Source organism: Dryas octopetala, chromosome 2 (genome assembly GCF_963921425.1).
Source record: "Dryas octopetala chromosome 2, drDryOcto1.1, whole genome shotgun sequence".
NCBI lineage: Eukaryota > Viridiplantae > Streptophyta > Magnoliopsida > Rosales > Rosaceae > Dryas > Dryas octopetala.
The window spans coordinates 23,859,921-23,928,305 of NC_141367.1; the positions used below are offsets into that span (position 1 = coordinate 23,859,921).

At 36.6% G+C, this 68,385-nt stretch overlaps 11 protein-coding genes across 14 annotated transcripts in view; 5 read left to right on the forward strand and 6 right to left on the reverse strand.

Annotated features, from left to right (window-relative positions):
• The window catches only part of LOC147294411 (dihydrolipoyl dehydrogenase 2, chloroplastic-like), a 4,946-nt gene extending 4,359 nt beyond the window's left edge, over positions 1 to 587 (reverse strand). The window contains exon 1 of one of the 2 annotated variants that reach the window (XM_086230852.1): positions 1 to 587. This exon is cut by the window's left edge and continues 5 nt beyond it. In XM_086230852.1, coding sequence (XP_086086978.1) covers positions 1 to 316 — 316 coding nt within the window. In that variant the 5' untranslated portion in view covers positions 317 to 587. The other variant, XM_086230851.1, reaches the window with a different exon arrangement.
• Positions 588 to 3,798: 3,211 nt separating this feature from the next.
• LOC147294412 (uncharacterized) lies at positions 3,799 to 8,632 on the forward strand. The gene is made up of 6 exons (XM_086232755.1): positions 3,799 to 4,110; positions 7,102 to 7,182; positions 7,330 to 7,429; positions 7,543 to 7,627; positions 7,721 to 7,770; positions 8,358 to 8,632. The coding sequence occupies exons 1-6, from the start codon at positions 4,066 to 4,068 to the stop codon at positions 8,420 to 8,422; spliced, it is 426 nt and encodes a 141-aa protein (XP_086088881.1). The 5' UTR covers positions 3,799 to 4,065; the 3' UTR covers positions 8,423 to 8,632.
• Positions 8,633 to 10,300: 1,668 nt separating this feature from the next.
• LOC147294413 (dihydrolipoyl dehydrogenase 2, chloroplastic-like) lies at positions 10,301 to 15,248 on the reverse strand. Of its 2 annotated transcripts, none has more exons than XM_086230863.1 (15): positions 14,657 to 15,248; positions 13,879 to 14,025; positions 13,636 to 13,770; positions 13,323 to 13,431; positions 13,051 to 13,175; positions 12,594 to 12,719; positions 12,426 to 12,506; positions 12,006 to 12,068; positions 11,839 to 11,913; positions 11,680 to 11,758; positions 11,448 to 11,548; positions 11,227 to 11,340; positions 10,972 to 11,085; positions 10,739 to 10,810; positions 10,301 to 10,535 (listed from the first exon to the last, which is right to left on the reverse strand). In XM_086230863.1, exons 1-15 carry the CDS (start codon positions 14,975 to 14,977, stop codon positions 10,374 to 10,376), a joined length of 1,824 nt encoding a protein of 607 aa, XP_086086989.1. In that variant the 5' UTR covers positions 14,978 to 15,248; the 3' UTR covers positions 10,301 to 10,373. The 2 variants fall into 2 exon arrangements, with proteins under 2 accessions (XP_086086989.1, XP_086086988.1); XM_086230862.1 differs by having other exon boundaries at positions 10,301 to 10,638; positions 14,657 to 15,247.
• A 3,211-nt stretch (positions 15,249 to 18,459) lies between these two features.
• On the forward strand, positions 18,460 to 30,812 carry LOC147294414 (binding protein). Its single transcript, XM_086231602.1, has 24 exons — positions 18,460 to 18,771; positions 21,733 to 21,813; positions 21,961 to 22,060; positions 22,174 to 22,258; positions 22,352 to 22,401; positions 22,905 to 22,984; positions 23,189 to 23,248; positions 23,476 to 23,575; positions 23,673 to 23,750; positions 23,896 to 23,963; positions 24,116 to 24,184; positions 24,270 to 24,347; positions 24,425 to 24,520; positions 26,393 to 26,463; positions 26,632 to 26,709; positions 26,819 to 26,912; positions 27,580 to 27,678; positions 28,185 to 28,402; positions 28,494 to 28,608; positions 29,120 to 29,251; positions 29,336 to 29,443; positions 29,515 to 29,624; positions 29,713 to 29,814; positions 29,906 to 30,812. The coding sequence occupies exons 1-24, from the start codon at positions 18,727 to 18,729 to the stop codon at positions 30,435 to 30,437; spliced, it is 2,649 nt and encodes an 882-aa protein (XP_086087728.1). The 5' UTR covers positions 18,460 to 18,726; the 3' UTR covers positions 30,438 to 30,812.
• Positions 30,813 to 31,840: 1,028 nt separating this feature from the next.
• Positions 31,841 to 33,865, forward strand: ATOEP16-2 (Mitochondrial import inner membrane translocase subunit Tim17/Tim22/Tim23 family protein). 2 transcript variants are annotated; one of them, XM_086233155.1, is made up of 7 exons: positions 31,841 to 32,176; positions 32,248 to 32,299; positions 32,566 to 32,649; positions 32,931 to 32,962; positions 33,166 to 33,199; positions 33,391 to 33,458; positions 33,561 to 33,865. In XM_086233155.1, the coding sequence occupies exons 1-7, from the start codon at positions 32,033 to 32,035 to the stop codon at positions 33,702 to 33,704; spliced, it is 558 nt and encodes a 185-aa protein (XP_086089281.1). In that variant the 5' UTR covers positions 31,841 to 32,032; the 3' UTR covers positions 33,705 to 33,865. The 2 variants fall into 2 exon arrangements, with proteins under 2 accessions (XP_086089281.1, XP_086089282.1); XM_086233156.1 differs by having other exon boundaries at positions 32,572 to 32,649.
• Positions 33,866 to 34,007: 142 nt separating this feature from the next.
• Positions 34,008 to 34,667, reverse strand: LOC147294416 (omega-6 fatty acid desaturase, endoplasmic reticulum isozyme 2-like). Its single transcript, XM_086231189.1, has one exon. The coding sequence runs from the start codon at positions 34,665 to 34,667 to the stop codon at positions 34,008 to 34,010; it is 660 nt and encodes a 219-aa protein (XP_086087315.1).
• Positions 34,668 to 37,253: 2,586 nt separating this feature from the next.
• Positions 37,254 to 39,693, forward strand: NRPB9A (RNA polymerases M/15 Kd subunit). The gene is made up of 4 exons (XM_086233519.1): positions 37,254 to 37,404; positions 37,495 to 37,570; positions 38,265 to 38,423; positions 39,379 to 39,693. The coding sequence occupies exons 1-4, from the start codon at positions 37,376 to 37,378 to the stop codon at positions 39,457 to 39,459; spliced, it is 345 nt and encodes a 114-aa protein (XP_086089645.1). The 5' UTR covers positions 37,254 to 37,375; the 3' UTR covers positions 39,460 to 39,693.
• Positions 39,694 to 40,059: 366 nt separating this feature from the next.
• LOC147294418 (WD40/YVTN repeat and Bromo-WDR9-I-like domain-containing protein) lies at positions 40,060 to 55,172 on the reverse strand. The gene is made up of 25 exons (XM_086234235.1): positions 54,867 to 55,172; positions 54,526 to 54,641; positions 53,394 to 53,754; positions 51,720 to 51,874; positions 51,213 to 51,452; positions 50,450 to 50,559; positions 50,302 to 50,379; positions 50,087 to 50,193; positions 49,025 to 49,119; positions 48,529 to 48,644; positions 48,192 to 48,295; positions 48,037 to 48,114; positions 47,796 to 47,874; positions 47,498 to 47,666; positions 47,272 to 47,342; positions 46,422 to 46,502; positions 46,269 to 46,339; positions 45,753 to 45,849; positions 45,561 to 45,620; positions 44,182 to 44,236; positions 43,693 to 44,093; positions 41,700 to 43,604; positions 40,951 to 41,532; positions 40,771 to 40,829; positions 40,060 to 40,591 (listed from the first exon to the last, which is right to left on the reverse strand). The coding sequence occupies exons 2-25, from the start codon at positions 54,539 to 54,541 to the stop codon at positions 40,360 to 40,362; spliced, it is 5,322 nt and encodes a 1,773-aa protein (XP_086090361.1). The 5' UTR covers positions 54,542 to 54,641; positions 54,867 to 55,172; the 3' UTR covers positions 40,060 to 40,359.
• A 3,989-nt stretch (positions 55,173 to 59,161) lies between these two features.
• On the forward strand, positions 59,162 to 60,570 carry LOC147294419 (Glycosyl hydrolase superfamily protein). Its single transcript, XM_086234236.1, has 2 exons — positions 59,162 to 59,336; positions 59,448 to 60,570. Exons 1-2 carry the CDS (start codon positions 59,243 to 59,245, stop codon positions 60,470 to 60,472), a joined length of 1,119 nt encoding a protein of 372 aa, XP_086090362.1. The 5' UTR covers positions 59,162 to 59,242; the 3' UTR covers positions 60,473 to 60,570.
• Positions 60,571 to 65,308: 4,738 nt separating this feature from the next.
• LOC147294420 (heme oxygenase-like, multi-helical) lies at positions 65,309 to 67,523 on the reverse strand. Its single transcript, XM_086233643.1, has 3 exons — positions 67,271 to 67,523; positions 66,961 to 67,181; positions 65,309 to 65,958 (listed from the first exon to the last, which is right to left on the reverse strand). Exons 1-3 carry the CDS (start codon positions 67,424 to 67,426, stop codon positions 65,592 to 65,594), a joined length of 744 nt encoding a protein of 247 aa, XP_086089769.1. The 5' UTR covers positions 67,427 to 67,523; the 3' UTR covers positions 65,309 to 65,591.
• A 743-nt stretch (positions 67,524 to 68,266) lies between these two features.
• LOC147294421 (DELLA protein GAI1-like) overlaps positions 68,267 to 68,385 on the reverse strand; it is a 1,347-nt gene continuing 1,228 nt past the window's right edge. Inside the window, exon 1 of the mRNA XM_086231191.1 lies at positions 68,267 to 68,385. This exon is cut by the window's right edge and continues 1,228 nt beyond it. Within this exon, the coding sequence (XP_086087317.1) occupies positions 68,267 to 68,385 (119 nt within the window).

Sequence of the window (68,385 nt, forward strand, 5' to 3'; positions counted from 1 at the left end):
CGACGGCGTGGAGAGCAGCACCGTGGCCACCGACGCCGGCACCGATGATGAGCAAGTCGTAGTCGAACGACTTGGGAGGACTTCCGTTCTGGGACAAGGAGGCCGAGACGAGCTTGGCGGAGCGCGAGTGAACCGAGAGGCGGACTCGGAGCGAGTCGGACTGGGCGAGCGACGAGAAGCCCAAGGCCTCTCTGCGGAGGCCGCAGAATCGGAGATTGATCGGCTTGGAGGGCGCGAGAGGGAGGGTCGATTGAACGACGTAGTTTGATCTGGGAATGGTGGAAGAGAAGGAAGGGAGAGAGAGCGAAGACTGCATTTTCGATCGATCGATCTGAGGGAAATGAGAGTGGTGAGGTGAGACTTTGGGTGTTGAGTTGTGTTGTTATTATGGGAATGAGAGAGACTTGAAGCGAGGCCTCGAGGAGTCCGTTGAGGACTTAAGAGCAATTTGGAGGGGCGGAGATAACAAAGTGCGGCGGATAAACCACTCCTTTCTTTCTATTACTATTTCTTCCTTTGTTAGTTGTCCAGTTGTCCTCTCTTGCTAAAATGCGCGTGCCGCCCATTGTTTGATTGTTTCGGCTCGGAGGAGTGAGGATCCGAGTGAACGACCAAAAGAGTGGGGTAAACTTTTACAGAATTGAATGTGCCCACGTTATATGGTAAAAAAGTAAGTGCCACACTGCCACGTGATTAATCTAGGTCAAATTTCTAAAATACCCTCGATATCTTTGATATGACACGTGGCATGTTATGATAACCCCTCCGGGTCAACATAGGCCCAAATGCCCAATGGTCAGGAACTTAGGATTAAAGGCACAACTACCCTTTGAACTAACAACCATATAGCGGGCGTCAATCCTTTGGAGCAAGTCGGGTCTCTAAAAACTTTTTAGATAACTCTAGAGGCTGATTCTGCGGATCTTTCATATATTGTTTGTATGAAACTCTATATGACAATTTTATGTGTATTTCTACATAGAAGACTAACAACACGTCATTCTAAATGATTAAGTGAAAACGACACTGATTGTGGACCTTGTTGCCGTGTCGAATGACACATTTATATATAAAAGTGCATAAAACTAGGCCTGAGCATCAACCCGTCCGAACGTGGCCCGCCCGCCTCCACCGACCTGCCAAGCTGCAAGCTGACCCGTCCGATCACTAACGGGCTAGTGTCAGCCCGCCCCTTTCCACCGACCGTCAAAGCCGGCCCGCCTGCCAAGCTTCTAGCCACCATCTTCTCAGGCAAGCCAGTAGTAGCCACCATCTTCTCTGGCACTGCAAGTCTGCAACCACCTCCATTTCTGTCATCGTCCACCTCCATTCCGCCACCAACCTCCTCCTTTTCTGCCACCAACCACCTCCATTTCCGTCACCGTCCACCATCGTCCACCATTGCAGTACAAGAACCACCTCCACCAGCCACCATTTCTCAGGCAAGCCACTTTCTCCTTTTGGGCATCTTCTCTCTTCTGCTTCCCCTTTCCAGCCAACCCATTTTCTGACCATCTCTGACCCGTCCCCGATTGACATCCAAGCCATTTATTCGGAGATGGTTTGGGCTCCCACCCGAACCACCCGCCCGACGCCCACCCTGATAAAACATTATTGTATAAGATTTTATGCTGACCTATATGAATGCGAAAATATGTATATGTATAGAAAGTTGAAGTTAGTGATAAATGAGCAACTTCACCTTTAATCCTTTTTTGTGTGTCATATATGTCCAATGGCTCATCCATATTATTCACGTAGCTACATAGGTACTAACTAGCTATTAATTTAGTAGTCATTGTTTCTCACCATAAAAAAACCCCACTATTGTTTTAGTAGTATTTTTTATTTATTTTATTGAAAGAGGTTTGAGAATCTTCAATATTCATATAGAAAAATGAATTTATAAGCTTTGTCATTTGGCACTAGAATAGATACCAAACTAAAAATTTCGTAGTGTCTACACGATTTGGATTATCGTAAAGGTTTCTAATAATAAAAACAGTAATAACTCTACCTCCCATCTTGATTCAAGCATTAATTACAATTTTAAAATATAATATTTGTTCAATGAATAGTGTTACACTTGCCAAATGTACGTTGATACTGTCTTGTTTATTTAAATATTAGTTTTTAGAGTTCATTTAGTGTGTGCTTGGATCAATTAATTTGAAATACCAAATAATTTTTAAGTAATGAGACAGTACAATTATGAAAATTAAAGTGATGGGATTTCTAACATAATTTGTTTAGTTAATCCGTCCTCAACTCAGATTTTAATGGATTTTTAAATTTATATAATCCATCAAAATTTAAGAGAATTGGTTGAAATTTTTATGAAATTTGTTATGTGTAAAAAATTTATTCAAATCCATTAAAATTCATCATCCAAATCAATTAAAATCCATCACTTAATCAAATCCGTGATTTTTTTAGTACACTTGAATTTTATTGGAATCCATTAAAATATAAGTTGGAGATACCTTAATTTATTTGGAATCCATTAAAATCCTAATTGAGGACACATAAATTTCATTAGACTTGTAAAATCTAAGTTGAGACACCTCCTTAGTTGGTGAGAAATGACTCTGCGAATTCTAATATCTTAAATTTTTTGGATAATTAGGGGGTGTTTTCAACTTAGATTTTAATTAATTTTTAAAAATCATATAATCAATCAAAATCTAAGAGAATTGGCTGGAATTCTCATGAAATTTGTTATGTGTAAAAAATTTATTCAAATCCATTAAAATCATTCACTTAATAGAATTTATAACTTTTTTAAGGCACTTGAATTTTATTGGAATCCATTAAAATATGAGTTGAAGACACTTAAATTTATTAAAATATAAGTTAAGAACACCTAAATTTCATTAGACTTTTAAAACTCAATAAAATCCAAGTTTGAATACCCCCTTAGATTACTTGGGTTTTGAGTTGGGGTATTGGGTCTAGATTTCAAGTCAAGGTCTAGAGTCATATTTCGTAGTCCTGGGTTAAGTGTCTGAGGTCATGACTCATGAGTATAAGGTTTTGAGTCCAGGTTCTTGGTTTGAAGTCACGAGTTTAGGTCGTAATTTATATCTTAAATCCTCTTGTTTGAAATATTGAGTAAAAGAACTTTAGTATGAATTCCACGATTACGGGATTGAGTTTCAGGTCTAAATTAAGTCCCTAGTGCTAGCTTGTTATGAGTATGGGATTCGGGGTATCGGGTTTGATCCCAAGTCCAGGTTTGTTCCCTCCAAACATACTTTTATAAACTACTGCTTACTAGTATAATAATCTTTCTCTTTCATTTACTAATATTCTCATTGCAACAGTCGAATCAATCATCCAATCATGACAAGCCACGTTGCATCTCAACTAGATTTTATTGATCCAAGTCCTCACCGGGGCCGGAGCCGGGCACTAGAGTTTCTCATGTAACATCATCGGTGGCACCCCGTTTGCTACAAACTGACGCCTGTCGCCTGTCCTTTGGCGACTGGATGGCATTACGAGGTCGTGTCATTAGCTAGTTAATAGAAACTACACGTGTTCTATTCTTTGATGAACCAATCAGAAGCAAACGTGTGGGTCTTTCAGCTACAGCCAGGTAAGGGACCCACGGCACGCACACTCACCAAACTCTCTCGCGGTTTCATCGCGAAAAGAAAGCGCGTGGAAATGCGTGGACACTATGGTCAATGGCTTCCCCGTAATTGCACACCAAAACAGGGGTATAACGGGGATACATCAATTTCCAACATGCGTAATAGTTTTCCACTTTTCTTCTCTTATCGAACAAGTCGGGGCTTAGACACTTGCACATAAAAGAATAAAAAGCGGAGAGAGAGTGTGCGAGAGAGAGAAAGTGAGAGAAAATTCGGAGGTTTACACTGCTACGTTAATGGCGGTTAGGGTTTTCTACTGATCCCCGGGAACCCTAATCACCTTCCTTTATCCCCCTCTCCTCTTACCTCCCCTCAAAACCCTAATTTAACGTTTTTCGAATCCTCAGCTTCGATTCAGTCTGATACCCAATTTTGGCTCCGAATTCGAATCGCATACATAGGAGCTACGATGGGCGCTCCGGATAAATCACAGGCCAACTCCAATTCGATGCAGGTGAGTTTGCTTTTTCTGCAAATTAGGAAGCTTAACACTTTGACCTAGAATCGCAGTGAATACAGATTCTTTGTTATAAGCGACTTTTGAAGCTTGAGGTTGGTTTTCTTCACTTTCAATTGTATATCTTGTTTTGCTTTCTGCATAATTATGTGCACTGGTTTATTTCAATTCGGGGCTGAGCTGGTGATATTTATTGGTAGAGGGAGAGTGTTAACATTTCAAATTCGATTGCATTAGGTTTCTGTGTGGAAAGTTGTTTTAATTGTACAGTACCATTCTATCTTGCTTGTGTTCTCCAGGGTGTCTAAATTTTTGAAGTGTTATATGAATCATATTAGTGGATTGGAGCTATAAGAGATGTTGCAGTGAAGTGTATGGCACCTTCTAACTGCAGAGTTAATATCAGTGCTACTTTCTTCACCTTACTTTGATTTTTATTCTATATATAGTAAGGACACTGTTTTTCACTGAGAAGGTACTATGACTACCATTTCGGTGGTGTGGGTAAGGAAGTTCCTAAATAGTTGTTCTTTTGAGTTTTCAAGGGAGGTTGAAGTTTAAGTGTTAATAAAGGTAGGCACTGGTTTGGGTTGAAGGATGTGGTAGAATTTACTTTTGTAATTTAAAATTGTGAAAGTTCCAGGTCTCCATGGATGATATTTCTTTATAAGTTGAAAGAGGATGATTTGGTGGAGTTGTCATGGGAAAGAGTTTAATAGTAGTGTGGAGGCTTGTATCTCTAGTGGTTGAGAGCATTTACACTACACTTGACGTCATGAGTTCAAATCCCCCTCTTCCAATAACGTTTGACAAAAAAAAAAAAAAGACTTTAGTGGTAGTCCTTTGTGGGAATGTCTGAGTTCTATATATGAAACCTTTCGTTATGCACAGCTTATTTGAGTTCCATCCAAATATTTTACTGATCCTTATGCTTAATTTAGTTAGGTTACTGGACCTTGAGAGGTGGGCCCTCGATTTAATTTGTCGTAGCTTTTTTGATATTGGTGTCTGTGTCTTGGAAACCACAAATTTTGTAAGATTGCTGTCGTTGTTGTCGCATTGTTTGTCCTGAGTTATTGGTCTCCTTTAGCAAATCTCCACGTTAGACGACGAATTGCTGACGTTGAGTTATTTTACAAGCTTTCTGTCATCTATTATTTTATTTTTATTTGTGATCTCCTGTACCTATTTCTTTGTGCTAGATTACTGGCTTTTGGGCCGTTATCTTCTCCTGTAATGGCAACTTGGTTTCAAAGTTGAATGATATAAAATGACGTGATTAATGTTCTTACACAACTGCATTGGACAAGTGACTCATTTTGTGACATTACTGAAATCAATGCATTAACCCTATCTATCATGTTAAGAACATCGATAGTAATACGATTAATTAAATGCTGGCTTATGGTAACTTTTCCATAATGTTCTATCCACACTTCTTATATTGTTGCATGGATTTGCAAGTTTTTAGAATTATGCGTATGCATATAGTAATTGTCTTTTTATGGTATTGTAGTGTTTTCTCTGATTATGAAATTAATACATTTGCTTGTTTATGTGCTTAGAGCACTGGCACGATATGGACAAGTCAACATGACATATCGCAAACAACTATTACAGATACGAGGCAAACAACTATAAATAAATATAATTTTATAATCATATATATAGTTCTTTCTATTATGCATGAATAATTAGTTTGCAAATAATTTTTCTAAAATGACGCGGAAAATAATTTCATTAAAACATGCAAAACATAAACTATAACTTCATACAGAACATCACATCTAATTAAATTCAAATGTAATGGTCAAAATACGAAAAGATCCTTCCAAAACAAAAGAAAACTTCACTTGGATAATACTCCTAAAGTCTCATAATACGAAAAGATCATCATCATTATTTTGTTTTATTTTTGGAAAAGATCACAACCTCCATTTCAGACATCATCATCATCATTATTTTGTTTTATTTTTGGAAAAGATCACAACCTCCATTTCAGATTCAGTATTGTCAGTAGTTTCAGGTGGAGAAAAAATGTTGACATGTCACGTGATGTGTCAAGTGCCAGTGTCATGTCGGTGTCCAACTTGTATCTGACAGGCGACATGGACATGACAGTCGGTGCTTCATAGTTCATGTGCATGATTGATGATATTGGCACAGCAGTTTATTCTACGTTTTCTACCCATTATATACCCTCCCACATTGTAGTATATCTGTTAATCCTTATCATAAGGTCTATTGGATAATAGATTGGGTTTCAGGGGAGTTTTATTTTTCCCATTTACTTCATATGTAGAAGTTCATACTGCTTGCACTACATACTACATAAACATGTTAACTCGAAGAGATAACTAGGATGTGCTGGATTTAGTATTGAAATTTGAGTGTTGATGTGGATGGCCTCTTTTTGGACTTGATGGAGGCATATTTAAATAAATTTCTTTTAATGAAGTATGTAAAATGTGAGCAGATAAATCACATTGTGGTCAATTCAGTGTTATTTAAACTTATGGTATTGCTTATGTAGATTATTTGCATGTTTTGCTGGTATAATGCTTTTGTGTGATGTTATTCGTCACATGAGGTGGCTGTTAAAATGCAGTTTACATGTTTAAACTTTCGATAATGACAACAATTTTTATGTGTTAATGAGCATGTTCACTTGTCTTAACTGTAATGCTATTATGAGTACATCTTGTGTTTAACGTGCATTTGCATTGTATAACATGGTACTTAATGCACCTCTTCCTTTGGTATAACAATTCACTACCTCTGTTGTTCCTTTTTTGTCCTCTTCAGTTGTATTTAAGATTATGAAACCATGCTGCTTCCTTTATAAAATTAGTAACAAAGAAAGATAATGTCCATCACTTTTAAAATATGTATTTTCTCTGTGATCATCTTTTAGATTTACAATAGTATATTGGTATATTGCATATGGTCGAAGTTTTTGGTCTAATATTTCTCTTATATAATTCTCAGCGCGTTAAGGTCTACCGTCTGAATGAAGATGGAAAATGGGATGATCAGGGAACTGGTCATGTCACTGTTGACTATTTGGAGGTTTGTTAATCCCATTGATTTGAATCTATGTTAATATGATAGAGACGAGTAAATTTGTGAAAATGAATTGTTTGGTGTCGAATTTTTTAAGAAATGATCGCCTGAAATTGCTTTGCATTTTGATTGAATGAAAATGTTGTAACACAGCGATCAGAAGACCTGGGTTTGTTTGTTATTGACGAAGAAGACAATGAGACATTACTTCTGCATCGGATCAGCTCGGATGATATTTACAGAAAGCAAGAAGGTATTTTATGTTTTAGCTGATAAATTATGTACATATTAGTTTGCTATTATTTGATGTCCTCAAATGGTCAGGATTGATACTGAATTGTTCGGTTTGGATGATTTCTTTTTAAGATACAATTATCTCATGGAGAGATCCCGAATACTCTACCGAATTAGCACTCAGCTTTCAGGAGAGTACAGGCTGCTTTTACATATGGTAACCTCTGAATTTTTATTCCTGGTTCTTCTTTATAACCTAGTTGGTTCGTCATCTTCTGATTCCACTAATTATTTTGCTTGCTTTATTCAGGGACCACATATGCAGTGTGCAGAGAAATCTGCATTTTAATTCTCTTAACAGTAAGTTTTGGCAATATCATCTAAAAAATACATTAATTTCTCTCATTGTTCTTTTCATTTTAATATCTGACCTATGTGGGTGTTGGAGCTGGTTCTTGCCTCAGAATGACATTGGGGGTATCTTGGGCAACATTGGCCATTGGCTATGTCTATTTGATGACTTCTCTATGCAATCAAAATCCTCTTATTCTGCTTCCCAGCTGTCTACCCAGCCCCCTTTCGCATTTGAACCTTGTATTTATAATGATAACTCAGATTTGAAGTATGAGGATGTCTGTTTATACGAGTGTGTGTCACCAGTGGTGTATAGATATAAGCCACTGAACATTTGTGTCTTTTGGAAGTGAACGATGTAAAGCACTGATTTTAAGTTATTTTAAAAAGGCTTTTACTTGAGTTGTACATTGTGAGTGTGTGTATGTGTATGCCTGTGTTATTTTATTTTTTTTTCTCTTTCTAAATAGGAGGCATGAGTTATCTTCATTTTCTCTTTCTCATCAATTTTTTGATTTTATTATGTATTTGTTTGTTGTTTGTTGTTTGTTTGCTTTTTTTTTTTTTTTTTAATTCTTGGATTTTGGGTTTAGATGGATCCCAAGTTCCTGAGGAACCAGAGGTACGCGAGGAAGCACAACAACACCAAGAGCACTGAATCAGCCACCGAGGAAGAGTAGAGTGGCACTATTTGGGGTTTTCCTGATTAGGGTTTACTTTGTTATGATGTCATTTTCAGAAGTTTACTTTGTTCTTAGTAACACAGTGGATTTTATTTCAGTTTCATGTACGATCAGTACTAAAATGCTTATTTTGTTAAAGATATTATAAGTTTTTTGGATCAATTTTATTGCTGTTTATTATCTTTTATACTGCTGCTATGATTGGAGTGGAAGAATTTTCAATCTTATTATCACAAGCTATTTATTTACTAAAATGAGGTAGCAATTCCAGTTTGATTGTGTAAATAGATTAGTCTTTGTTTAGATTGCTTATATAGTCATGTGGTTGATAATGTATGTTTGTGGTAGGTTATTTGATGGTCCATAAACGTCTTAGGTTACTGGACATGTTTGTGAAGGATGTAGCACATCTGGGTTTTTGTGAACATTGTATTTGTTGGTTGATGAATCTGGGTTTTCCTAGCGGTGATGCACCGCAGTGCTGAGACTGCTGCTGATTAAAATCTGGGTTCAGCTCTATTTGAGATGCTCTGGAGATTTAATACCAGAGCAGTGCTGTTGTGAAGTCCAATTTTCTCTAGACTGCTTTAGTCATAGGGATTTAAGGGAGTTGGAATTCAGGAATTGTTTGATAGATGTTAATAGGGCAGTTGATTTGCTAGCTTGAAGCCTTGAATCATTGGGTGGCTTTTCGTGGTAGGGCAGTTGATTTGCTAGCCAGAATCATTGGATAGCTTTAAGTTAGTGTTTGGTGGTTGGAATGCATATCATGTTGGGATGAAATGGGATGCAATGTGAAGAAAGTTGAGGGTTTAGGGTTTAGGTAGTTGTATTTTTATTTTTTCCTAATGCTTTTGGGTTTCTTGATGCCATTCATTAAAAATAATGAATGATACCAAAAAAACTACCTAAACCCTTTTACCAAGAAAAACAAAGAAAGTTGAAAGGACCAAATTCGTAAAGGATATATTGGTATCATTTATTATTTTGTGTAGTTGTATTTTTCCTAATGCTTTGTGTCAATCAAATATTAGCATTTTTTTGGCCATAGCAATGGGATAGACAGTAAATATGTACGCATTTCATTTCAAGGTTTATTGAAGCACTTCTTATGAGATGAATTCTTTTAACAGTCTTTGTTTCTGACACACCTCTTCAGAGATGCAAAGAGGTTTCCTTTCATCATGGTGTTTTAAGAATGTATCATGTGGATGTGAATCATGTGAGAGGATTGATTGAAACAAACAAAAAAGAAAACAATCCACTAAGTTGGTAAGGCTTGTGGATACTCCAATATACCAAGTCAAAAATTCTGAAGTGAAATCTGATTGATAGCCCCCAATTTTATCTGCCATCATATTTGATTCTTTAAAAATAAGTTTCTTACAGCAGGCTAGAGCTTTCTCCTTTTATGCTATTTTTCTTCATTACCTTTTGATTTCCTTACGAAAGGGGGTTCAAAAATACCCAATAAACTCTATTTTCGTTTGGTTTGATAAACTCCCAGAAAAAAGTTGATATGTTGCGACTTTAAAATTTCTTCCAAAATCAACTGCCATGGGACGGGTGTGAGTCGCAGAAGCACTTAAGTAAATTTCTATATTATTAAGTTGTTAACAGCACAGAGCAGTATATATAATTATGATTATGTTTATGGGGCTGGCTTTATGTTCATTTCTGGCTGAAGCTTCACTAAAGAAAACATTGTGGTGAAGTGCATCCTTGAGCATGCAAGTGAGTCATTTTGGTGTGGCATAATTTCATAGCTCCTTTTAGCTAGGTCCAGCTTTCTACAAGTAAACAATAAATTTGAAGTGCCAAAAAAGGTTTCAGAACCAGTCAAAACAGTCAACTATTATAAGGCCTCTTCTCTTATGCATAAATGTTGTCTAAAACTACAGAAAACATGTTTCCATATGAAAACAATTATGAATACAAGTGTTTCTTCAAGGCATTAACATAACTAAGAATCCAAGATACAAAGGTGAGAAATATTTTGGGCCATGTCGTCCTTGATTCCCTGAAGTTCCTTCTTTTCTCAGGGTGTCGATCTCTTGTGTCTTGTGATGCAAAACTTCCTGAAACTCCCTATTACAAGCAAATATCTTCAAAATTTATACTCGAGTATTGTGTATTGAGAAGCTTAGACTGCAACTGGTTGACTTAGTGGGCTAGAAACATGAGCTTTAACCTGCCCCAAGAATTAAAAAGATATGTGGGTAAACACATATCGGGAAAAGAACTAGTGCAGCGATGCAGCATGATGTAAGAACTGAATGTCAGCAGCTCACCTTAGCTGACTTGAAAAGTTCATCTAGCACTTCAGACAAAGTAGGATGTGCGTGGACTGCCAATTTGATATCCTGCAAAATTACAAATGTAAGTAAATTCAACAGACATTATTAGTTGGAGAAACATGTGGCCAAAGAATAATCAACAAAGTTGGGAGTGGTAGATTATAAAGGCCACGTTATAAGTTGCAGTTTACGGGCATTAACACAGTAACTTTAGCACAGTTAATTACTTGAATACGCGTCCCCAATGCTATAGCATTTGATGCCTCATGAATGAGATCGGCAGCATGCAACCCAAAGATATGAACTCCAAGTATCTCTCCGTTATCTGGTCTGTATATCAACTGCATGAAAACAAAGCAGGACCAGGATTGTCAATATCCCCAGTAGATAACAACCAAAAAGGAAAATTATTGACCAACCATAACTCAGTACGTAATTTCTGCATAGCAATAAGATAAAAGAAAAAATGGTGGGAAGAATACCTTAGCAAGTCCCTCTCCTTCATTTTCTGCTAGGGCCTTTGTGTTGGCCTTGAAACTTGTCTTGGCAATACTTACTTCAAATCCCTCCTTTTCAGCTTTCTCCCTTGCTTGAGGCTGCAAATTGAAAATGGTTTAGTTAAAACGTTCAATATTTATAAAGAAAAAGCATAATTTTGTGATAGATGTTGCATATTGCATAATGACAATTAACAAATTATCACCTCTGTCAATCCAACCATACTGATTTCAGGATGAGTGAAACACGCTGCGGGGATGCTCAAATGATTGAGCACATGGTCTCTTCCTGAGACTTGTTCAACCACTAAAGAGAGATGTATGAAGATAATCAATTTTCAGGCACACAGAGAGAGATAGAGATAGAGAGAGAGAGAGAGAGAGAGAGAGAGAGAGAGATTCATATGTGAAGCAAACAAATAAGTTAAATACACTAACCCGAAATTCCTTGTGCACTTGCTGCATGAGCAAGCATCATCTTGCCATTAGCATCACCAATGCAAAACAGGTGAGGAACCTGATTTTCAGAATTCACATCAGAAACAATTGATGATGTTCATGCCAGGATTTTTGCTCGTAAGAAAATTCACAACGTACCAAGTTTCCATTTGCATCTATCACTCTCATGCGCTCATCAACAGGAATAAAACCACGTTGTGTTGCTACATCGACCTGCAGAAAAGCAATGTCAAAAAGTATTGCTGCTTATTTTCTGAATAATTCTATACTCTGAAACCATATAAGTAGTAATCGAGATGCCATACATTCTCCAATCCAAGACCTTTTGTGAACGGGGCCCTTCCGGTTGCAATTAATGCTGCATCTACCTGTGAGAAGAATAAAGTCAAAGGTGCATAACAAATGCCTTGAAAGCCTATTATTCATATGAATTTGAATAGCTACGCAGACAGAAATTAAAAGGCAAGCACTCCAGCTCTTGGGCATAATTTGGAAGTCTTTAAGACTCTAAACATATGTCTGACTTCAAAAATAGATATACAGAAGGTTATCTTAATTAGCCAATTAAGGCTCTAACAGAAGGAGATAAGTCCTTTGACAAGGTATCATTCAACTAGCACAGAATGTAGTTGTGTCTAACAGATTCATACTACCAAATTCATTAATGGCAGCATAATAAGTCCTTTACAAACATTAAATCAATTTAAACATATTCACTTAATTACCTCCAGAGTATCTTTTGGTTCCTTGGTCTTTGCATCAATTAGTTCAATGATGACTGGTTTCCCATCCTTTGCTGGGGTGATCTATAGAAGACCAAACAAGATGAAAAACTGAAGCAGCAAACCCAAAAACACTTAATAGAAACTATTCACAGAATAAACACAGGTTACCTTGGATGCAAATACTCCAGTTTGATAATCAATCTTCCGTGGATTTATTAGAACCCTCTGGGCTAACTTCCCAATCTCAGGATCAAAACCAGGCATAAGCTGATCTAAAGCTTCAATGAAAGTAACCTACAAAATACCTAAATATTAAACTAGACTGCCTTGTGACATAAGAACTCCTAGACACAAAAGCATAACTAAAATAATTAGAATAAATAAAAAGGTAACTTGATCATACAAAAGCATAATTTAGAAAATTAAATATATAAAAAGGTAACTTAATGGGCTGGTAGACACAAAGAGAAGTAACTGATGGGCCAGACAAGGTCTCCATCTTTTAATGCTATAAGACCTTAAGGCACAATTAAAGGTAGCTTATCCGCCTCAAATGGAAGACTTGGCTCATTTTTGAACTGTAAAATTTCATAAGATGAAAAGGAAAGCGAAAGAAAAGAACTACCTCACTTCCTAGTGCAGTATATACATCACTGAACTCAAGACCTATGTAACCACTTCCAACAATAGCAATCCACTCTGGAACATGCTCCAATTTGAGTGCATGGTCACTAGTAATTACAGTCTTCCCTGCAGGTCAATTATATAGTCACTAGGTATTCCTTAATCATAGTAACAGAGGGTCTGAAATCAATCAATTTGCATGCCTTGTAAAAATTAAAAACGCTTTGATCAACCATTAGATAACAGGGAAGAGGAAAAATATATAATTTTTACCATCGACTTCAACACCCTTAGGAACAAAAGGAACGGAACCAGTGGCAATGATTATGTTTTTTGCTGTTACTACTTTGTCAGATGATCCAATTTTCACCTTTTGAGGGCCCTGAATTGTTCCATAAACAAAAGAACAAATGTTAGGATAACTATCAGGATGCCAGCACTTACAATATATCAGATATGTCAAACTTAATCATAACCATGTTCTAACAATATCATCATTGTATCAAAACTAGCTTTATTTTTAACTGAGCATGAGAACTTCTGTTTGTGTCGTCACCAAATCAATTTGAAAGCATGTATGACTTACCAGAATTGTACCAACACCTGTCAATATGTCCACTCCAAGTAACTTCATTGAATTGGTTAAATTATTACGAATTTTCGTTGCAAGGTTATTTGCATGATCAGCTACTCCCTGTCGATCATACGCAGCTGCTGAAACCTATCATAAGTCACAAGAAAGCAGCAGTGTAAGATACATAAGTTTTCACGACTAACCAATAAATTTTTGCATATATACATACAATTGATAGATAACATTATGTTTTACCTGCAAACCCAAAGCCTTAAGGTGATGCTCATTCTGAAGCTCACGCATCCGACCACTCACTGCCAGAAGAGCTTTAGATGGAACACATCCTCTGTTAACACATGTTCCACCCACCACATCTCCCTCTACGATGGCAGTTTTCAGACCCTGCAATTGTTGGGTGTTGAGAATTACTTCACCTCTTGCATAACCCGGTTGGCAAATAAACGACAGTAACATACTAAATGTCACTAACCGACATAAGAGCATGCAGATTCTAGATCAATTATTGCCAGAAAAGAAAAAAATCAACAACTTCCAAATTAGGGGCTATGTGTTGGAAAGTAGTTAATTCGAATATTTTATATTTTATGTTACCACAAATATGATGTCATTTCTTATTGTGTGCAGTCATCCATGATAGTGGTTAAGTCTGATATATACATATACATGCATACATACACACATAAATATGATAGCTGTATATATTATTTTGAAGCATTCAACTAAAATGTGTTTTAGTTCATGCATTTCTTGCAATAATATCGAATTTACGCCAATACACGGCATGTATATTGTCAGTGCCTTTGATTGAATGTAAACAACTTGCCGTAGAAGGAAGAAATCAACCATTTCTAGCTAGTACAGTCGTTTTAAGCAAAAAAGCAAACAGATTCTAAGCTAGTAGAATTGGATTTAAGCTGAAAAGGCAAGCAATGAGTGACAGTTGAGCTAAATCCAAAGCTCAGAGCCACAATTTCTGAGCAAATTATAAAGGAGTGTCCACATAGTCACATACCTTCTCGACGGCGTGGAGAGCAGCACCGTGGCCACCGACGCCGGCACCGATGATGAGCAAGTCGTAGTCGAACGACTTGGGAGGACTTCCGTTCTGGGACAAGGAGGCCGAGACGAGCTTGGCGGAGCGCGAGTGAACCGAGAGGCGGACTCGGAGCGAGTCGGACTGGGCGAGCGACGAGAAGCCCAAGGCCTCTCTGCGGAGGCCGCAGAATCGGAGATTGATCGGCTTGGAGGGCGCGAGAGGGAGGGTCGATTGAACGACGTAGTTTGATCTGGGAATGGTGGAAGAGAAGGAAGGGAGAGAGAGCGAAGACTGCATTTTCGATCGATCGATCTGAGGGAAATGAGAGTGGTGAGGTGAGACTTTGGGTGTTGAGTTGTGTTGTTATTATGGGAATGAGAGAGACTTGAAGCGAGGCCTCGAGGAGTCCGTTGAGGACTTAAGAGCAATTTGGAGGGGCGGAGATAACAAAGTGCGGCGGATAAACCACTCCTTTCTTTCTATTACTATTTCTTCCTTTGTTAGTTGTCCAGTTGTCCTCTCTTGCTAAAATGCGCGTGCCGCCCATTGTTTGATTGTTTCGGCTCGGAGGAGTGAGGATCCGAGTGAACGACCAAAAGAGTGGGGTAAACTTTTACAGAATTGAATGTGCCCACGTTATATGGTAAAAAAGTAAGTGCCACACTGCCACGTGATTAATCTAGGTCAAATTTCTAAAATACCCTCGATATCTTTGATATGACACGTGGCATGTTATGATAACCCCTCCGGGTCAACATAGGCCCAAATGCCCAATGGTCAGGAACTTAGGATTAAAGGCACAACTACCCTTTGAACTAACAACCATATAGCGGGCGTCAATCCTTTGGAGCAAGTCGGGTCTCTAAAAACTTTTTAGATAACTCTAGAGGCTGATTCTGCGGATCTTTCATATATTGTTTGTATGAAACTCTATATGACAATTTTATGTGTATTTCTACATAGAAGACTAACAACACGTCATTCTAAATGATTAAGTGAAAACGACACTGATTGTGGACCTTGTTGCCGTGTCGAATGACACATTTATATATAAAAGTGCATAAAACTAGGCCTGAGCATCAACCCGTCCGAACGTGGCCCGCCCGCCTCCACCGACCTGCCAAGCTGCAAGCTGACTCGTCCGATCACTAACGGGCTAGTGTCAGCCCGCCCCTTTCCACCGACCGTCAAAGCCGGCCCGCCTGCCAAGCTTCTAGCCACCATCTTCTCAGGCAAGCCAGTAGTAGCCACCATCTTCTCTGGCACTGCAAGTCTGCAACCACCTCCATTTCTGTCATCGTCCACCTCCATTCCGCCACCAACCTCCTCCTTTTCTGCCACCAACCACCTCCATTTCCGTCACCGTCCACCATCGTCCACCATTGCAGTACAAGAACCACCTCCACCAGCCACCATTTCTCAGGCAAGCCACTTTCTCCTTTTGGGCATCTTCTCTCTTCTGCTTCCCCTTTCCAGCCAACCCATTTTCTGACCATCTCTGACCCGTCCCCGATTGACATCCGAGCCATTTATTCGGAGATGGTTTGGGCTCCCACCCGAACCACCCGCCCGACGCCCACCCTGATAAAACATTATTGTATAAGATTTTATGCTGACCTATATGAATGCGAAAATATGTATATGTATAGAAAGTTGAAGTTAGTGATAAATGAGCAACTTCACCTTTAATCCTTTTTTGTGTGTCATATATGTCCAATGGCTCATCCATATTATTCACGTAGCTACATAGGTACTAACTAGCTATTAATTTAGTAGTCATTGTTTCTCACCATAAAAAAACCCCACTATTGTTTTAGTAGTATTTTTTATTTATTTTATTGAAAGAGGTTTGAGAATCTTCAATATTCATATAGAAAAATGAATTTATAAGCTTTGTCATTTGGCACTAGAATAGATACCAAACTAAAAATTTCGTAGTGTCTACACGATTTGGATTATCGTAAAGGTTTCTAATAATAAAAACAGTAATAACTCTACCTCCCATCTTGATTCAAGCATTAATTACAATTTTAAAATATAATATTTGTTCAATGAATAGTGTTACACTTGCCAAATGTACGTTGATACTGTCTTGTTTATTTAAATATTAGTTTTTAGAGTTCATTTAGTGTGTGCTTGGATCAATTAATTTGAAATACCAAATAATTTTTAAGTAATGAGACAGTACAATTATGAAAATTAAAGTGATGGGATTTCTAACATAATTTGTTTAGTTAATCCGTCCTCAACTCAGATTTTAATGGATTTTTAAATTTATATAATCCATCAAAATTTAAGAGAATTGGTTGAAATTTTTATGAAATTTGTTATGTGTAAAAAATTTATTCAAATCCATTAAAATTCATCATCCAAATCAATTAAAATCCATCACTTAATCAAATCCGTGATTTTTTTAGTACACTTGAATTTTATTGGAATCCATTAAAATATAAGTTGGAGATACCTTAATTTATTTGGAATCCATTAAAATCCTAATTGAGGACACATAAATTTCATTAGACTTGTAAAATCTAAGTTGAGACACCTCCTTAGTTGGTGAGAAATGACTCTGCGAATTCTAATATCTTAAATTTTTTGGATAATTAGGGGGTGTTTTCAACTTAGATTTTAATTAATTTTTAAAAATCATATAATCAATCAAAATCTAAGAGAATTGGCTGGAATTCTCATGAAATTTGTTATGTGTAAAAAATTTATTCAAATCCATTAAAATCATTCACTTAATAGAATTTATAACTTTTTTAAGGCACTTGAATTTTATTGGAATCCATTAAAATATGAGTTGAAGACACTTAAATTTATTAAAATATAAGTTAAGAACACCTAAATTTCATTAGACTTTTAAAACTCAATAAAATCCAAGTTTGAATACCCCCTTAGATTACTTGGGTTTTGAGTTGGGGTATTGGGTCTAGATTTCAAGTCAAGGTCTAGAGTCATATTTCGTAGTCCTGGGTTAAGTGTCTGAGGTCATGACTCATGAGTATAAGGTTTTGAGTCCAGGTTCTTGGTTTGAAGTCACGAGTTTAGGTCGTAATTTATATCTTAAATCCTCTTGTTTGAAATATTGAGTAAAAGAACTTTAGTATGAATTCCACGATTACGGGATTGAGTTTCAGGTCTAAATTAAGTCCCTAGTGCTAGCTTGTTATGAGTATGGGATTCGGGGTATCGGGTTTGATCCCAAGTCCAGGTTTGTTCCCTCCAAACATACTTTTATAAACTACTGCTTACTAGTATAATAATCTTTCTCTTTCATTTACTAATATTCTCATTGCAACAGTCGAATCAATCATCCAATCATGACAAGCCACGTTGCATCTCAACTAGATTTTATTGATCCAAGTCCTCACCGGGGCCGGAGCCGGGCACTAGAGTTTCTCATGTAACATCATCGGTGGCACCCCGTTTGCTACAAACTGACGCCTGTCGCCTGTCCTTTGGCGACTGGATGGCATTACGAGGTCGTGTCATTAGCTAGTTAATAGAAACTACACGTGTTCTATTCTTTGATGAACCAATCAGAAGCAAACGTGTGGGTCTTTCAGCTACAGCCAGGTAAGGGACCCACGGCACGCACACTCACCAAACTCTCTCGCGGTTTCATCGCGAAAAGAAAGCGCGTGGAAATGCGTGGACACTATGGTCAATGGCTTCCCCGTAATTGCACACCAAAACAGGGGTATAACGGGGATACATCAATTTCCAACATGCGTAATAGTTTTCCACTTTTCTTCTCTTATCGAACAAGTCGGGGCTTAGACACTTGCACATAAAAGAATAAAAAGCGGAGAGAGAGTGTGCGAGAGAGAGAAAGTGAGAGAAAATTCGGAGGTTTACACTGCTACGTTAATGGCGGTTAGGGTTTTCTACTGATCCCCGGGAACCCTAATCACCTTCCTTTATCCCCCTCTCCTCTTACCTCCCCTCAAAACCCTAATTTAACGTTTTTCGAATCCTCAGCTTCGATTCAGTCTGATACCCAATTTTGGCTCCGAATTCGAATCGCATACATAGGAGCTACGATGGGCGCTCCGGATAAATCACAGGCCAACTCCAATTCGATGCAGGTGAGTTTGCTTTTTCTGCAAATTAGGAAGCTTAACACTTTGACCTAGAATCGCAGTGAATACAGATTCTTTGTTATAAGCGACTTTTGAAGATTGAGGTTGGTTTTCTTCACTTTCAATTGTATATCTTGTTTTGCTTTCTGCATAATTATGTGCACTGGTTTATTTCAATTCGGGGCTGAGCTGGTGATATTTATTGGTAGAGGGAGAGTGTTAACATTTCAAATTCGATTGCATTAGGTTTCTGTGTGGAAAGTTGTTTTAATTGTACAGTACCATTCTATCTTGCTTGTGTTCTCCAGGGTGTCTAAATTTTTGAAGTGTTATATGAATCATATTAGTGGATTGGAGCTATAAGAGATGTTGCAGTGAAGTGTATGGCACCTTCTAACTGCAGAGTTAATATCAGTGCTACTTTCTTCACCTTACTTTGATTTTTATTCTATATATAGTAAGGACACTGTTTTTCACTGAGAAGGTACTATGACTACCATTTCGGTGGTGTGGGTAAGGAAGTTCCTAAATAGTTGTTCTTTTGATTTTTCAAGGGAGGTTGAAGTTTAAGTGTTAATAAAGGTAGGTACTGGTTTGGGTTGAAGGATGTGGTAGAATTTACTTTTGTAATTTAAAATTGTGAAAGCTCCAGGTGTCCATGGATGATATTTCTTTATAGGTTGAAAGAGGATGATTTGGTGCAGTTGTCATGGGAAAGAGTTTAATAGTAGTGTGGAGGCTTGTATCTCTAGTGGTTGAGAGCATTTACACTACACTTGACGTCATGAGTTCAAATCCCCCTCTTCCAATAACGTTAGACAAAAAAAAAAAAAGACTTTAGTGGTAGTCCTTTGTGGGATTGTCTGAGTTCTATATATGAAACCTTTCGTTATGCACAGCTTATTTGTGTTCCATCCAAATATTTTACTGATCCTTATGCTTAATTTAGTTAGGTTACTGGACCTTGAGAGGTGGGCCCTCGATTTAATTTGGTCGTATCTTTTTTGATATTGGTGTCTCTGTCTTGGAAACCACAAATTTTGTAAGATTGCTGTCGTTGTTGTCGCATTGTTTGTCCTGAGTTATTGGTCTCCTTTAGCAAATCTCCACACGACGAATTGCTGACGTTGAGTGATTTTACAAGCTTTCTGTCATCTATTATTTTATTTTTATTTGTGATCTCCTGTACCTATTTCTTTGTGCTAGATTACCGGCTTTTGGGCCGTTAGCTTCTCCTGTAATGGCAACTTGGTTTCAAAGTTGAATGATATAAAATGACGTGATTAATGTTCTTACACAACTGCATTGGACAAGTGACTCATTTTGTGACATTACTGAAATCAATGCATTAACCCTATCTATCATGTTAAGAACATGGATAGTAATACGATTAATTAAATGCTGGCTTATGGTAACTTTTCCATAATGTTCTATCCACACTTCTTATATTGTTGCATGGATTTGCAAGTTTTTAGAATTATGCATATGCATATGGTAATTGTCTTTTTATGGTATTGTAGTGTTTTCTCTGATTATGAAATTAATACATTTGCTTGTTTATGTGCTTAGAGCACTGGCACGATATGGACAAGTCAACATGACATATCGCAAACAACTATTACAGATACGAGGCAAACAACTATAAATAAATATAATTTTATAATCATATATATAGTTCTTTCTATTATGCATGAATAATTAGTTTGCAAATAATTTTTCTAAAATGACGCAGAAAATAATTTCATTAAAACATGCAAAACATAAACTATAACTTCATACAGAACATCACATCTAATTAAATTCAAATGTAATGGTCAAAATACGAAAAGATCCTTCCAAAACAAAAGAAAACTTCACTTGGATAATACTCCTAAAGTCTCATCATCATCATCATCATCATCATCATCATCATCATCATCATCATCATCGTCATCATCATTATTTTGTTTTATTTTTGGAAAAGATCACAACCTCCATTTCAGATTCAGTATTGTCAGTAGTTTCAGGTGGAGAAAAAATGTTGACATGTCACGTGATGTGTCAAGTGCCAGTGTCATGTCGGTGTCCAACTTGTATCTGACAGGCGACATGGACATGACAGTCGGTGCTTCATAGTTCATGTGCATGATTGATGATATTGGCACAGCAGTTTATTCTACGTTTTCTACCCATTATATACCCTCCCACATTGTAGTATATCTGTTAATCCTTATCATAAGGTCTATTGGATAATAGATTGGGTTTCAGGGGAGTTTTATTTTTCCCATTTACTTCATATGTAGAAGTTCATACTGCTTGCACTACATACTACATAAACATGTTAACTCGAAGAGATAACTAGGATGTGCTGGATTTAGTATTGAAATTTGAGTGTTGATGTGGATGGCCTCTTTTTGGACTTGATGGAGGCATATTTAAATAAATTTCTTTTAATGAAGTATGTAAAATGTGAGCAGATAAATCACATTGTGGTCAATTCAGTGTTATTTAAACTTATGGTATTGCTTATGTAGATTATTTGCATGTTTTGCTGGTATAATGCTTTTGTGTGATGTTATTCGTCACATGAGGTGGCTGTTAAAATGCAGTTTACATGTTTAAACTTTCGATAATGACAACAATTTTTATGTGTTAATGAGCATGTTCACTTGTCTTAACTGTAATGCTATTATGAGTGCATCTTGTGTTTAACGTGCATTTGCATTGTATAACATGGTACTTAATGCACCTCTTCCTTTGGTATAACAATTCACTACCTCTGTTGTTGCTTTTTGTCCTCTTCAGTTGTATTTAAGATTATGAAACCATGCTGCTTCCTTTATAAAATTAGTAACAAAGAAAGATAATGTCCATCACTTTTAAAATATGTATTTTCTCTGTGATCATCTTTTAGATTTACAATAGTATATTGGTATATTGCATATGGTCAAAGTTTTTGGTCTAATATTTCTCTTATATAATTCTCAGCGCGTTAAGGTCTACCGTCTGAATGAAGATGGAAAATGGGATGATCAGGGAACTGGTCATGTCACTGTTGACTATTTGGAGGTTTGTTAATCCCATCGATTTGAATCTATGTTAATATGATAGAGACGAGTAAATTTGTGAAAATGAATTGTTTGGTGTCGAATTTTTTAAGAAATGATCGCCTGAAATTGCTTTGCATTTTGATTGAATGAAAATGTTGTAACACAGCGATCAGAAGACCTGGGTTTGTTTGTTATTGACGAAGAAGACAATGAGACATTACTTCTGCATCGGATCAGCTCGGATGATATTTACAGAAAGCAAGAAGGTATTTTATGTATTAGCTGATAAATTATGTACATATTAGTTTGCTATTATTTGATGTCCTCAAATGGTCAGGATTGATACTGAATTGTTCGGTTTGGATGATTTCTTTTTAAGATACAATTATCTCATGGAGAGATCCCGAATACTCTACCGAATTAGCACTCAGCTTTCAGGAGAGTACAGGCTGCTCTTACATATGGTAACCTCTGAATTTTTATTCCTGGTTCTTCTTTATAACCTAGTTGGTTCGTCATCTTCTGATTCCACTAATTATTTTGCTTGCTTTATTCAGGGACCACATATGCAGTGTGCAGAGAAATCTGCATTTTAATTCTCTTAACAGTAAGTTTTGGCAATATCATCTAAAAAATACATTAATTTCTCTCATTGTTCTTTTCATTTTAATATCTGACCTATGTGGGTGTTGGAGCTGGTTCTTGCCTCAGAATGACATTGGGGGTATCTTGGGCAACATTGGCCATTGGCTATGTCTATTTGATGACTTCTCTATGCAATCAAAATCCTCTTATTCTGCTTCCCAGCTGTCTACCCAGCCCCCTTTCGCACTTGAACCTTGTATTTATAATGATAACTCAGATTTGAAGTATGAGGATGTCTGTTTATACGACTGTGTGTCACCAGTGGTGTATAGATATAAGCCACTGAACATTTGTGTCTTTTGGAAGTGAACGATGTAAAGCACTGATTTTAAGTTATTTTAAAAAGGCTTTTACTTGAGTTGTACATTGTGAGTGTGTGTATGTGTATGTCTGTGTTATTTTATTTTTTTTTCTCTTTCTAAATAGGAGGCATGAATTGTTCATCCTCGTTTGTGATATCTGTAGATGAGACATTTCACAGTGCAAACAGTGAGTTGAGGGAGCTGCCTGCGGTTGAGCTATCCACACTTACTTTAATTCTCAAGGTTCTATCAGTTGTATCTCATATTTTACTTTTATCTTTCTTTTTTGTCACATTTTTCACTCAATGTTTATGGCCATGAATACGATGTTTTACCCCTGGAGCTTTTCTTATCTTCCATTTTTTCCTTGATGGACTGCTGTCTTGTATTTATGTAAGATACATCATACACGCAAAGTGATGACAAGGCATGTGGATTTTCTTGCAGACTGTGGCTGAGAGTGGCATTGCTGATCAGATGCGACTGACGGAACTGATATTGACTGATGTAAGCTTTGTATATCTTTGTGAGTCTGGAGAAATGGATAATTCTGCCATGTTGATGTAGTTAGTGGGGTTCTGTCATGTCAATAAAAAAGCAATTGTTGAAGTAGGTCTAATTTAGTTATCCTAAATCTGAAAATTTGTCTTAGTGTAACTTCATCTACAGCTTGTCATTTCGTTTATACTTCATGCTGTTGCATTTTTCTAATGAACTTCTTGTTCCCAATGCAGCAAGATTTTTTCCGAAAGCTTATGGGCCTATTTAGAATCTGTGAAGACTTGGAAAATGTTGATGGTCTTCACATGATATACAAAATAGTAAGGGGGATCAGTAAGTATTCCTTTACTATTTCATCCTCAAAATAGATACTACCTAATTGCATGTCTCTCCTTTTATTATTTAGTGATATATGTTTTTCTACCTGCAGTTCTACTGAATAGTCCTCAGATCTTTGAGAAAATTTTTGGTGATGACTTAATCATGGATATCATTGGTTCCCTCGAATGTGAGTTTTGTTGGTTTCTATTTTCATAATAACCTTCCATTATTGAATTTTGTGGCGGCCTGGTTTGTAGTTTGGTTCTTGGATTGTTATGGTTCGCTATTGTTTTGATGATGATGTTGCAATTACTTGAACTTTTGGTTTGCAGATGACCCTGAAGTACCTCATGTCCAACATCATCGTAACTTTCTAAAAGAGCATGTTGTTTTTAAGGAGGTAATCATTTTCTTTACTTTGTGTGGTTGGGATTTGGAGTAAGGACTAAAGGGAGGTTGGAGGGTATCTTAATACACATATATATATATATGTATATGAGAGTTGTTTGTTTCTTGCCTATGTATCTTGATGTATAAATTCACTTTGCGTAGGCCATACCGATTAAAGATGCTATGGTTTTGTCAAAGATACATCAGACGTATAAAGTTGGCTATTTAAAGGTTTGGACCATTTGGTTGGTTTTATATTTTATATTTTTGTTTTTCTCATTTATTTGGTAGTAATTCTCACTCTGTATTATTTCAGGATGTTGTTTTGGCTAGAGTATTGGATGAGGCCACAGTTGCAAATCTCAATTCCATTATTCATGCAAACAATGCTATTGTAAGAATTTACAGCTCAATCTTTAGACATATTGGGCTCTATGTTATGTTATGTCTAATTTTCCTATTCTGTTGTAGGTTGTTTCTTTGCTAAAGGACGACAGTACCTTCATTCAGGAATTGTTTGCTAGGTTAAGGTCACCATCCACCTCTGCAGAATCTAAAAAGAATTTGGTAATTGTTGATTTCCATAATTGCTCTTTATTTTTCTTTCTGAGACATGGTATTGGTGCAATGGAGAGTACATGAATATGTAATTGATCTTTTAGATTGTGTAACCCCTCTTCTGTTTCTCTTGCTTTTTTTTTCCCTCCCACAAATCAATCAGAAATGAAATAAAAGGATTAATATATGTTAATTTTTTTTTAGACGACACGAGAACTTTTATTAAAAATACAAAGTAAAATAAAAAACACAGAGTGGATCAGGAATCCACAAACTTATAAAGAAAAAAATAAAAGTAAAAAACAAAACTGATCTCAGATAAGAAAAAACCCAAGACATCGCCCCAGAACTAGTGTCACTGCACAACAGCTAACACGTTCAGCATAATAGAGGATATAGAGTGTGCCCAAAAATCAGTCGTAATTAATGCCCATAAAGCAGCCCAAAATTTCGCTTGCTCCCAAAGAACTTCCACTTCAATCCCCTTATAATCATCAAAAATTCTTCTATTGCGCTCCATCCATAAAACCCAAAAAACAGCCAGCACCACGCATCTCCATAGGGTTTTTGCTTTTTTCCCCTTCCCTAAGGCCTGAAAGCAGGTAGTCAAAAGCTCAGAACAATTTTGTGGTATTACCCATGAAGCGCCAACCTCCTAAACAACTTCCACCACAATTGTAAAGAGTAAGAGCAATGAAGGAAAACATGGTCCACACTCTCCTCCCCCGCTTTACATAGAATGCACCATTGAGGTGAAAAACAGCTAAAAGGCCTCCTCCTTTGAACAAGATCACAAGTGTTTACCCTCCCAAGAGCCACTGACCAAACAAAAACTCGAACTTTAGGAGGGACTTTTGCTGCCCATATTTGGGGATAAGGAGAAAAATAAGGGTCACTTCTTTTGTTGCATAAAAAAGTACTATAGGATTTGGAAGAAAAACACCCTGACCCTTCTAACTTCCATCTTTTGGAGTCCACCCTTAACGGAAACAGACGAGCTTCTTCTAGCTTCTCTAGCAAAACCACAAGCTCAGCTAACTCCAAATCATTTGGGTTTCTCCTAAATCCAAAATTCCAACTATAAGGATATGCATAAGCGTCCACAAAACTTGAGATAGAATCATGATGCTTTGTGGACAATAAAAAACAACGGGCGCTCCTCCAACCAACAGTCCTCCCAAAACCTGACCCTAACCCCATTTCCCACTACAAATTTGCAGCAATGTAAAAAGGACGGATAGCCAAGAGAAATGTCTCTCCACGGACTACGGCTTGAAACCCTCACCAAAGGCTTTGTGTCCCAACCATTAACAAGCCTCCCCATATTTGCTTCTTATCACATAATGCCACAAGGAGACTGGTTCCTTAGAATACCTCCACAACCATTTACCAAGTAAAGCTTTATTCCTCTCAATCAGATTTCCCACCCCTAAACCTCCTTTTACCTTGCTTTTAGCCACCACCTCCCATCTCACTAAGTGGTCTTTCTTTCCCTCCTCCATGCCTTCCCACAAAAAATTTCTCAATAACCGTTCTAGCTTTAAGGCCACTCCGCAAGGAATTTTGAATAATGACATATAATAAATTGGGATGCTACTCAAAACAGCTTGAATCAAAGTGAGCCTTCCTCCTCTCGATAAAATAACAATTGATAAAAGAACTGTCTTGTTATACTGTTTACATGGTTACTTTTTTAATGCCATCTCCTGTACTTTTTACCGAATAAAAGTAGTCATAAGGATTTTGACGTCTGATAGACAATATGATAGTTATCTTGGTAGTGTTAGTAGCATTACAATTTTTGGTTGCAGTTCTTTGATTAATTTCCTTTATCTACCTTAACATTGGTCATGCTTATCCTTCTGTCCCTCTACAATGTAGGTGTATTTCTTGCATGAGTTTTGTAGTTTAAGCAAGAGCCTGCAGATGGTTCAGCAGCTCCGGCTATTTAGGTATGCAATTCTTGAAGTTATATTTCTTGATGTACCACTATGTTTTGTAGCTCTCTGTTGTTTTTTTTTCTAGAACTTTTAGCTGCTTATTTTTATGATGGGTAGTTCTAGTTTTTTTGTCTTATATAATGTCTTTGTTCTAAGAGAGATCACAATAAATTTCTGTAGGGATCTCATGAATGAAGGAATCTTTGACATTGTAACTGATGCTTTGCAGAGTCAGGACAAAAAACTTGTATTAACTGGGTAATCAAGACCTTTTAGTATCTGTCTTCTGTATTGAGTCTCTTCTTGCTTTTTGTTTTTTTTTTTCTTGTGTCAGTGTCCTAACAGTAAGTGATTATAATGGATGCAGGACAGATATCCTCAATCTTTTTATGAATCAGGATCCAAACCTTCTGCGTTCATATGTTGTTCGTCAGGAAGGAAGTCCACTTTTAGGACTATTGGTATGCACTTTCCAATTTTGATTATGTGTTATGCATTTGAAATGACACGTGCATCTAGACAATTATCTGTGTTGGTTGATCCCCAAAGATATCTTATAGTTCCTCACCTCACCTTGCCAATTCATCAATTTTTGTTGTCGAATGGATGGGATACTTTGTCTTGTGAAGCAAAAATAATGATTGACTATAAAATGTGTGCGCATATGTATATATATATTGACAACAGAAGGAGAAAAGGACCTAATTAGGCAAGAAACAGGTTATACTGGTGAAGCATTGTTTTAGAGATTGCATTAAATGCACTATAAATTTAAAACTGATGGTAGTTGAAAGATTAGCTTGTGATGGAAAGTTTGCCTTTCCAGATTTTGAATGATCTGAGCAAATGTGTCTAAGAGGAGTCTAGTTTTCTATTCCATAATATGTGTAATTTGGGATGTACTTTTTAGTATATTACATCCAGACGATGACCAACTGCTTGGGAACAGGCATAGACTCTTCTTGAGAACTCTTTGGGCTCTTCTTATAACAAGTGAACCACACTAGTTTAGCTATTTTAATTTTTAAATGCCCATGTATAGGAAGTACACATGTTAGCTCTATCAATATTAATGTTTAATTGCCCTCTTCAAAAAAAAAAAGTTCATATGTAATTGTCTACTTACAGGTTAAAGGCATGATTACAGATTTTGGAGAGGACATGCACTGCCAGTTTCTTGAAATTCTTCGTAGTCTACTAGATTCGTACACATTGTCAGGAGCACAGGTAGCCGATTTAGTCATTTTTGTTCAATAAATGTTTTTTGAGCATTTAATTTATACACGTGTATGTCACTGTTTTTCTTAAATTATTTTGTGTCCATTTTAATTTAAGGGGAAGTTTTAGCTGTGCATCAATCATTTACACTATATTCAAATCTATATTGGTTGTTACTTTTTATGATCCAGTTTATTCTAGTATAGCTCATAAATCTTTGGTAATTTCTCTTTTTATATGTGAGTATCATGAATTACTAGATGTTGCTAATTATTAAGTGCTTCATGTATATCGGTAACTTTGCATTTGGAGTCTGCAATACGTTTGAGTTTATTTATGCAGGTGTAACATTTTGAATGTTGATTTGTAGTTTATTATATTTCTGCTGAATTGTTGGAAAATCTTGTCAGTAAAACTTGCATGTAAGGAAGAATTTCTTTTTTATGCTCTGTTTTTGTACTTATATCTGGATCAACTGGTTATTGAGTATTATTATCTTGTTTTCTTTATTACAGAGAGATGCAATTATTGAGATTTTCTATGAGAAGCATCTGGGTCAGTTAATTGATGTTATAACCTCATCATGTCCTTTGGAAGGCAATGCTCAATCAGTTGGTAATTCTTCCTGCTCTGGTGTAAGAGTTGAAAATCAGAATGTCGCGAAGCCTGAAATACTGTCAAACATATGCGAATTGCTTTGCTTTTGTGTTCTTCACCATCCATACAGAATAAAGTAATATTTTGAATTCTTGTACAATTGTCAGAAATTGATTTCTGCCGCTAACATATAACATTGAAATGTTTGGGTTCTTTGTCATTTGCAGGTGTAACTTTCTTCTAAATAATGTGATAGATAAAGTTTTGTTGGTTACACAAAGACGGGAAAAATATCTAGTTGTTGCTGCAGTTCGATTTGTTCGCACTATTCTTTCCCGTCATGTGAGTAAAAAAAGAGTTCTTGTGCTAACATGAATGGAAGTTTATTATCATTTAATTCAGTTGGGATTTGGAATACACTGAAATCAACAAGATTTGTCAGTCTGGATTAATTATCCATAGCAGAAACCGAGGAGAATTTTGCCCATAAAATTAGAGTACATTGTGTCTTCTGTGGTTAAACAGAAATGAAGTTAAGATGAATGAATTGCCATACACGACTAGAAGTGATTCCGTCATGTAGGTATAGATTGTTCTGATTTGACCAGTTTAGTTGTTTTGAGAGGATCTTATGCAATTGAAAATGCTGTGTGTATAAATTGTCAACTAAGTATACCGTTTAAAAATGTTAATCGTGTGCTGTTGTACATATAACCTCTCTCTCTCTGACACACACACCCACACACTCCGTCTTTCCCTCTCTCTCTCTCTCTCTCTCTCTCTCTCTCTCATATTTCAGTGTTTTTTTTGGGGCCTAAAAAGCTATTCATTGAAATAACATATAAATCTGCAGGATGAGCATCTGATAAATCATATCGTTAGGAACAACCTTCTCAAGCCAATTGTAGATGCATTTGTTGGTAATGGCAATCGATATAATTTGCTCAACTCTGCTGTTTTAGAACTTTTTGAGTTCATCCGGAAGGTGCCACTCTCTTTTAGACCTTAGTATTTTGGAGCTAAACTATGTCTTGGAGTTTTTGTCTTATCTACGTTTTTGTCTTTGCAGGAAAATCTGAAATCTTTGGTTAAGTACTTGGTTGATTCATTCTGGAACCAGTTGGTCAAATTTGAGTATTTGGCATCCATTCAGTCTCTAAAAGTAAAATATGAGCAGGTATTATGCTCCTTCTAGATTTTCTCCCCCTATAAATTTAGAGCTTTTGTTTTTGACAAGTGTGTTTGCAGTGCCTAGAAAATTTTGGAACGAAAGGCACTGTTAATGTGTCAGACCCTAGAAAACGAACTGATGAGCGTGCTTTGGAGAAAGAAGAAGAAGACTATTTTAATGAGGACAGGTATGATTTTTTGTTGAATGTCTTTTGACTGGGTCTTTGCTGCTAAAATTTGCTATCCATAACCACTGAATATGAAACTTGTAATCAGTGATGAAGAAGATACAGCATCGGCATCCATGTCAACTACCCAGAAAGTACAACCTCAACCTGTTTCATCCAATGGAGTTGCTGCAGGTCACCCACCATCCAGGTATTGTACTGTTGTAATGTTGATTATCACAGAAGTGCATTTTCAAAGTATTTTTGCTATATCGCCCATATGTTCATCTTGATTCTTGTAGTCCAAGGTCTGTCGGGCTGGTAGATTATGATGATGACGAGGATGATGAAGACTACAAACCACCACCCCGGAAACATCCTGAAGCTTCTGATGAAGATGAAGGGACAATGGAGTCCCTTAGGTTGAAGCGGAAATTGGCTGCTAAGGATAGGGAGCCTGAGCTAGCAAAGAGGCAACGGTTGGGTAAAAACTCCAAGCCAAAAGAAAGTGTATTTGCTGCTTTATGCACGACACTAAGCCAGGCAGTGCTACCGAATAAGAAAACTGCAAGCCCCATGCTCACTACTCGCACAGCTGATGCGGTCAAGAACTCAGGTGAAGGGAAGAATCAAGAGAATGAACATGTTGTTTCTAGGAGCTGTTCTGATACCAACAGTTCGGATGATGAGGATCTCAGAGAGAATCAGCCTGATACTTCTAGAGGCTGCTCTGATTGCTTGCATGGCACTTCAGAGAATAGACAGTTGGGTGGAGAGGACTGCCCATTGATACCACCAAAATCCTCACCGGAAATGGCTGTAAATGGGTCGTAAGTTAATTTTTCAGAACCATTTCCAGTGGGGTTAGAAATTCGTGTTCTCGATTTTACTTGTGAATGTGCTTGGTGCCAGAAGGTGGTCCCAGGCCACAGATGAACAACATACTTTGGAAGAGAAGTGAACTAAGAGGGGCGGAACATAGGACCAAGAGGGCCATGGCCCCTGCAAACTTTTGAAAAAGAAAAAAAGTTCAATATAAGTTGTAGAATGTCAATGTGTTGAGCATGTGTGTCACTTGTAAATCCATTTTTTTCTCTTCTATTTTATTCCTCTCATGAACATTACAGCTAAATCCAATGTCACTTAACTCGAGCCTTACAACATCATTTGATATTTGATCGTTATGGGTAATACGAGTATTTTTTTTTTTTTTGTATTTAATAAATTATTATTGTTTTTGGTTTTTTTTTTTTTTTTTTTTTTTTTTTTTTTGTCAAGAGTGGGTTTATTTGAACCCAGTTAGTTTGTATCCTATTTTTAATCTAACATCTTTTATGTAATTTCTATTGTTTCATATACCAGACCTCTGCAAAGCCTAATTTCTCAGTTAACTCTTAACTTGAAACATTACTGTCATACAATCAACTCATGTCTGACTCTGTGTAATACCAGTTCTTAAATATTGATTCTATTGTTATTTTTTAAAACATTATGAGGATACAAGCCAAGAACAGCGCAGTAATTGTAATTTGTAGGCAGCCGCATGTTTATTCTTCGGAATTTTGCGTCATGGACCTCATGGTGCATGTGTCAATGACTATGTTGAATTGTGCGTTGGTTTTCAATTTCAGACTGTTTTTGCCATATTTTGTTTTATTGGAATGAATATTAGAGTGGAATAGAATTAGGATGGGAAGAATTGAAATTGATGTCATTAACATCGGCCGTTGTCTATTCTTTTACTCATTTTCCTTTTTTAGTGAACCAAACAACGAGTTGTTTTATTCTAAAATTCCAGAGTCAATCTTAGAAGGGAAAATTTTACCAAACCGCTTCTACTTTACTCCTCAGTTGGGACATTCAAACTTAAAAATGTTCCAATTAAAGACTTGTAATATACTTAAATACCAATCAAAGACTTTTCGTCATAACCACTGTTTAAAATTGGTCGCATGACCCCTAGTCTCAATTGAAAATGTGACATTCAAAGTGTTTCAATTAAGGATTTATAGGTTACTTAAATATCGATCAAGAGTTTTTCGTCAATTCAGTCTTAAACGTTATTTAAAATTGGTCAAAATTAGTCACAGGACGTGCACGTGATTAATTTGCGAGGGACAAAAGCATCTTTTTAATCACTGTTAATAGCAAAGTCAGTATCCTTGTATTTTTTGGATAGTTGAGAAGCTAGCTTGGTATAGTAGAAGGGGAGACAGGTGGCGAAGCAGTTCCAAAGAGTCGCCACGAAGGTCGCATTGAGGTTAGCAGACGAAGGACACGTACGTAGGGTTGCATGAATACGTGTCCTCGATCGCTGACTTGCTCCTAGTTCCAATCCACTGCCCACTTCCTTTTATTCGCTATCAGCTTATCACAATCTTTATCACCTTTGAATTCTTTGTTATCGATCAAACAAATTATCAAACAAGATGGTGAACATCAGCAGCTGCAGTAATGCGGACGCAAAGACGTCGTCGCTGCTTCAGGACCTGGGCTTCGAGAAGGGTGGCTTCTTCGACCTCGGTCACCCTCTCCTCAACCGCATCGCTCAGAGCTTTCTCAAATCTGCTGGGGTACGTATGTATATTCCTAATTACTTACACTCTTAATTGTGTGTGTAAGCCTCTGCTGCTGCAATGCACAGATCGGAGCTATTCAGGCTGTCTCACGTGAGGCTTACTTCATAGCCACTGAAGGTACCATTTCTCCTCTCCCTAACGTTTTGTCCTCCAAATTCTTCAATTCCCTTGTCATATATTCACTTATTTCCTTCTACTTTGAATTTCTAGCTCTGTGTGTACACATTTTCGTTAATTGTCTCATTCAATTGAAGATTTGCTAATCTTGTGCGCAACATGATGTTCTGTTTTTCGTTTTCGGGTTATATTCATCATATATAATTTGCTAATTAAAGAGGGAAATGTTGAAACGTATATGTGTACTGTTAATTGTTATAATTAAGCTGCAGGACTTGATTCAAGTGGTGGTGGTGTGCCCCCAGAACTCTCTGGCAGTTCCAAAAGGCATCGCTTCCCAGACCTCAAAGGTTCCTACCTAACTACTACTCAACCAACACTGTCTTATATATATTGAATTGAATCCTCTCTCCTTGTTTTGTCACTCATTGGTTTTCAATCTAAGTCATATTGTTTAATTTTTAACATTAAAACTCAAAAATAAACAACCCTTGATTTATAATAGATGAGTTAGATTACAAGTCAAGGATCTACAAGAAAAGGATCGAGAAGATGATTAGCTGTATTGTATTGTCTTTACTCCGTTATTTGCATTAATTATGCCTCAAGTGGGTGTTCATGTGCTTTGCAGGCGAAAACAATGGAAAATCTCTCGAAGCCATGGTGAGTTTAAAACTAATTCCAATCAGTCAAGCATTGATTTCCAATTATGAAGACTTAGTCATAGTGCTCCTCTAGAATAGGCACTCTATAGTTCCAAATTTAATCATTTGGAACGTACTCGAATTACTGACCCACATCAGTATGTTGATGGAGCTTCCTGGCTTGTGTGTCAGTGAGTTATAACTTCTCACAATGTTTTTCAGGTGAAACAAACGGGAAAGGAATCTTTACAATGGGGTAAGTACATTATTTAGATGATCGAATTGCAAGAATAAAATGCATAAGTTTTACATAGTAGCTAAGTTAATGCTAGTTTTCCATTGAAATGAATTTCTGTAAGACTAACAACCTATAGATTTTCCAAGTCACAATTACTTGTCCACGTACAGTTTGAAAGGAAGGGAGCTCACACCTTGTTTTCATTGCAGGGCTGGCTGCAGGGGTGTATTCAGGTCTCACGTATGGACTGACGGAGGCTCGTGGAGCTCATGATTGGGTAATGCTTCTTTTCTATGATGAATTAATGTTGCATTAGCCAGAAGACTAGAGCTACTACTTCCATGTTACTTAAAAGCTATTGTTGCTTGGTTTGGTGCAGAAAAACAGTGCAGTTGCAGGAGCAATTACAGGTGTGGCCTTGGCACTCACAACGGAGGGTTCGAATCATGAGCAGATTGTGCAATGCGCCATCACTGGAGCTGCCATATCAACTGCTGCAAACCTTCTTTCGGGAATATTTTAGGCTGCTGATTGGGTCATATATAGTCCCCCAGGAAGCTTTAATTCCTTGTTAATGAAGTCACATCTCTCTTGTTTAAACAACTTTTGGCTAGGAGTTTTATTTTAACATCACCATCAGGAACTTTTTGGTTAGAGATGTGATTTCCCATCTCTTTGTTTAAAGAGCTGGTGCTTTTGGATTGGTTTTGACATAATTATCAGGAATTTTGAGGGTGCTGCACCCTTTTTCTTCGTGGTTAATTACTTGAACATGCAGGATTAGTATCCAGGTGGTTGAAATTTTGGTAATTGAAGTTTATTATTGTTACTCACAAGGTTTGAAGAACATATTCAATAAAATTAATTTGACCATCTGTAGATCACCTTTTATATTACAGTCCCAGTCAGCTGGGTCATAGCGAGGCAATGCAGGGTGAGTGTGCTGCAGGAATGTGATCAACACAAGGAAGCCATTGCTTATAAGCAATGACACCCCATAAAAACAGAGGAGCCAAGCCAACCCTTTTGCCATCACAAAACGATAAAGCACATAAACAGTGACCACAATCCCAGCATCTGAAATGCAAATTTGAAGCCTTTCACGGTCATAAAATATAGTGCTGTAAGGATCATAATTGCAGGCAAAACGGTCATAGACTGGGCCTGAAACATTGAATGCCAAGTACAAGGGCCAGCCAATAGTGAGTGTGACCAAAATATTGAGCACCCTGCCTGGTGGGTTGCTGAAGTACTTGTTGTACCATTCGTGTGCAATGACCCCTACAGCAGTTAATATGCAGCCTTGGAAAATCCAGAAGGTGGGCATGCAATGTAGAAGAAGAGAATGAGCAAGCTTGAGAGTGATAGCTAGGAGGAGAGAGCGTTGGAAGCAATGTGGTGAAATGGCATGCTTGATTTGGCTGAGAGTGAATGGAGGTCTTGTGTGTGGCACTCTTTGGAACTCCTCTTCACACTTGGTTTCCATTACCATATTAATAGATCGTTCCTACTGCCTATCTATTTATGCACATGCACTTTGCCACTTTGTCTTTGAAACTCTTGTATGTATTTGTCTTTTGGATTTTGATTTATATAGGTATTGAATTAAGAAGCTTTAATTTATCAATATCGAATCCCAGAGATCTAGCATGCACAAACCTTGTCAATTAATTTATTAATATCTTATTGCTAATATTCTGTTATTAACAATAAAAATGATACAAAGAATATAAATGGTAATAATGCAGTATTAACATAATACAATAAATTAGAATATTGACATAGTCATGAAATGATATGAGCACACCAACTCAAATCCCAGTGATCTAGCATGCACAGAATATCTTACTGCTAATATTATGTTAAAACAGTAAAAAACATAATGATAAATTGTTCCCAGTGAATCATGATGGCTTTAAAATGATAAATTGTTGTGGTCTGACCCTGATTTATCTTTTTGGTCGCACAAATATAGGCATAGGTTTTGGCCACTGCCTAATTTTTGTAACTCCTTCATGCATTTGCCTGTCATAACTGGCAAGAGATTAGTACAGTTTATTAAATTCTATATGGGTCTGTGTTAACTGTTACTACATCATGCTTTATGGGCTAAGCTCTCAAGGTATTGATTATTGCTGGGTGGAATGCAGATTCTAGAAGAAAATTCAGCTGCAAGCACCTCTGACCCGGATTTTTCTGTTACAAAGGTCATGAAATCGTCAATCTACTATTTGAGTTTAAGTTCATTTCACTAAGCTCCTTCCCGCCCGATCGAGCAGCCTTTTAGATAGGATAGCGCAAGAAATGTTTAGAAAGTGAGGTTGTTTTAACAATTTTTGTACCACGTTTGTGTATCACATTTCTAATAAATATGAGACTAATTAACGGGTTTAACTTTTAAGTCGATTGTTTCTTAGTGTAATCAAAACCATAATGACTTTTTTTTGTTTTTTTGAAATTACACAGGAGAGGGGGAGGGTTCGAACTTGGGTGTGTAGGAGAGGAGCTTTTGCCCTCGGCCAACTAGGCTAACTCTAATTCACAACCATAATAACTTGCTTACACAAATAATAAACAAGTCAAGAAGTGTCAATTATAAATTATATGCTTTTGACACGATGACAACTAATATTATATAAAAGAAAAATATTAATTTTTCTTTGCTTTTCCATTTATTAACATATCTTTATAAAATTTGAGAGCTTTTCCTTTAGTCTTCCAAAATTGAATATTTATTTAAACAAATTACTTATAAACTCTGTTTTTAAAAGATTTTTAACTGAAAATCTAGCCAAATAAAAAATTAAGTTATAGCTCAATATGTCCGTATACGCTGACGCGGAGCTGAAAAACTAAACTACCGAACGCTCAGCAACTTACTGAGCGCTCGATTCATGCATGCAATTGCATTTTTTTGCTTGCAAATGCATTTTTTTGCTTGCAGATGTAGGTTAGTTTGCAGATACATTTTTTTGCTTACAGATGTAGGTTAGCTTGCAGATGCGGGTTCCATTTGCAAGCGCCAAGCGCTCGGCATATACTTTGCCGAGTACTCGATAGACAGTTTAGGCTGCAACTTAATTTTTAAACCGGTTGGAGTTTGGGTTAAATTTCTTTTTAATTTTGAGTTTCTAATTAAAGCACCTTATTTATCTTTATTATTATTATAAAGTCAGGAGAATAGTTTGGTGTCACAGGCTTCACCAAAAATAGAATTGTCTAAATTCTTCTTCATTCCAAAACTACATTAAAAAAATCTATTAAATGAAGGTATAGTTGTAAAATGCAACCATTAAAATAAAATTTTAAAAACAAAAAACACTTCTTTAAAATGTGGAGAGAGTGATAAAAATTTGTTAAACAATAAAAAAAAGATTAAAAAAAAACACAATATAAATGTCAATTTACACGCGTGCCAAGAGGCTAGTTTTATTAAAGGTAAGAGTGATGGGTTTTGTAACTTTGTTTATAGGAGGAGTGCTCTAAAGCTAACCAGTTAGTAAGTTAATACGAAGCTAACCATGTTTTTGGGCCCACCACATCACTAATTTCATAATCCGAACCATCAATTATTTAGGCCCTACTTCAAATATCATCATTGCAAAAAATCAATTAAATCGAAAATTATGTAGTCATCTAATTGAGATCAAATAAATAGACGATCAATATTTTCAATAAAAGCATATAAATAGTTGTTATTATAATCAAATGGCTAAATGACTTCTAATTTTGGAGATTTGTTACATGAATTATCTTTGAAGTAGGGATTAAAAAATAAATGGTTCGGATTTTAAGATTACATTGTGTAATGTGCCCAACATAATTGTTAACTTACTAATTAATTAATTTTAGATCATTTTTGTTGTTTATAGATAAGAATAAGATAATGTGTCGGGCCAAAAAAAAAAAGGAATAAGATAATGTGTATCTCAATTTCTCAAAAAAGCAAAAACATATTGTGGCTTTGGGGTTTTACTTTTTAGGCCTCGAAGTTTCTAGTTTATCGAAAATACCCTTAAAATTCTTCTTCCTTTTTTTTTTTGGCCAGGACCCTTAAAATTGTTGAGTAGCATCGAAGCATTAAGTGCCGCCAGAAAGGTCTGTATAAGGAGAGCAGAGGGAGAGAGAGCCCGCCATTCTCAAGCGAACAACCAAAACACAGAGAGCCCTCAAAACAAACTCAACCTTTCCAAAATGAGTACCATGAAATTTTGCCGCGAATGGTCAGTAAACCTAAACCGTCGTCGTCGTCATCATTCGCATACACAACAACTGAATTTTTTTTAATCTTAATTTGATTTCGTGATTTTCAGCAACAACATTCTGTACCCAAAGGAGGACAAGGACCAGAAGATCCTTCTCTATGCGTGCCGCAACTGCGATCACCAGGTCGCTCATTCTCTCTATTTCTCCTTGATTTTTCTCTAATAATATTTTGCGTGGTATGTTTTTCCAAGTCTGTAATTTTAGAGTGAAACCCACATGCCTACATGTAATGTGGATTCAAAAATTTTCATTGTTCTTCTGCTTAGTGCTGTGGTTGCCCTAATGCATCATAATCTCACTTAGCTAATTAGGATTAACATAATTACTTGTCATAACCTGAGGAAAGCTTCAACTGAAGCTTTTAGGGATTTTTAATTTTTTCTTTTTGGGGATGGAAATGCCATAAAAATTCTGTCTTTTTTAGTACTGTGTCTCACTCTGATAACCTCCTTCTTGGAGGGTTTTCCATTAATTTTTCTTTATGGGTCATGCTAAAAGCTAATACCAGGAAAAAATATCTGATGATTTATACTCTTCGTCTCTGTTGATCCTATAAATATGTTTTTTTTTTTGGCTGAGATCTTATAAATATGTTTGTTGGCTTAATTTTAAGTTCAATAACCCCTTAAAAGACAACCCAGAAGATGCTCCAAGTCTCATATAAAGTCACCTTCTAGAATCTAGTTTCAGTCTTCCGGTTGTTCTGTGCTCTAACCACTTTTCTGTACTATAGGGTTGTATCATTTCTGATAAAAGGTCTCTTCTTCACTGTTTTATATGCTTATTTATTAGATTTTATGTTTTTCTTTTTTTGCAGGAGGTTGCTGATAACAATTGTGTCTATAGAAATGAGGTACATCACTCTGTTGGGGAACGCACTCAAATATTGCAGGATGTAGCTGCAGATCCAACTCTTCCTCGAACTAAAGCTGTACGCTGTGCTGAATGCAAGCATGGAGAAGCTGTCTTCTTTCAGGTTAAATACCCATCCTCTATGTGTTGTGGTGAATTTTATTGTTAGTTATCCCTTTTTCATTTGATTTTTAAGTTACATATCAAGAGAGAAGCTGTTTAAGCACATAACCTTAAATATTTTAATAAGACATAACATATACTAAGTCGCGGGATGAAACTTTTAATGCTTTTAGCCTTTATCATTTGACCTTTGGATTTTCATGACGACTTAGAATATAGTATGTACCTTATTACCTACTTTAGTAATGCATCAGGAAAGATGTTGAATAGATAGTATGTACTGTAAGAAGACATTTAATAATCCCATACTTGAGTAACATTTAAGAATATAGTTTGTACATTTTAACAATCAATCTTGTACCTCTTAGTTTAGCTACTTTAGTAATGCATCAGGGAAAAAGATTTCCGTTGATAAAGTTATTGTAACAGCACTTCGTATATCATTGCTTTTGCCTTTCATTTCAGGTATTGACTGAATATTTAGGAACTATCTATTAAAATGAGTTGAGCCAGGCGCCACCAGCCTAGGCTCTGCTCGAATTCATCCTTAGTTTTGTGTTTTTCTAGAGATATTGGTAGGGCCGCCTGGCATTGAAACATCTGCTGTCTGTTTTTGAGTAAATTGCCACAGTCGAAACATAGGGAAGTCTGATTCTTTTTTTTTTTTGTTTGTTTGTTTTTTTTGAGGTGTATGACTCCAGACCCTTGTTATGCTTGTATACGTCCATAAAGAGTTGATACGTCTATGTTATACAGTGATACCATTTTGAAAAGTCAGATTGAAGTCATGGGCAATAAACTGCACTTCATAGTTTGTTTACTAAATATAATTGCATTCCTTGAAGGGCCACACTGAAAAAGAACTACCAGCAATCTCTCAACCACCTTTTTCTGGTTCATGGTGGGTAATATTCTAGAAGTGCTTCTAATGATACAAGTTTCTTACATGTGTGCAGGCAACTGCTAGAGGAGAGGAGGGTATGACATTGTTCTTTGTTTGCTGCAACCCCAACTGTGGTTATAGGTGGAGAGACTGAAAATTATAAGCACCTTTTAATGTGCTCATATTTCATTCAATCGAAAACATGTATTGTTGTTCAGAAAGCAGAATGTGACATTGAGAACGAGATTCTGATATGGAGCTTTTAAAGACTTGTTGAGTTAATCTTAAATTCTTAGTATTAAAAAAATACGGGCACTGCTGCATGCACCCGCATTTGCGATATTCAACAATTTCTTTATTTTGCCACTAAATGACCTGATTTCCCAAACCTTTGCTTTGAAAATGTAACATACAGTCTCAATCATGGTAGTAGCCCTTGGAGTATAGAGGAATGTTATTTGGAAGCAATGCCTACCCCATTCCCTAATGTGAAATTTTCAATTTGTACTTTTCCGTGGATACAAGTTATGCACTGAAATGAAAGACAATTTTGATCATAAGTAAGCTATAATGCAACTATTGATGTCTTAGACCAATATACCTTGGCTCAGAATGTGCAATGAACATGGACAGTTCGACCCTGGCTAAGAATATCACAGAGAGCATGATCAACAAAAGCAAATTAAGTTGGAAAATGGTGTTTCCAGTGGGGGGTCCATTAAACTTAACTAGAAACAAGACTATAAGGTTGACAATTCTCTTTTCCTTTGTTGTTATTAATGATAAATATCAAGTCTGTACAAGAATGAATTCTGTGGTGGAAAATTTACATCACCACCGGGAAATTGCCTCTCAGATCTCTATTTCCCTTCTAAAAGGAATACCCAAAGGATTAAACCCATTTCCAAAATTCAACCTATGGTGCAATGGAAAAACCCCTTAAGGTATAAAAGTAAAATATCTACAAAAATAAAAAATCAAAAAATAAAGAGAAGGGTAAAACCCAGATGGGCTGCTTCAACCTCATTAATGACTGAATTCTTCACTACAGAAGCTACAAAGACGATATTGTCTGTGTGAACCAGTCTGATAGGCATTTCAATTTTGCTAGAAGCTCTCTATCTGATGTGCGTTTCATTTTCCCCGAAGACTCTGCATTGCTTTCAACATAGGTTTCGGCATTTAACAACATGACATTAAAGTCATGCTTTAGTGCTTCCAAACTTCGATAGTAGTTGTTCTCTAACCTAGACCAGATCACTTCAAGAGATATTGGAACTGAACACCTGAGATAATTCCATAAAACAAAACTACATTTCAAAATCCCTGATAGTACTTGAGAAAGCTATATTTTATTAGTAAGAGGGGAGTGCATGTGTCAGCATGCAAGCCATTGTTTATAAACTATATTAATGGGACTCCAAGGGAGCATAATGGGAGTAGAATAATAATAACGAAGATATACCAGTTTGTAAACTGTGGCTTCTGTTGAAGTTGCTTCAATTTTTGAACCCCAAAAGAATCCTGAATTGTACACAACAAAATTGAAAAAATCCTTGTAAATCTTCAGATAATCTGCCACTTGCAGCCACTTGTCAATTTTTTTTTGAAGTATTATAATTAAAAAAGTTTTTTTGCCTAATACCTGGCGACTGCCGGCTGACTGCTCTAGTTTGTCAAAGGCAGAATGCAGCTTATTTTTGCTCTTATCATCAATGTGAGGCGGCTCCCACTTACTATCGACCTCAAAATGCTCCCAAAGCTCCCAAGGACTATGTAGCTGTATGTCCCCAGTAGGCTTGTACTGAACAGTGTACATCTCCCATGGACTGTCTGGAAATTCAGAAGATTTGGCCTGTGTTTTAATAATCCGACCATACCACCAACGACCATCATCCTCACCCTCATTTTTCCACCAGACTTTGCACTTATCCCTCTTTCCCCAATTTTTGCCTATAGAATAGGCATAACGACTTCTTTCAACAATGAAGTCAGGGAAACCAGTAACTTCAGGCAGAGTCATTTTGAAAGATTTACTATACACATCAGAAGAAGGATCCACAAATTGAAGCGTCAATTTACAGCAGCTATCCCCAGAGCCTGCAAATGAAGAATACTCCAGGTCTTGAACTTTGCAAAATTCCACAGCTCTTATTCTCCCCTTTATAAATGTCGTCCAAGGTGGGTTTTCTCTCAATCCACCAAGATCGAAGTACTCCTGATGCCCCTGAGGAACAAAAAAAAAAAAAAAAAGGTTGTCAAGGCAAGTGAAATTATTGACCTTCATATTCCGAAACCAAAACCTAAATTGAGTGGTCCCGTACACACAACCCCAACACCAACCCCCCACCCAAAAAAAAAAACCAAGAAGCCATCAGCAAAAAATAGATAAACCTGTCTCAAATATACAACTTCATCCCCTAACTGGGGAATATATCGTGAGCCCTCCTCATGTGCTGACAACATTAACCATGTTCCTTTCCTTGCTAATTGATGTGACTTCCTTTTCTCCACTGGATTCATGTCACGACCATAATAACTGCTTCTTCTGCTTCTAGTAGACCTGCATCCAACTGTTGTCCTTGAACTTGATCCCCATTCTTCATTCGGAAGTTGAAACTTATCCATGGAACCGTTTTGGGGACTTCTAACTGTATTCCCTGGCTCATGTCCTTGGCCCAATTTGAGATCATGATCCACACTACTTGGATCACATGCAGATGCCTTCAACCCCATGGACCGTGTCCTACGAGCTCCATCAATTGAGTCATGATGAAGGTTAGCTCTAGAAATGAGATTGTCGTTGCTTGCATTTGAAGTATATGAAGAGCCTTCTCCATTGCCACCACTGTCACCTTCCAAATTAATCCTAGCCCTTTGTGATTTCACCCTTCTATAAACAGCACTGAACATTTTGTTTCTATTTAAATGGGACTCCACTGATTCATGCATACCGGATATACCATTCTTATCATATTGATTGTCTGATTCTCGTGAACCACCGTATCTGTGATCTGAAATAAATTTATGGGTTCCATCGTCCTCTGGCACAACTGGATCCTGTTTCATGCTTGAAAGGCTTTCATGTAATGTGTTGCATCTACCATTTTCCAAGTTCTCTACAACAGAGTTCAATTCCTGTTTGCAAGGACTTTCAGGATCCTTTGAAATCCTCCTCAAACTTAATTTCGTTGAGACAGGTGTGAGCTTTTCATTTTGTTCAAAAGAGAAAGCAGTCCCATCTTTACCAAGGTAAGAGGAAGTGCTTGCATCCCAACGAGCCATGTGAACAGATTTAGGCGATTGATCATGATCCTTGTATTCACTAACACCTACATGCTCGTTAACATTGATTTCACCATTAACGCCCTCAGAGGCACTAACCCCAATGGTTTTCCCATTTGTTATAGCCACTCTATCCATCTTATCCCCATGCCTTTGGCTTTCTGAATGAGGGGACATCGTTCCAAAATTATTTTCAGGTTTTGTGCAATCTTTTTCATTGTGACCACAGGTTCTGGAAAGTGCCTCCAATGACATGACTTCTCCTGATCTTAGACGCTTCGATGTTCGAGCTCTGGACCCTCCCCATCTAATTCTCCCAGTTTTAAAATTCTCAGTCCAATCTAAATGATTTCCAACTTTATGTAATTGCCCTTCCACTGCTCTTCTAAATACTCTGCATTTTTCATCACCAGGAGAGGACCTTGGATCCTGAGAGCATATATGATTCTCATTTGCTTCAGTGGCTTCCTGAGGAACTCTACATGATTGATCGACCAAATCAGCTTGATTGTCACAATTATGTACCGTTCTTTCTGTAGCCACAAGCTTATTTGACTCTCGTTTTGGCAATTTAAACACCAATTTCCTCCTGTGCCCAGCATTTACCGGAATCTCCGGAAGCTCATGAGGTTTAACCATGTCCTCAGACACCACATCCAGTGAAACCTCTTTTCCTTTTGAATGCTTGCTTTGCGGAATTTGTGAAGTTCTATCAGATCCATCACTCTCAATGTTTGAATCCTGCAGCGTGGATTCACTTCCTGACAAATCACCTTCTGATTCATCTTCATCTTCTCCACCTGTAGATCTTCCAGTAATCTTAGAAAACAGAGTAAGAGCATTGCGTGCAGCAGCTCTTTGAGGTCTCAATGACTTTGATGTGGAACATTTTTTTCTTGAAGCTTTTCGGCCATGTCTTGATTTCCTTGTTCTGTTATTTCTGAATGAATTGCCATCACACTCATCCAAATTCCTTCTTTTAACACACCTTCCAGAAGAAGTCACGACTTCAATCTGAAGAAAGAAAAAACGGAAAGGAGGAACATTCAAGCAGGTTCTAACCAAATTCAAAAATATAATTTGTAATTGAAAGAGGACTTACATCAGCCTTTTGTTTTTTCCTTCTTGATCTACGAAGTACATCCATTTGATCATCCTCAACCTCGCTGTCTTCTGCACTGCGTTCTGAATCAATAGAGGGATTTGAACTTAAACTTCCTTGCTCCCCTCCAGTAAAATAATCTTCAGTAATATTGTACTCTGAATCAGCATCATCACTTTGCATTTCATTTTCTGGTTCCCAATCCATGGCATCTACAAACTCTGGCAGCGGCTCAGTCAATATATCCAAGTCTGCCAAGGGTAGCATTTGGAAATCGGGATCTAGACTGAAGTCGGGCCCAACAGCAAGTCTTAGAGAGGAAGGACGCCACTCAGAACCCAGAGCTCCTAACCGTCTCTGCTGGTATGCACTCTGGTAGGGTTCTGGATATGGTATCATGGCTAGTGTTTCCACCACACAACCAGTGCATGAGAAAATGAAGTTTCCAGAAGATAATTATGGCATACAGGAAAAGGAGTAGAGAGAAACCTGAATCGCAAAGTAGATCTTGCATATTCCTCCGGTATGCTGGAAGCTGTGTTTCCTGAATAAAATTTTGCGAATAACTTCAAACTAAGAAGTGCTCACAGTATGTAACAATATAAATCTAACATCGAAACATTGTACATATATTTAGAATTAATTTATGTTAAGTCAAATCATGCATACATCCATACAAAGGCAGGCACTGAGTTTTGGCTCACAATTTAAAATATTAACTCTCTAAAAGTAAATTTGAAATTTGGTCGGTCTATCCAAAACAGTTAGTGAATTTCTCTCAGCCATGCATACAGTTAACCAATCCATCGAAACTACCATTTAGACAACACAGTAAATAAATAACTGAAAAAAAATAAAAATCTAAAGAGCATTGGTCATTGATGCAGTAGCTACACCTTGATTCAAAAAGTATCCTCTTTGAAAGCCCAAGACTAAGCTCATTGGCCCAACTCTAAATGAAGGCCTTTTTGGTCCAAAGAGAAGTGTCCATGGTAGTTTAAGAGTCGGTCTATAAAAAATATATAAATAAATAAATCAAGAGTCAATCTAAGAGCTAATGTCAAGTTTTATTATGAGTGTTTATTTGGGTCTTAGAAACATACAATGTCTTTAAATTCTCTATGGGTCTCTTGTTTTATAATGAGGCTTTTAGTATTTTAAAGTCTTTTGGTATTTTTAGGAGTCTTTGGGAGATGTATTAGAAGCCTTTAAATAAGGTTACTTTTGTTGTACACCAAATCAGATTTGAGTGAATGAAAATTAACTGTGTTGAAGGCTTGGTGCTTAGAGATCTCCTTACCTCCTCTCTTCTCCTCCTGATTATTCTCCATCTCTCTTATTTCTCTAAAATTACAGCATCCATAAACCCTCACTGTTCTCTAAAATATTCTACTTCTTATTGTTTCTATCATCCTAATCCCACCATAATCACAGGCAACACCCACCTTGTCCTGCATCAGTCATGCCCGGGTAAGTGTGGCTAAAGAGTGGCCTTTATTTATGAATCAATAAGGCATCAAAGGAACAAACAGAACAAATTCACCCGGGATTATTATATAACTGATGATGTTAGCATATTTTATTCAACAGTCCCTACTGTTGAATTATTGCTTATGAATTTTTTCAACTTTCCCTGCTCATTCCCAAATCCAGCAACCAGAAACTTCCCCAAAAAACCATCCCTGATCAAAATTCACTTTATCAGCAATCAAATGAACATAAAACTGGCATCTTTGCTATATTCTGAGAAGTAAATTTTAAGGCGGAAACCACTTTTTCCCTAAGCAAGTAAAGAGTTATCTCCTGGAGTGGAACTAACCCCAAAATGAAAACCAGTCAACAACAACAGTGAAAAATGGCCAACGAACCTGATCGAGAACATTTCCGAAGCTATCTTGAATGACTGGGCGATAATCACCAAGAAAAAACTGTCAAAGAAGTGCACACAAAATAAGTACCACTTGGAAACAAAAATATAAAGAAATCCCCTAACAAATTAAGTAAAACCATAACTAGTTATTCTGTATTCTGCTAGAACAAGAAAAAAAAAACAATCATACCTGATCATATTTTGCGTCATTGTGGGACTCCCCTTGGCCACTGTCCAATATGTATAGTTGGCCAACATCATCAGATAGTATAATTGATGTCCCATCCCTATATTACAGAGAGAGAACACTTTGTAACTACAGGAAAGCAACTAGGAAGCGAAAAAATATTGCAAGAAACAGTAGCCAGAAAAAAAAAAAGGGGGGGTGGGAATGCCAACTGATAGGATCTTCAATGCATAAGAGAAGCAAAAATGATTAATTAAAATAGGTGTATGGGGTTTGAGGCTGTTTATAATGCAAGGGTGAAAGATACATAGAACTATGAAATGCCAAATCAAAAGGTATATAAAGCCGGAGCAAGTTCAATAACATTCTGAAGAGCAAAATATCATATAGACAAGATGAATACTAAAGAAACAGGATTCCATTCAATTATAATTGGATAGAGAACAGAAAACTTTTAAGTGTCAATACAACTGGCACTAGAAAAAACTTCCAATAATAGATTTCTTATTCTTCACTTACGGTGAAAACTTTCCATCTACCAATCTGAACTTCACAGTTTCAAATATCCGGATAGGTATGCCTTCCCATATCTGAATCGCAAGTCAACAAAGAATTCACAAACATAGAACATAAGAAGAAATTGCAAGAAGAATAAGGAAACTGAAAACTCACATCCCAGACAATTGTTTTTCCGTCATAGCCAGCACTCATTGCTATCCTGGGGTTGAAAGGATGAACATCCAGAACATATGTCTAACAAGAATACAAGATAATATTATCAAAGATTTATGTATTACCTGTCGAAAGGTAAACAACCCAAACAACTGAAAAACCAGCTCAAGAGAAATATATACATATATATATATATATATTATAAGATCACCTTCTTAAGAGGGATCCCTTTTTACTTGGACATAAAGGGATAGCATTGTTCAGGCCATCTCATAAATAGACGATTTGGATCATTGGATTGCATTGAGGTTTGGGCCCACATCAATACCATTTTATTCTTATAAAAAGGAATTCCCCTTAAGAAGCTCCTCCTATATATATACACACAATAAAGTTCACCTGGTCACCAGAGAAATTTCATGGTCACCTACCGTTAGATCTCATCTAACGGTGAAGGTTAGGTTTGGATTCAAATACAATTGTTATTATATTTTATCACAAAACAACTAACATATTAATTTTCACCGTTAGATGAGATCTAACAGTAGGTGACCATGAAATTTCTTGCTTCCTGACGACCAGGTGAACATTATTGTATATATATATATATATTATGGAAAGGCACACACCACTGAGCTCTGTCTCTTCACCATATTTCTATTTTTTTTACCCAAAAATCCCCCAGGCAGGCACAGATTTGAAACTAAGGACCCCCTGCCAAACCCTACAATCTTTGGGAGGCAGAAAACTCTAGCAAATAGCTAGATAACAAAATAAAAAAATTCTTCACCATACTTCTATTTGCAAGTTCAGATAACAAAATTCTAGGACAAAAAAAAGATCCACTTACAGATTCACTGTGACCTGTCAAAGAATGCACCAAGCCACCATCAGAAGCATTCCATACACATATCCTGCAATCTGCATCACAAGAATATTAAATTGTCAAATTACAAATTTATGGCCTTCACAAGAATAATGCTGCTTAACCCTAGTTTGTAAAAGATCATCAGACTTGTATTTTTATATTACATGCAAATGAGATAACAATAAAATATTAACAACAAACAAATTACCCATGATAGCAGCAAGGACGAAGCGATTGTCAAGACTCCAGGTAATCATATTAACACCACGAGGAGTTGGAAGAATTCTCTGGCGAGGGCCTCCTCGTGGAGGTTGAGGAGGCATTGGCGGAGGTGGAACTTTCAGATGATATGCCCGTGTCCAACGGCCAGATTTTCCCTGGAACATAAAATAGCTATACACTTTTTCTTTTTAAGGAACAAAGTCAAGAGAAGCGGATCCAACTATTTGACTATAAAAGCTTATGGAGAAAAGGGAGGGCTAGCAGTTATCTTTCTTAAAACTTACATGCGATCTTCGTGATCTGGGAATCCAGATAATTGCACTCCCATCTCGAGAACATGTAACTATATTGTCATGATTGAACCTGGAAAATAAAATAGATTATGGGTAGCAATATTATTTCTCCCAAAAATGCAAACTGTAGAACAGATAGCTAAAAGTGCACAGAGAGAAGACAGAGAAAATTAGAACACAGAAAAGACCAATTTATCACCATAATGAAAAGAAAAGGACAGATGAAACAAACCACGAATTTTTGAATTTTGGAATGTTCTCTTCCTTTGAGGTGTCAGCTGCCATAGATCTAGATACTACAGCACAACCACTGCATCGTATGGAGCAACATACATCAGCATGCAAAGATTTGACATATATCGTTGGCAATTACGAGCACAAACTAACCTAAATTGCACGTAATTGACATCATTCTCATGGCCAGATAACACATCTATCTCATGATTTGGTTGGTCTGAGTCATCTGAGCCTGGCTTAGAAGCAGTCCACACCTACAACAAGCTAGCTATTAGAACAAATAAATAGATGAATACTTTATTTCTGATTTGTATCTGAACCACACTGAAAACTATTATGGATACAGTTCTTGTGTTTATTTATTACTAAATAGAGGTGCAATATTTGCATATTATTGACACAAAAGTTAACAAGGATAACAACTAAATGAAAGAAGGTTGCAGAAATGATAACTAGGAGCATAATTGCATAAATGTTTAATATATACCCTTGCAAGAGTGTCCGAGCTACCGGTGACAAAGACTGTTCCATTAGCATTAAATGCACAACAGAAGATTTGATGGCTCTGTGTGACAGTGCTTGAGGATGGACCACTGTTTCTCCCTGCAGCCAAGAAATTATACTACACTAAGTTCTCTTTCTTTTTCTTTTTTTCTTTTTTGGGGTACAAAGGAGGCCAAAAGGGAGGGGAAGGTTCAAACTTTGGCCTTGATGTGGAAAAATTTTAGGGTATAACCGATATACTGCCACGTGGTATAACCAATCCAACGTGTAAGGGAATTATTGGACGATGTGTTTATATTAGTAGGGTATAGTATTAATAATATCCACCCATATTATAACACAGACTGGTTATACCACGTGTCAATGTATCGGTTATACATAATAATTGGGTAAATGCTCTTTACCACTGGAACTACACTAAATTCTCTTCCACAGTTAATAAGTTGGACAACCTAAGCTGCTCTAGAAAAACGACTAACCAGCTATAGTATCTGGAGGTCTTGGAATGTATATCCTGGGACGCACTTGAGAATTCCTGGCATCCCATATCCTACAAGTTCCATCATCAGATGAACTGCAAATGACAAGGGAACAGTACAAGGTGAATATATATGCAAAAGGCTTAAGAATTTATTAAGATAATGGTTGTCCACAGAAAACACATCACAAGCTAACATAATAGAAGATCTGCATTCATTAACAGCATATCAAAAATAAAAAAATGAATTGAGTTAGAAATATATAGATATAATATATATATATATACATAGAGAGAGAAACATAGAGAAAGAGAGGGAGAGAGAAGAAAACTTATAAATAGAAACTGGACAACAGTACAATGATGGTGAGCAAGCATTCCACCTAAAAGCTAACAAAATTTTAACAACTATAATCACTAAACAGCTAATGGAAAACAATCTCTTAAGTAATAATAGCCTTCCAATCTACATGAAAGAAAAACTGGTATTTTCAAAATCATTTTAAATGCCAAACCCTCTTCCCTATTCTTCCTGAATTACTCAAAAACCTCTTTAGCTACTAGCATGGCATCTAAAATCTGCCTCCCTTTTACAAGAGGGCTTGAGTTGATGAAATTGTCTTTCCCAACCTCCTTTAATCTTAATGACAACACCTTCAACAAACCCAATTTCTTTGCAATAAGGCAAATGATTATTGCATTAGTTATTGTATTTACCACCCCACTATAATAAAATTCCTCAACCAATCACTCTTTAGAATATCCCAACGATGTTGAAACACTACCATAGAAAATCCTCAAGTTCTGGAGATGTCATTACTACACTCAAAAATAGTCTTCCTTACCTCCTTCTCTCCTTCTTAAAAGGACTCTCCAACCAATTCGCCTTACCCTCACTAATTGGACACCACTCCTAACCCTCAACCCTAGTCCTCAAAAAACCCTTGAGTAAGATTCTTGAAAAAACCTATTATCTCCATATAATAACCCTATCATCTCCTTATAATAACCCTATCTTCCTCCACAATGCAGAAGATTTATATTGAGAGAGAATCAGTCTTACGATAGAAGGTGGTATATGGAGCCTGGTCTGGGATTAAATGCAATGGCAGTAACAGCTCCAGTATGTCCCCGCAACACTGAAATTGGCAGCCCATCTGGCAAGCGCCACTAATAAGAACCAAATATTATAATAAATTAACATTGAGTGCCCAATAAAAATCAAAAAGCGAAAAAAGACAAAGAAAACTTATATATTTAGCAACAGAGGAAGCTTACAACTCGAATGATACAGTCATTTGAGGAGGATGCCACCAAAGTATTGTTGGAACTCACAGCCAGATCAGTAATGTCGCCCTTCAAGCATAAAATAAGTAAAAATAAAGGTAAAAGATATTTCATATGTTGATGGGCCAAAACAACTTACTTCATGTCCACGGCAGCTGGCCAAGCAAAATGCAGTTTCCATTAACCAGATCTTCACTAAGCGATCATCCGAACCAGTAACAACATATCTCCCTGAGCGATCAAATGTTGCTGCATGATTCATGTCCAAATAAATCACCATGAGAACTACACCACATTTTAAAGGTGTGCTCCACAAACTTGACAGAGAAACAAAAACTCACAATAATAGTTGAACAGAAGGGGAGGGTGAAAAGGTTATACAAAGATAGAATTGAGGCCTAATGTCATACAAGAATTGGATTGTCAACATCTATTGATGTGTACTCAGATTGGATATCCATAATCAAGACTGTATCGTCAGGTTCGATAAACAAAACTGGGAATGATAAGACCCATGGAAAGATAAAATATGTTGGTAATTAACTACCAAAGTAATACAGAGCTCATACTTGGGTGAGAAAAACCTGTATAGTGTATAATGTAGGAAAACCAAGATTTATGAACATAAAAGACAGAGCTGACTGATGTGGGTTCAAAACTTTGACATGACTATTGCCACCATCTTAGTGTCATGAAGCATTCCCAAAAGTATTACAGTATAAGATGAATAAAGTAGCCACAGTTTCTCAAATAAGCTACAGCACACTCTCAATATGAGCAGTATCACCAAGAGCACATGACCAACAATGTGTATGGCAATTTAGATAGTAATAATATGTAGAGTCAACTTAAACATGGATCTAGATAATAATTGTGAACTCTGACAAATGAGAAAAACATACCACAATAGACAGCGTTCCGATGGCCCCTTAGCCTCTTGGTATTTCTCATCTTCTGAAACATGGTTGATGGTTTTGCAATGACATAAGATGCAGCACGAATAGACGGTGCACGGTGATGTCTGGTGAAACCACCCCCAATTTCTCTCAAACTTAGCCCATGAACCTGATTAGCTTTCATGTGAGGCCAACGCATGTAAGCAGGAGGGCGCTTCATTTCATTGTTTTCTTGATCCCTTTCACCTGGAAAAGGAGAAGGTTTTCATATTCAAATATAAAGGGGAAAAGTACCTTTCCAGAGAGTTCAAATGAAAATGATGATAACCAGTAAAACAAGATAAAACAATATAACAGTATGAAAACTCGAAATGAATTGTAAGATATATATTATAAAACAAGATTGAAAAAAAAAAAATCTCATTGGTCAATGACTTGACAAATCGTTTCAACTATTAAAGGTAATACAAGCATATGCATTAAAAGCTCAAAGCTTCAATAAATGTCACCTACAGTTCAGAAGTGAAAATGAACCCATTCCCAAGAGAGTAGGTACATCGGCTGCATTTGGAGCATTTCCACCACCCATACCCCTTGATGGTGGGGCCGTACTTAGAATCAATTGCTTCAAAAGCTTTACCAAGTGATCCGTTTCAATGTGAGGATACCTAAATAAGTATAATGATTAAAGGGAATCAATAAAATTTTATAGGAAAAAAAGTAACACAATCATATTTATTTTCTTCATATTTATGTTAACTGGCATGATGGATCTTGGAATAGAATTGTGCATTGGAACAAAAAGGAGCAATTAATTTTTTAAAAACTAATATCTAAAATCTATGGAAACCCAAAGGTCCTCAATAGAAGACCAGGACACCAAACTGGCATCCATTAAAAAAAAGACGAAATTTAAAAAGAAAAAACAAAGGACGTCAACTACTGGAGTTCTCATGATATTCAACGGTCATGGGCAGAGCTATGTGTAGACAAGGGCCCCCCTCCCCCCCCCCCAAAAAAAATTAAAAATTCAGAAGATTCTAAAATTCAAGCATTTGAAACTTGATGCCAGATTGGTGATTAGTAAATTAACATACATATGCATATAAACATCCAACTCGTACCCACAATTTATCTATCAAAAAATTCACTTACAAAATAAATAAAAATGTACATGTCTAAAAAAAAAATGTAACTAAGAAATTAAGAATATATATGTAACAACTCTTGTTTTTTGCATTCTTGGTTTATTGTTTTTTGGGGAACAAGAAAGATTTGTTATGTGATCCATATCTATCTCTACTTTCTCATGAATTTTGTTCGAACAACATGAGAAAAATTATAAGATGAACAGATAATTAGGATAGCTATATTGAAACAAACGGAGTAATTCAAAAGGATTTATTTATTTAATTTTGACCAACTGGTTTCTAGTTCCAAGGTGTCTTTAGAGTATACTGAATCAATATAGCTATCCTTCTTCTCTTCTGACACAGCAAAAAAATTTCAATCAATTTAGAAAAGTGTTACAATATTTCTTTCTTCCTTAGCATTTCACACTAAGTAAGCAAGCTACCTTTAATGTTGTTAGCATTTCACACAATATTTCTTTCAAGTTTTTATAATAAGATCGAAGAAAAATTTCTTGAAAATTACTTGGATGTATATATTTGAAACTTGTCAAGAGTTTTAGTTACGACTCTTATTTCTATTCTCTAAAAGATCACCAAATACAACTTTGATACAGATAGTTGATCTTCTAAATTTTATTTTTTCATTCATATATGATGAAGAAACTTCTTAATCTTATGTTCTAAAAAAATTGTGTAAATATATCATTACTTTTGATTTTATTACATTTTATTTGTATATACTATGGCCCCCTCAATCAATACTACACTGAGAAATAGCCTTCCAGACCGCACTATTACAATGCTCACTAAAAACAAACACCATGAATCCCTAAAAACACCAGACAACTGAAAAACAAAAGACCGCAACTCCCTCTCAACAAAGCAATGCAATAATAGATTATCACTTATTTTCAAGAAGTTATTAATTAATGAAACTAAAAAATTAGTATTATAAGTCACAGTGGAATATAAAGAAGATTACCTAATAATTTAGCCTATCTTTTTCTTTCTAAGGTTGACTTGTAGAAAAGCAGGAAAAAAGAACATTATATACCTGTGTACCAACATATTGTAATTTAATGGAAATGATTTCCCATCATCATTTTCATCCCCACTGTGCGTGCCGTTCCTTGAATACCAAGCATGATATCTTCTAGGTAAAAGTTGATGTTCAAGAAGTTCGTTCCAAAACTGTACACAAGTTCTACGGCATGGTCCAGCTGAAAGTAAATGCATAATGAGAAAATAAACTTCTCTGAGGTCAATATCCACATCAGGTTCCTTAGCATGACTTGTCTCCAGATTCTTATGTCGATTGTTGTCCTGCACCTTACTGAGAAAGCTCAAAGGTTTCATACTAACAGAAGGTGCATCACCAGAAGAAAATTTTTGAAGAGCCATAGCTCCTGTAAAACCTACAAGTAAAAGATCGGCAATTTACTTTACGGTCATCATTGACAAATACATTATACTTAACAAATGCAGAAAATAGTCCAAAAAATCATGTAAATGAAAAACATAAAGAAAAGTGAAGATGGCTAACATACATAGTTGTAACTCATAATTTGGGCCTAAACAAATAACATAGAAGAATTTTTTTTAAAAAGAAACCAAAGGACATAGAAGAATGAAAACATGCTCTCCCTCCCCCCAAAGCAACACCTCCCGACACCACAGACATGGACTCTCTGCATTGCACTTAAACACACAAAATCCAATTTTTCAAGCTGTCAAGGTAGGGTGATCACGATAGCCAGAGTGAACCCACTTAAACATGAAAAACAAATAAATAAAAGGCAATTGACAAAATAAACCCCCCAAGGCTCTCTTTTCCTACAAACTACATCCCCCCAGGCACCCCCTCCTATCAACAAAGCTTCCAATAGAACCCCAATTGTTCTTCCTCTTTCCAAAACCATAGCACGTTCTTCTTTTATTTTCTTTTTTACGTGGGAGGAAGGAGGGGGATATTAAGATTTATCACATCAACAAATAATATCTATCTAAGCAAACACTTCTTAAGCCTCAAATTCCGAAACCCTAAACTAAAAAATTCACACAAGGCCATATATGCAATACTTAAATTAGGTACCATTACAGAAATTGGAACACCTATTCATTACTCCTAACTTGAATCTCATTGAAATAAGAAAATTCAAATTACGCCAAGGAAAAAATAAACTAACCTGTTGAATGAATCATTTAATTGAATTGATTTAACCAGATGGGCAGTCCCAGAATATACAAAACTCCATGCTACACTCATGAAACCCTGACATTTCAGAATCCACAATGCATTTCTCTGTGGCAACCAAGAAAAACCCTAAAAATTTCAATTTCTTTGCACTACAATACAATTCAACATACACATATGGACAAACAGAGCCAACCAATTTGCACAACTTCCAAGACACACACACACACACAGAAGAACACAAGCCCTTATCCAAATTCTCAGAGTAATAAAATTCCAAATAAAAAAAAAAAAAAAAAAACCGAAACTTAAAAATTATATTTCTGTTAGTACCTTCAGGACGAGTGTGGCCTTGCTTTGAGGATTTGATGTACAGTAATGGGGATCCAGAGGTGGAAGAGTTGCCGTATTAGAAATTTAGAACCAAGAAAAAATATATATATCAATATCAAAATTTTTCTTCAGAAGAAATGAATATTAGAGAGTGCCCAACACGCGCGAGATGGGGGACTTTAGATTGTTGGAGGGAGCTCTGTGTGGTTTTTCGCTGGGCTTTAGTTCTCTGGATTTTCTAGTCTCTGAAGAGAGAGAGAGAGAAGGAAACCGAAGGAAGATACATACAAGGGGTTCAAACGATGCGTTTTTAACCTTTATGCCCACTGTACTCCTGTAGGTGCTTCTTAATAAAACAATATAAAATATGTTGCATGCGTAAGCGGTGCAGCAAACGCCGTCGTATTGGCTGCCCTAGGTAATCTATTAGTCATGTCGTCTGTACTTTTTTTTTTTTTTTTTCTTTTATCGTACTTTCTTACTGCATGGCAAAGCAGATTTAATTCAAAGTTGCAATTCAGGCATGCACGTATGAAAGGCCATCTGACCTATTACAACGTCTAGTTTTTTGTGTTGTCTTTGAAGGGCATTCCGACCTATTAATTATTTTGAGCACAAAATCATTTTAGTAATCATTTTACTAATTTTGATCAAAAAATAAATCATTTTCCCAATTATTGGGAATATGGAAACATCTCTATGATAATTAAGCCTCCTTCTTATTATAATTCCAAACGGTTAGTAACACATAGAAATGCCTAACTTTCATTCTTATTTAGATTCTTTTAATTTTTGGTTCCTTCTCATTACAATTTCAATTTCAATTAAGTAATTGTCAAAATAGATTATAAAGTCTATCATGTAAAAAACAATAAGAAGAAATATTTCAAAATATTTTTATTTTTATGCCCTTAATTTCTGTAAGGAACGAATAGGCGAAATAGCAACCAAATAGGACCAATAAAAAGAACTCCTCCTCAATTAATCAAAATTTATTATTTCGCATATATTGGGTAATGCACCTCATTATACGATATTAATATTAAGTATTTTTCTATATGCCCAAGGGATCCAATGCAATATAAATTCGGGTTAAAATAGTTTCTCGAATTAAATTATAAAAGTCATAAAGTCAAATTCGAAGAAATTACTTAAGTTGGGCTAGGTTAAACCGTCGCCCAATATCAGTGAATGGGTTATAACAAGGATTAAAAAACTGAGCCCAAAAAACCCACCACGTATGGGCCATAATTTAGCCCGAGAGAGGAATTCTGTGATTTGTGCTCAAGAATAAAATTGAAACTAGCCCATCTTACCCTAGTACAACTGTGTGACCGAAGGGCTCAAACTAAGCCCAAGTTATTTAAAATAAAAAAATAAAAACTAAGCCCAAGTTGATTTTTTTTTTTTTAACTAAGCGCAAGTTGATAATCTACACAAACCACAAAGATTATACTTTTCTTCAATGAACACTAGAAGACTAAAGTGAGTTTTTTCCTAAAAAGAAACACTGATAAAACTTAAGCTAAGATAGGTCAACTAGTTTTGTATATATAATTATATATGCATGAAGTCTCTCTTTTAAGAGAGATCCCTTTTTTTTTTTTAGAAAAAAAAGTAAGGGATCACATTGTTAAGGTCCACCTCATGATATCGTCCAATAATCCGAATAATTAATTTTTAAAAATTTCACTCAAAAAATTATTTCAAAATATCAATCAAATAAAAATTAATTGCGAATAAATAGAAGCCCTAGAATGGTTCTTACATGAGCAAAAAAAAACCACAATTTATGAAAAATTGCAAATTTACAATAATATATGCATGACATCTAACATCTTTCGTCATTTGAGAACCTATAGATATGGGGTTAATGAGAAATCCTCTAATCTCTTTTATATTTCACGTGCTTAATTATGTTTTCAACGAAGTCATTTAAATTTTGTTGGTTTTTTATTTTAATATTGCAAACCATTTTACAGTTTTCTTGGCACTTCTATCTCCTTTCATTTTTGTTTCCATCTCATTTCTTAAAAAAAAAAAAAAAACTTATTGTGTGCGAAAAAAGATAGATACAGAATAATGTATATGAACCCGTTACGTTAAATTTTTACTCAATCTTGTAAAAAAAGAAAGATGTTTTACTCAGAGTCAGTTTGATATTGCTGTGAGAAAAAACAGCTGTGAAGTAAAACAGCTGTGAAGTAAAGTCAGCTGTAAAGTAAAGCAGTTGAGTGTTTGGTAAACTATATTTTTAAAAGTGTTGTGAGTGCAAAAAACAGTATCAAAGTGTTTGGTAAATGTTAATATAAAAATGCTGTGATTGTATATAATTACTAAAATAGACATGATGCTGAAAGTGCATTTCACTTATTTGTTTGATAAAAATAATATGTTTTTGAAATTTTTTACTACAAAATGTTATTAACATTAATTTTTCTAAGAACAACATTATTAAATAAGTATGTCTATTATTTTTTTAGGTATATTATAATTTTAATCCTATAAATAAAATATCATAATTAATTATTACAATATAAAATATAACTAACAATAGACATATTTTTTAATTTAAAATAAATAATAAAATATCATAGAAATCAATGAGGGTATTATGGGTAAAATAAAATATTCATTGTTGCTGTAAGTCACTACAACTTTCAAAAGCACCTAGAAACCTGCTTTCTATTTTTGTTGTGAGGAGTTGAGAATTGTGGGAAAAAACAGTTTTTTATTTTTTTACCAAACACCAAAACTGCTGTAGGTGATTGAAAATTGTCATCCACAGCAGCTTTTGGGTCCTCCACCGCAATTCCAAACGGGGCTCAATCTCTAACTACTGCGCATCTTTCTTGTTACATTATTGTTGATAAGAGAAATGATTTAAAGTAACCATAGCCCATAGGTACGTGCATCAATTGTGGGCACATCGAACTCAGCGTGTAATCCAATTGACGTGTAATCCACTTATCCTAGGCTGCTTAGAGGTTGGTGATGCGTCCTCCCTAGACCCTAGCTAGTTGGGCCGAGTCAATGATATGAGGAGCAGCCTCTCTATGATTTAAACTTTATTAGAAATCAGGTAACCTTCCACTACTTGTAGATTTTTAAGACTTCCAATAGTGGGCCTAGTGGCACTAGTACGTACTAGGAATTTAACAACAATAATAATAGAGAAATCAACTGTTCTTTTAACATTTAGTTATTAATTAATGTGAGATAATTTGACAAGTTCCTCCCTGTTATAGATAAATAAAACCTAAAATCTGTTTAGATATTATCGAATATAAAATATAAGCTGAGATTTAAAAATAGAGATAATAGTTGATCGAAATAATTTGTTTCAATTAATGGCTGCTGTTGCTGGCGGACTGATCATAATCACACATATGCCTTTTTTCTCCAAGTTAATTAATCCAGTGTAGGACTACAGTGAAGCCGCCTGTAGGGGGGTTAATGTAGACAAAGTCAATGGCATTGATTAGAATACGTCCAAAATTATAAATATCTAATTGACAAAGTAAGTAATTACCTAGATGTTTCTTCACGTAATGTTTTGTGGATTTTTTTGGGTATCATGTGCACATGTTTGCCGAATTTTCCACTAATATTCAACGCTAAACAATGATGGCATTTTGGCAACATATCTACATGCATTGTCTCTCATAAAAATAAAAAATAAAAAACATCATACAATTATCTAAAAACATGCAAACATTAGTCTTTGACTCTTGATCATACAAAAAAAAAAAAAAAAACCAAAAACGAATAGATACAGTAACCCAACTAGTTAAGGCTATCGCTTTAAATGATGACCGATTACTTTATTTATTTATTTGTATGGATGTGTTTCATTTCAAATATTATTCATAAAAAAATAGGAGTAATGTATGTCTGTATGAGGCATATGTAGAGAGAAACTTCTCTATCATTGGAATAGAGAGATGTGGCATCTCCACTTATGACACCAATGTGTCCTTATCACGGGACAGACAAGTTATTTTCAGTGTATATATGTATGGTGCAAAATACCACGCCCAAAAGTCAGTGTGCATGTACCATAAGCATGGAGCACTTGAATTCGATCTATATATTAAAGGTAGTAGCGGTGGGTAGCCGAATGTAAGCCACCTACCCCAACAGGTCCATCTCATGGTTTAAAAAACTTACAAATTAAAAACTTTATAATACTTACGTATTATTAAGAGATTATAATGTACATTTCCAAGACTTTTGTATATTCAGGCTAGCTAGACTGTAGAGCACTAAAGCTTCATGTCTATAAATAGAACTCAAATATGTGGATACATGACATAGTCGACCCAAATCACAAACCACCTTAATTTGGAAGCTGATCGATTGTGTCTATTCTGCTCATGGCTATGGCTACTTTCTCTAAAAGAAGCATTAAGACTGCTATAATGCTTCTTATGGGAGTAGTACTCTTGGTAGCAAAGCTTGGTATAACAGGTATGAATTAAACAGCCTCTACTGAGTTGATTAAATCAGGGTACGTATATAGCTGGTGTTAAGGTTCAAAGCCTCTCTAATGGCTGCAAGTAATTAAATTAATATATGCAGGTGCACAATCAGTAGGTGTTTGTTATGGAATGATGGGAAACAACCTCCCCTCCCACTCGGAAGTGATATCTCTGTACCGATCAAACAACATAAAGCGCATCAGACTTTACGACCCGAACCACGGCGCTCTGGAAGCTCTTCGAAACTCAGACATCGAAGTGTTGCTGGGCGTCCCAAACTCGGAGCTTCAAAGCCTGGCAAGCAACCCTTCAAACGCGCAATCCTGGGTCCAAAACAACGTCCTAAAGTTCCGGCAGAACGTGCGGTTCAAATACATAGCGGTGGGGAACGAAGTGAGCCCCGTGAACGGCGACACGAGGCTGGCGCAGTTCCTCCTCCCGGCCATGCAGAACGTGTATCAGGCAATTAGGTCGGCCGGGCTCCAGGACCAAATCAAGGTGACCACGGCCATCGACACCACACTGATAGGCAACTCATACCCTCCATCCAAAGGGTCCTTCCGCGATGACGTGAGGTCCTACTTGGACCCCATACTCGGCTACTTAGTCTACGCCAACGCGCCTCTACTGGCCAATATCTACACCTACTTCAGCTACGCTGGGAATCCGAGAGACATTTCTCTTCCTTACGCTTTGTTCACTTCGCCTTCGGTTCTGGTTTGGGACGATGGGAAGGGCTACCAGAACCTGTTTGACGCCATGCTCGACGCTTTGTACTCGGCTCTCCCCTCTTTTGCCACCAATTTGGAGGTTGTGGTTTCAGAGAGTGGGTGGCCTTCGGCGGGTGGCTTCGGGACGTCGGTTGAGAACGCCAAGACTTATTTGTCCAATTTGATTCGGCATGTGAAAGGGGGTACCCCCAAGAGGCCTGGGAAGCCTATAGAGACTTACTTGTTTGCCTTGTTTGATGAGAACCAGAAAAACCCAGAGCTGGAGAAGCACTTTGGGGCGTTTAACCCCAACAAGCAGCCAAAGTATAACCTCAATTTCGGTGGATCACCAACATTCCAAGAATTAACTTCACTTCAGTATAATGCTACAATTCCCCTTAAAAGTGATATGTAATTAACCAAATACGTACTGTATGGGGTTTTACCCCTGCCTGCCCATGTGTGCTTTTTCTTTAATAAGAAAAATATTAATAATGATCTCATCATGTTTGATTTTTATGTGTTTGAGGGTCAAGATTATGGGGCTTAAAGTAGTGCTTTAATTTGTACCTTATGGTGGGCTTAATTATAAGTACGTTTTTCTACACTTCCAACTCTGGCATTTAATTACCATCCACTACACCAACCCATTTGGCAACTCCGCGACTAATTAACATCATTCAGACAATAGGCATGCATGAGCCAAATAAAAATAACGTGACTGTTGGATGAGTAATAATAGAGGAACTATAGTATATGTTGGAGCCAAAATTCTCACAAAGAATTAATTTATTAGCTTACAATAAATAAATAGGATGAACTACCTGAGTCAAAAATGAACAAGAACATCTTAATTTCTTCTCGTCGGAGTGGAGCGGCCGAGTGGGAGTTGGCACTTACAAAAAGTGCTCCGATGCCTGAGTCAATAAATTTATGATAATACATTATCTAAGTTTTGAGAATTTTTTACGTACCTTGTTACTCGATGGCAATATTTATAAGATTTTGAGCTAGGATAATCTCATATTCCCGTTCTTACATCCTGCATGAGATGAACACTCTTGATTTCTTATTAGGATCACAAGAACGTTGCTTTGTTTTCTACCGTTGGACATGGATTGAATTTGTTTAGTGGATTTATTTTTGTGGGCCTTTTTCTCTTAGTTTCTGTTACTGACCCATTTCTTCCTTGGCCCGATCCTGAACCCATGATGATAATTTCAGCCGCCCCACAGTATATATATTAATTTGCTGATTACATTACTTCAACACATTGGATGTGTCAATTGACAGCAAATTAATCATAATTATTTAATATCATAATTAATACATATCAAATACCACATAATAACGTAAGTAATTAATTACTACATGAATATAAGGACTGTTCCGTTGCCAAGTGAGACCTGTCCATTACCGTACGTTACCGGGGTTTCCAGAAAATCGGGATCTTTAACATTATCATTTTTCTGGGAACCTTTACGTTGCCAAAACCTGGAATTACATGTCACTAGATCAGCGGGGTACGTACCTATATGTAATTAAGGCTTAGCTTCTTGGAGGATGGAAAAGACTCGGAATGTCATATTAATTTCAACTTGGTCTGTGTAAATTGTGTTTACTGCTTTCTTAATTAACATTACTAAAGAATAGATCACAAATTAAGTACCATTTATAGCTGAACCATTAGTTAGTAAGTTGAAGAATCCTTACCTGGATCGTGAGGACATACTGATCAGTAGATAATAATAATCAAGTACTTAAATTAAGAGCTATAAACCTCAGACAGTACTGTAGTAATAGTAGTAGCTAGTACATCGATCATCTCTTATTGATGGATCAATACATACATAGTATTATAATGGCATGGCCTTCTGGAAGTACGTACGTACTCTGCTAATACACACACACACACACACATATATATATATATGTATGGAGCGTGGTTCAGTTAATATCCGTCGTCCTATATATTGTTCATCGATCTTCATCGTCCATGTGTGGCAGCAGGAGCTGGATTAATTACAGTATCCATAATTATGGTTAGGTGGTGGAGGAGCATAACTATTATAACCTGGAACGGATATCCAGTTGGTGCAGGAGGCCGCCATAGTTGGCGTCGCATGATGGCGGCTGCTGCTGCTGCTGCGCGCAGATCGATGATGACTCGGATAATATTGATCAGAACAACGGGTGAACATTTTAGCTAGATCGAGGCTGATCGAAAACCTACTCGATTAGTAATTAATGCTGCTGAAATTTGCTTTGACACAATTCTAGCTAGCTAGCTACATCATCTTATATATATATATATATATATATATATATATATATATATATAGAAAAGATCAGTAGCTAACTAGGAATATAGTAGATATATATGGGTACGTGGTGGGTTGCTTAATTGCCAAGCTACCGTGAACTCAGAATTTGAATATTCCTAAAACACTTTCTGTCAACATGCATGTATGTGGCATATATCATGCGCTACCTAGTGGGGGGTGCTCACTTATTTATAGTCCAGCCCTGTGCAGGTTCATATATATGGTCGGGTAAAAACTACAATCTCAGATTGCATATTCCTAGCTAGCAGTACTTCTTCATTACCAAATTTTGTTCACCTATAAATACATGCTGTTGATTTGTTTCATTTGTTCACATATGAGTGTTAAATTTTCAACAAGAAAGATACCAATTATAAGTAAGATATGACAAGCAGATATTATTTTTTGTGTACCCACTTGAAGAGTTAATTACTGATGATACAAATATATATATATATGCAAGGAATTGCCATAATTCATTCTTCTTGATCATCTTCATCTTTCAAGTTACCGAGTACCATACTTGATGCCACCTTCTTCTTCTTCTTTTTCTTCTTCATCTTCATTGCTTAAATCCTGACGAGCATGCCTGATGCCAATGTTGAAAATTCTATGATTGTTCCCTTTGTGTTGGGTAACTCGATTGCAAACTTTATTGGATGTTTGTTTTCCAAGTTTGCTTTTCTTGGGCTTGGGTTTAGGGGAAGCATCATATCCAGGACTACCAAGCTGTGATGTTGGATAGTTATAGCGTCCTTGATAATAGTATTCAGGATATCCACATGGAGGAGGAGGAGCAGGAGCTGGAGAATGAGGATAAACCATATATGGATTATTAGGAGCTGGAGCTGGAGCAGAAGGATAACCCGGATAAGGATTCATTGGCGCAGGAGTAGTAGTAAAGTTGGGATTGTACATACCAGACTCGTACATATATGGGATGAAACTAAATTGTTTTGCCTAGCTATTCTGGTTTGATACATACATGCTATATTGCTATATGTATATATATGGTGGTCACCTTAAATGGATGAAATTGAGGATATATAGGAATATTGAGCCTTAATTAGCTTAATTCCCAAGCTGATAATATGCTGTGGTACTTGATTAATTAATCAATATTCGTGAATCAACATGTATGTATTGTGCTGGCGTATAAGTCAGTGGGGTTGGTCCATCAACCATATATCATATATATATTTAAAAATTTGGATAAGTTCAGCAGCAAAAAATTAAGGAACCACAACAAAAAAAATACACTAGAAAAGGCCCAAATGTTAATTCCTTGGTTATTGGATTTAAGCCCATGACTCCACAGCCATTGGATTCTTACACCTAAACTATTGGTGCATTAATTATTGGCTTCACATTTAATCATATATTTGTTGTTGTCCCATATTTTTAAACTTTTTCTTTTTCTTTTTTAGGTTTTAATTTTTAATTTTTAGTGTCCAATGTATGAATGTCATGTAAGATGGTATGAAATTGTGGTATAAAAATGTGGTAAGTGTAATATTACTGATATTAAAATATGATATTAAAATAAGAACTTCATAATCAAACAACATTAATTAATCCTATAATGTGCCATCAATTGCTGCTGGTGGGCTAAGTACCCTGACCCGTCACCCGTCACCCAACATGATACAAATACTTATGATGTGCTTGGGACAATAGGGGAAAATGTCTTACGTACCTCACCTCATTATGAGAGGATGTTTCACAAAGTATGTTCCATGAAGGAATTAGATAAATGGCCAAATGAAACTTTTGATCGCTATATTTTCACGAAATTTACACTTTGATCTTGTACTTTTTATACAAAAACAATTAAGTCCAAATAAGTTAATATCATTTAAATTGGTAATGAAAAATTCGACATAGAAGCACGTGCTTCGAGCATGAGTGGCATTTCGAACATTTTAGTTCACCTAGATGCCTATTTAATCCTCTACTCACTATTTATTAACATATTCAATTTGACAATAATACTTTTATGTTTTCAAATTGATTACGTTCAATGGTAGGTATAGGCTTTATATAGGCATCAAAGTAGAGTAGGATGTCTGAAATGTCATTCGTGTGTAAAGCACATCGAATTTTTCATCATTAATTTAAATAAAATTAACGATTTAGATTTGAATTTATTTACATACTATTGTATTTGAAGTACCTGACTAAAATTACCAAACTTTTAAAAAAGAAACTAAAGTGAAAATTTGATTGAAGTACATAAATCGAAAGTATCATTTGGTCTGGATATATACGTCGAGATTGACAAGACATGGCATAGGTGATGCTCGTTTTATGTCATGGCCATGCATCCTATTCATATTGGGCCCCCACTTAGTTTATACCTATGCTCGTCATGGCCATGCATTGCACAACTTATAGCTGCCCTGTTCGATATTTTCACTTACCCTACATCTTAGGGAGGTAAGCACTTGTGTGCTTATATAATGTAGGGAAAAGCAATCCTAGTGTTAGCTCAATGCAGAAGCGAATGTGATGTCCTTTTTAGGCTTTCGGTTATTCCTTGAATCGTTTAATCGAGCTTGGATTCCCATGGCCCATGAGCCCATGGCAAACAGCTACAAGGTTTATTATTATAGCACCACCAAGAAGACTACAGTACTACACAGTAGACCCGAACTTGGTTAAGCAGAATCTTCGATCTTGTCCACTTGGTTTAAAGTATTATACCCTTGAATAAAAGAAAGCAATGGACTCTCCACTTTGGTGAATCTACTGATCTTGTTTTTACCATGTCCTTTTAAGTCCAAGCAACATAAGCACACGATCAACACCACAAAGATCATATTTGAATCCCTTCTTAGATTACTGTTTCTCAGTTGCTGTGACTTTTGATGAGCTTTTTATGTTGTCTTCAGTTGATCCCTTGTTCTCGTTTGGGGTCACACTTGCAATAAATTAATGATTACCAAATATCACATTTATCCGCAAAACACAACAACACACATACATCTCAAACCATACAGAGGCCATTGAAGCATATACATTGTTATACACAGGTACTATTTGTTTGTTTGTCCAAAATGTAAGAAGCTTGCACACACACAACTGTTTTTGCCAACTCACTACTACGTTCGTGTTTTTGCCTACTATTTAACATTGTATTGCTGTAAGATCACCATTGTAAGGAGGGTCTCAACCTCAGGGTAAAGATCATCAGTCATCACTCACTTGAACTTAGATTCCTGGAGCAGAGTGTCCCGGACTCCCACGGCTCATGTTCCAGAATTCAATCTCATATTCAAGAACACGCAGGAATGCTACTTCAGCTTTACTCACCACGTCGTCCGAAACCTTCTCCAGAACCACGTAATCGCCTGAAGCCTTCTCCAAACGCCGGTCAGCAATGTTTCGGATAGAAGAACAGTAGTGACCAAAGCCATCATTGCCCCATCTTTGGCAAACCTCCTCTAGTTCTGGTGGGATCTTGGAGCCCTCTCTCAGGCAATGGGCAAAGCTCTCTTGGTACACAGCTTCAATGGCCCAAAAGGCTGTGATAGCTACAGTGTAGTCAACCTCTGGGCTCATTAAATTCTCCAGAAATCTGTAACACCACCATGCCAATTAGGCAATTACTACTAGATTGTTATAGAAGTAATGTCAGAGCACCAACAATCTTAAAACTTTTAATCTGAACTGATGTAGGGGTGTTATACTCACCAAATTTGTTTACCGAATTTTGTTCATTAACAATGTTGATGTGTTCCATTTATTCAAATATGAGCCCACCTCATTTGTTAAATTTTCAACAAGATACCAATAAGCAAGAATCTTTTTACCAATAGCGCGCTTCAGGGGCGCGAGTCATGGCAAGGCAGCGGCGGATTGCGCACGACGTCGAGGGACTGTATAAAAGGACTGAAAGGCGACGACAAGACCCAAAAAGCGTACGCCTCACGACGGCAAGGCGAGGATAACGTTAATGGCCTTGGCGTCGATCGGCAAATCCAGAAAACAGAGTTTTTCTAAACCCAGAAAACAGTGTTTTTCGGCAAATCAAACAAAAACAGAACCGATCACCTTGGCGTCGATCGGCCGTTCTCCGGCGAAATTAAGGCGGTGACCACTGGGTTTTCTTTCTCAGGCCACGGTGAGTCCATTGGTGCCTTCAATTTGTTCATCCGATCAACGGCGAGGGAGAATCGAGGATTTTTCCAGCGGTGTCTTGACCATTCACCACCCCAGACGCCGAGAGAGAGAGAGAGAAGGAGGGATGCCGGAGAATATACTGACATGTGTACTGATCAACTCTAGCATTGCTAGTGTTTCATTTGTTTATATCTCAACCATACTTTACTCACCTGGTCACATTATTTAGTGAATAAAATTTGGAAAATTTTGGTGACTGGAATTAGAGTTGCATAATGGGATGCATCATAAGAATCCCATGAAAAAAAAAGGCCTAATTGGTCCACATAACTACTTCCAATGGCCTAAACCCAGCACTTAGATTAACAGTAATTTGAACCACTCAATGTTAATCACAAAAAATGACTGATTGCTGATTACCCAAGTAATTTAGAGCTTAAAAAACGAAGTTGGGTACCTGCAGTAATCTTGTGTTGGCTGTTGAGGAACAACCTCAGAGAGCTCAACACCCCACTTTGAAGCTTCCTTCTTGAACCACTCAACCTCATCGTTCAATGCAGCCAGACCCCTCAATATCACTTCAATATCACCGACATGATCATCAGACTTCTTCCAAGCTTTTATCAGCACACTCGCTACGAATGCTACAAATGCTCTCACAAATATGTAGTCCTGACCCTGTAAGCAGAGACTTTTCAAAATTGCAAATATACCCATAACCGCTGTCTAAGTCCGCGGCTTCTCACATCGGAGAATTTGAAACTTACCAGCCATCGTTTAAAGCCGGAAAGATCCACGGTGCCGTCGCGAATGCTGAGGATGAAAGGGTGCCTGGTGGCTCCAATGTAGATCAAACGGTGCTTCTTCAGCCACGTGTCGGTCACCCCGCCGTACCCGACTCCAGGTTTCGACTTCCCGTTCATTTTTGGCGGCTTCAATATATGTCTTCCTTGTGGGTCTCTCTGGGTTTAACACTGGGTTTCACAGTTTGACTCTGCGAGAAAGTGATAAGGAGAGAGATGGAGAGAGAGAGAGAGGGAAGAAGCAAAACAGCACCGAAAGCACTGATTGTGGGACTGGACACTTGGACAGGCCCAACACGTGGGAGCCGTGGAGACTATGCAGCACAAAAGCACCTACGCGTGTCCCATTATAAGGGCAGCGGCCTCCACATTTGCTAGTTTGTAATGGGCCTTATGTTAAGGTCCAATGGGTAATAAAGTTTCCAGCTTTGGACATTCATGGGCCAACCAAAGGCAAACCCTTTTTTTGTTCAAACTTTTACTTTGTCCCGATATAATGTAATTTTCATCAAATAATATTATCGATGTTGTCAAAATTAGAAGTATTTTCGTCAATTCAAATTCTTGAATGGATTAAATTGACCATGGATATGGGATAAAATAAATTGACCAAAGTCAGGTAGTATCATTTCGTCTTGCGTATGAAATTGAGACAAAATAAAAATTTGGGATGAAATTGAAAAAAATAATAGTTTAAATACCTAATTAGAATAACAGATCAAAGTTCAAATACTCAAATTTATAAAAGTCAATTTTTTATCTGCACGAGGAGAATTCAAACATGAAACTTCTTTAATGAGAATAAAATATCAATAAATCAATAACTAGTTAGAGTACAAATAGACCAAGATGAAAGAATTGCCAATCCATATAAATGAATCTTTTCAGTAAGATTTTCTCCATTAAGATTTTCATCAAAAAGGGAAAAAAAACGAAGAAAAAACATTTCTGCTTCATCTTTCATTCATTGCTTTTCACAGATATTCTCTGTTTTTTATATGGGCTATTACTTGAGATATTTATAGAAGTCTTAGCAGCATTGACTGCATGGAACTTCCAAGCAGAAAGAGACAAAATTG

Bases quoted from the DNA above. Each gene is read 5' to 3' on its own strand.
- LOC147294412 (XM_086232755.1), top strand. From the start codon at position 4,066: ATGGGCGCTCCGGATAAATCACAGGCCAACTCCAATTCGATGCAG. The intron at 7,628-7,720 runs GTAACCTCTGAA...TGCTTTATTCAG, and splicing joins ACAGGCTGCTTTTACATATG to GGACCACATATGCAGTGTGC. The intron at 7,771-8,357 runs GTAAGTTTTGGC...TTTTGGGTTTAG, and splicing joins GCATTTTAATTCTCTTAACA to ATGGATCCCAAGTTCCTGAG.
- LOC147294413 (XM_086230863.1), bottom strand. From the start codon at position 14,977: ATGCAGTCTTCGCTCTCTCTCCCTTCCTTCTCTTCCACCATTCCCAGA. The intron at 10,811-10,971 runs GTAATTAACTGT...GTAATTTTGCAG, and splicing joins CATTGGGGACGCGTATTCAA to GATATCAAATTGGCAGTCCA. The intron at 10,536-10,738 runs GTGAGCTGCTGA...TGCTTGTAATAG, and splicing joins AACTTTTCAAGTCAGCTAAG to GGAGTTTCAGGAAGTTTTGC.
- LOC147294414 (XM_086231602.1), top strand. From the start codon at position 18,727: ATGGGCGCTCCGGATAAATCACAGGCCAACTCCAATTCGATGCAG. The intron at 22,402-22,904 runs GTAAGTTTTGGC...TGATATCTGTAG, and splicing joins GCATTTTAATTCTCTTAACA to ATGAGACATTTCACAGTGCA. The intron at 29,625-29,712 runs GTATGATTTTTT...ACTTGTAATCAG, and splicing joins GACTATTTTAATGAGGACAG to TGATGAAGAAGATACAGCAT.
- ATOEP16-2 (XM_086233155.1), top strand. From the start codon at position 32,033: ATGGTGAACATCAGCAGCTGCAGTAATGCGGACGCAAAGACGTCGTCG. The intron at 32,963-33,165 runs GTGAGTTTAAAA...AATGTTTTTCAG, and splicing joins GAAAATCTCTCGAAGCCATG to GTGAAACAAACGGGAAAGGA. The intron at 33,459-33,560 runs GTAATGCTTCTT...GGTTTGGTGCAG, and splicing joins CTCGTGGAGCTCATGATTGG to AAAAACAGTGCAGTTGCAGG.
- LOC147294416 (XM_086231189.1), bottom strand. From the start codon at position 34,667: ATGGAAACCAAGTGTGAAGAGGAGTTCCAAAGAGTGCCACACACAAGA.
- NRPB9A (XM_086233519.1), top strand. From the start codon at position 37,376: ATGAGTACCATGAAATTTTGCCGCGAATG. The intron at 37,571-38,264 runs GTCGCTCATTCT...CTTTTTTTGCAG, and splicing joins GCCGCAACTGCGATCACCAG to GAGGTTGCTGATAACAATTG. The intron at 38,424-39,378 runs GTTAAATACCCA...ACATGTGTGCAG, and splicing joins GAGAAGCTGTCTTCTTTCAG to GCAACTGCTAGAGGAGAGGA.
- LOC147294418 (XM_086234235.1), bottom strand. The intron at 51,453-51,719 runs GTAGGTGACATT...CTCCTTTTCCAG, and splicing joins TTCATTTTCACTTCTGAACT to GTGAAAGGGATCAAGAAAAC. The intron at 45,621-45,752 runs GTATGATTGTTT...CTTCTTTGACAG, and splicing joins ATGACGCAAAATATGATCAG to TTTTTTCTTGGTGATTATCG.
- LOC147294419 (XM_086234236.1), top strand. From the start codon at position 59,243: ATGGCTATGGCTACTTTCTCTAAAAGAAGCATTAAGACTGCTATAATG. The intron at 59,337-59,447 runs GTATGAATTAAA...TAATATATGCAG, and splicing joins AGCAAAGCTTGGTATAACAG to GTGCACAATCAGTAGGTGTT.
- LOC147294420 (XM_086233643.1), bottom strand. From the start codon at position 67,426: ATGAACGGGAAGTCGAAACCTGGAGTCGGGTACGGCGGGGTGACCGAC. The intron at 67,182-67,270 runs GTAAGTTTCAAA...CTCTGCTTACAG, and splicing joins CCGGCTTTAAACGATGGCTG to GGTCAGGACTACATATTTGT. The intron at 65,959-66,960 runs GTACCCAACTTC...GTGGTGTTACAG, and splicing joins CCAACACAAGATTACTGCAG to ATTTCTGGAGAATTTAATGA.